General features: G+C 48.5%; 5 protein-coding genes across 7 annotated transcripts; 2 read left to right on the top strand and 3 right to left on the bottom strand.

Moving 5' to 3' along the window:
- Positions 1-22415: 22415 nt before the first annotated feature.
- On the bottom strand, positions 22416-29080 carry e2f3 (E2F transcription factor 3). The gene is made up of 8 exons (XM_084697114.1): positions 28559-29080; positions 27248-27353; positions 26768-26987; positions 26514-26671; positions 25782-25897; positions 25528-25687; positions 25281-25357; positions 22416-23110 (listed from the first exon to the last, which is right to left on the bottom strand). The coding sequence occupies exons 1-8, from the start codon at positions 28814-28816 to the stop codon at positions 22931-22933; spliced, it is 1275 nt and encodes a 424-aa protein (XP_084553240.1). The 5' UTR covers positions 28817-29080; the 3' UTR covers positions 22416-22930.
- A 375-nt stretch (positions 29081-29455) lies between these two features.
- On the bottom strand, positions 29456-32978 carry srfbp1 (serum response factor binding protein 1). Its single transcript, XM_084697118.1, has 4 exons — positions 32877-32978; positions 32010-32258; positions 31409-31873; positions 29456-31270 (listed from the first exon to the last, which is right to left on the bottom strand). Exons 2-4 carry the CDS (start codon positions 32256-32258, stop codon positions 30248-30250), a joined length of 1737 nt encoding a protein of 578 aa, XP_084553244.1. The 5' UTR covers positions 32877-32978; the 3' UTR covers positions 29456-30247.
- A 59-nt stretch (positions 32979-33037) lies between these two features.
- Positions 33038-41389, top strand: maco1a (macoilin 1a). Its single transcript, XM_084697113.1, has 11 exons — positions 33038-33252; positions 34026-34167; positions 34378-34504; positions 34648-34771; positions 35230-35408; positions 35996-36542; positions 37136-37294; positions 37498-37680; positions 38302-38422; positions 38708-38882; positions 39078-41389. The coding sequence occupies exons 1-11, from the start codon at positions 33173-33175 to the stop codon at positions 39278-39280; spliced, it is 2040 nt and encodes a 679-aa protein (XP_084553239.1). The 5' UTR covers positions 33038-33172; the 3' UTR covers positions 39281-41389.
- A 698-nt stretch (positions 41390-42087) lies between these two features.
- Positions 42088-52693, top strand: ldlrap1a (low density lipoprotein receptor adaptor protein 1a). Of its 3 annotated transcripts, none has more exons than XM_084697115.1 (9): positions 42088-42326; positions 47037-47179; positions 47307-47419; positions 47599-47713; positions 48051-48123; positions 48236-48310; positions 48440-48660; positions 51236-51270; positions 51868-52693. In XM_084697115.1, exons 1-9 carry the CDS (start codon positions 42242-42244, stop codon positions 51995-51997), a joined length of 990 nt encoding a protein of 329 aa, XP_084553241.1. In that variant the 5' UTR covers positions 42088-42241; the 3' UTR covers positions 51998-52693. The 3 variants fall into 3 exon arrangements, with proteins under 3 accessions (XP_084553241.1, XP_084553243.1, XP_084553242.1); XM_084697117.1 differs by lacking the exon at positions 42088-42326 and adding an exon at positions 42639-42725; XM_084697116.1 differs by lacking the exon at positions 42088-42326 and adding an exon at positions 42667-42778.
- Positions 52694-56883: 4190 nt separating this feature from the next.
- fndc5b (fibronectin type III domain containing 5b) lies at positions 56884-62513 on the bottom strand. Its single transcript, XM_084695608.1, has 5 exons — positions 62155-62513; positions 59296-59411; positions 58970-59168; positions 57868-57951; positions 56884-57188 (listed from the first exon to the last, which is right to left on the bottom strand). Exons 1-5 carry the CDS (start codon positions 62225-62227, stop codon positions 57049-57051), a joined length of 612 nt encoding a protein of 203 aa, XP_084551734.1. The 5' UTR covers positions 62228-62513; the 3' UTR covers positions 56884-57048.
- Between the last annotated feature and the right edge of the window lie 7689 nt (positions 62514-70202).

The raw sequence follows: 70202 nt of genomic DNA, 5'->3' as shown, positions 1-70202 counted from the left end.
ATGGCAATGTGTTGGTTTGGGGAAATTCTGATTATTGATTAAAATAATAAGATATTTGGATGCTCATATTATTTGCATGGCTAGCTTATTGTTATGAGAGGAGATGTGATTATAATAATCATATCCACATATCTGGGGGCAGAACATGTGTGTGTGGTGTGCGTGTGGTGTGTGTGTACATGCATCATGTTCAGCTGATTTCTGATTGGCTCACACAGATCCAACCCCTGGACTCATTTCGACATTGTTACCAAGGTGACAGCTTCTGTCCTCTCAATCAACAAACACAGATAAGTAAAGCTGATCACACACTCACACCCATACACACACTTAACCACATACACACACACTGGAAACTAAAATAAGGTATGATAAGGCACATATGTAAATCTTAGTTTTTCTTAACAGTCTAAACACAAAACCATATTGTTGTCAAGATGACAACCTAACCCTGGAGGGGGGAGGGTTGTGGCCTGGTTCGGTTAGGGTTAGAGGGTTAGGGTTAGAGGGTTAGGGTTAGAGGGTTAGGGTTAGAGGGTTAGGGTTAGAGGGTTAGAGGGTTAGAGGGTTGGAGGGTTGGAGGGTTTGAGGGTTAGGGTTAGAGGGTTAGGGTAGAAGGTTAGAGGGTTAGGGGGTTAGGGTTAGAGGGTTGGAGGGTTGGAGGGTTTGAGGGTTAGGGTTAGAGGGTTAGGGTTAGAGGGTTAGGGTTAGAGGGTTAGGGTTAGAGGGTTAGGGTTAGAGGGTTTGAGGGTTGGAGGGTTTGAGGGTTAGGGTTAGAGGGTTAGGGTAGAGGGTTAGGGTTAGAGGGTTAGGGTTAGGGTTAGAGGAAAAAGGGGAGAGCCAGGAGACAAGAAGGGTGAGCACAGGAGAATAGAGACCCTCTGTCTCCATCTCTCTCTCTCTCTCTCTCTCTCTCTCTCTCTCTCTCTCTCTCTCTCTCTCTCTCTCTCTCACAAACACAAAGTCTGGCTTACCTTTTCTTTCCATGTCCATCATCTCTTCGTCACAGCACTCTCCCTCTGTGTGGTGACACACCACACACACACAAATCAATACAACACCAAACAATGGCTTGCAGGCCTGGAATGCTGTCTGGAAAGGTCACTGGTATACATTATGTATGATCTGCTGATGCTGGGGCAGCACACTAATGGAGATGGAGTATCTACCAGTGTTCATCTTAAACATACACACACAAACACAAACACGCACTAAAGTATATTTTACATACAAACACACAGTCACAGGAGAGAACAGGTTTGTAACAGGAGAGAACAAGTTTGTAACAGGTTTGTGGTTATTTTGGGAGGTTATTATCGAACAGCTGAATAGCTGAAGGCTCTGCCGTTTGACTTGCTAACGACATTTCCCATTCAACCAATCAAGGCCCAGCCTGTGGGAGAGTCGACCTATGGCAACAGCCTATGGTGGCAACACCATCAGCGGTTGCCGTAGACGACTGGCGTGTGGGTGAACGGAAAAAATAAAGAAGCACAATTACCTCAGCAGCCGGCAAACAGATGTTCTAATTGCCTGAACGTGTTGGAGACAGGAGAGGAGGAGGAGGAGGAGGAGGAGAAGAGGAGAAGGAGGAGAGGAGAGGAGGAGAGTAGGAGGAGGAGGAGGAGGAGAAGAGGAGAAGGAGGAGGAGGAGGAGGAGAGGAGGAGGAGGAGAGGAGGAGAGGAGGAGCAGACTACTCCAGCCTCGTTCAGCTGCAGGAGGAGAGCCTCTGACCTTCATGTTCAGGACAGGAACTGACACAAGCACATCTGCTGCCAGGAGAGGAACTTTGTCTAACTGGCAGATTGAAAAGGTCGGACCTGCCAATCTCTGTCTGTCACACACACACCTACACACACACCATTCACACACACCATGCACGCACACACTCTGAACTGCAGCCAAAAACCTTGGAGCCTGCAGTTTTCAGAGGCTATTTTCCCCCTCTCTCTCTCTCTCTCTCTCTCTCTCTCTCTCTCTCTCTCTCTGTCTCTCTCTCTCTCTCTCTCTCTCTGTCTCTCTGTGTCTCTCTTTGTCTCTCTCTCTTTCTCTCTACACCCACAGACAGGGTTATCAGCATGGAAAGTTGTTTTGGTTTGTTTATGGATTGTGATTGGCCAGAGTGTTGCTAGCCAAAAAATCATCCTCTCTAGTAACAGCTCTCCCTCCTCTGGAGGGATCTGGCTGCTGATTGGATGATTAGACGCCTGGCAGTGGCTTTACCTTTCTGCTCCATTCACACTGACAGTGTGCTGACACACACACACACAGTAGAGTATGTGTTGTGATGGGCACCAGCTGATGGATTGGGTTCAGAGTTGCTGTCTCCTCTCTTCACCTGTGTCAGTCAAGTAAACAGTGTTTAGAAGGGAGAACCCTCTCTGGGTGTGAGTAGAAGACTGTGTGTGCCTAAGGGAGAGAGGGAGGGATGGAGGGAGGGAGGAGAGAGGGAGGATAGAGGGAGGGAGGAGAGAGGGAGGATAGAGGGAGGGAGGAGAGAGGGAGGAGGGAGGGAGGAAAGAGGGAGGATGGAGGGAGGGATGGAGGGAGGAGCGAGGGAGGGAGGAGAGAGAGAGGGAGGAGGGAGGGAGGAGAGAGGGAGGAGAGAGGGAGGAAGGAGGTATGGAGGGAGGAGAGAGGGAGGAGGGAGGGGGAGATTGAGAGAGGAGGGAGAGGGAATGCATTGTAACATTGAAAGCCAGAAATGTTTGTTTGCCCCAAGCAGACAGACAGTCATGTTGGAATACTATGGTGTTCCATCCAGATACATACCTGGTGTAGACATGACTCTCAGATGTCTTCACAACAACATCCCACCCATGACTTATATTGGTGAGATTTAATGTGATTTCAATCATTTAAATATTGATCCAATAAATATATTCAATTCAACCAATGAATATATTTTATAATATTTTGTGGCCTTCAGTCTGAATACAACCCCTATTCCTCTAGACTTTTTTTTTTTACCACGAACACACATTGTCCGGGTTTCCCAGATTTGTTAAGAAGCTCTTAACGCTAAGAGCTTCTTAAGAGCATTCTAAGAACGCTGTAGAACGCTCTTAGAACGCTCCTAAGAAGCGCTTAGCATTAAAAGCTTCTTAACGAATCTGGGAAACCCAGCCATTATCTGTGTCCTTCTAGATCAGAAGATGTTTTAAATAGCCATGGGATGGATTAATAAACTGGGTAATCATTTATGTTCTGCTTTATTAATCTGCTGTCTGCCCCTGCTATCAGGACAGTTATTAATGTTGGCAGTCGGAATGAGACAGAGAACTAGGAAACCGAGTTAGAGGAAGGAGAGGGGGATTGTGTTTGTCTCAGAGAGAGAGAGAGAGAGAGGGTGGGAGTGAGAGAAAGAGAGACAGAGAGAGGGGGTGAAAGAGAAAGAGGGAGAGAGAGCGAACGAGAGATGGAGTGAGAGAGATGGGGAGAGAGAGAGAGACAGAGAGAGAGAGAGAGAGAGAGAGAGAGAGAGAGAGAGAGAGGGGGGAAGAGAGAGAGATGGGAACTCATCTATTGTTGGTGTCTTGTGAAAATGTCCTCTTTTTCTACCTGTCAGTCTGTTATTATCACCCTGGTCATGCCTTGCCGTAAACAAGGTAAACATCTAAGCCACATATATACTCTTTGATGTGTTTGTGTGTCTTTGTGAATATTGTGCTAGCATTTTTAACTGTCTTTTCCACCTGGGAACAGTCTCATGCATACTGCTGTGTTTCTGCATTAGAAGGTACATCCTTCTGAAACCAAGCAATGTTTTCACACTTGGCTTGCCACGAAGATGGTCAGGGCATCTTCAAACAGACTAAGTACGCATGCGCTAATGTCTGTGGCAAAGGAATACCCACTGTCACGAATACGCACTGTTTGTATGGCTCATTGAAAACCGTCATTCAGTTACACATGGTTGCCCTGGCTGTCCAATAGGGAATCCAGACCATAAGAGGACTTTGGAGGTAGAGTGTGTTTGTGTCTCCTGGGGAGGCAAACTGTCAGACCCTCGCCAGTTCTCCACTGGTGTCCCACAGAGCTCCGTCCTTGGACCCCTCCTCTTCTCTTTGTACACCACCTCACTTGGACCAATCATCACCTCCCATGGCTTCTCCTACCACTGCTACGCTGATGACACACAGCTGTACCTGTCGTTCCCCCGACTGATCCGGGGATCTCAGCTAGGATCGAGGCCTGCCTCACAGACATCTCCGCCTGGATGACCAAGCACCACCTCCAGCTGAACCTCGCCAAAACAGAACTTCTCCCAGCTAAACCCTCCATCTCCCACAATCTCTCAATCCCCCTGGGATCTGAGACGGTGACTCCTTCATCCTCTGCCAGGAACCTTGGGGTTACCATGGATGATGAGCTCTCCCTCACAGCCCACATTGCTGCAGTCTCCGGGTTGTGTAGATTCTCCCTCTACAACATCCGGAAGATCAGGAGATACCTGTCTGAGCACTCCACCCAGTTGCTAATCCAAGCACTTGTCCTCTCCAAGTTGGACTACTGCAACTCGCTGCTCTCCCAGCATGCGCAACCCGCCCTCTTCAGAGGATTCAGAACGCAGCGGCCCGTCTAGTCTACAATCTACCCAGACGCTCCCATGTTACCCCGCTCCTCATCTCCCTCCACTGGCTACCCATCAACGCCCGTATCAGATTCAAAACCCTGGTACTGACCTTCCGAGCAGTGAACGGGACTGCACCTGACTGCATCAAGTCTCTCCTGCAGCCTTACACACCCACCCGCCACCTACAGTCTTCTTCAGACAACCGCCTGGTGGTCCCACCGCTCAAGACTGCCCGATCTCAACACAAGCTCTTCTCCTGTCTGGCCCCCCAGTGGTGGAATCAACTCCCTACCTCCATCAGAGACACTGACTGTCTCTCCACCTTCAAGAGAAGGCTCAAGACGCACTTGTTCCGGGAGTACATTGGTAGGAATGGTTTGCTTTACCCGATGTTAGTTTCCTCAAGGATCACAATGACTCTTGCTTAGAGACTTGTTGCTCTTGTGGTTAGTGGTAACTGGTTTAAAAATTATATTTTGTACTCGCTGTGACATATTGTTTTTATTGTTGTTTTTCTACAGGTACACTTGCACTTATAGAAGTTCATGTTGTTTAATTGTAACCTGTTTAACTACATGCTCTTATGGTTCTTCCCTTTGGCACTTATTTTGGTTGTTCACAATATGTGCTTCATGTTTTGGCTACTCGCAATGTTTTGGGGCTACCTTGTTGTTATTAGCAGTGACCTATGCACTTTGTAAAGCTCTCTCTTGGAAGTTGCTTTGGATAAAGCGTCTGCTAAATGAATAAATGTAAATGTGTTGTGCATGTCCATCTAGGTAGGAGGGAGAAGCTCAGAGACATCGATGGAAAAGCACAATGGGCCTCATTTACCAATATCTTACATTTACATTTATGCATTCAGCAGACGCTTTTATCCAAAGCGACTTACAAGAGAGAGCTTTACAAAAGGGTTAAAAAGTGGTTAACACAAAGTCACCAGTAATAAAAAATAAAAACAGCTATATGGCGATGTCATCAAACAAGACATTCTTTTGTCGTTGGCCAAGGAATGTTTCCCTTGTCATGTTTTGCATTTACATTTATTCATTTAGCAGACGCTTTTATCCAAAGCGACTTCCAAAAGAGAGCTTTACAAAAGAGCATAGGTCACTGATCATAACAACGAGGTGGTCCCAAACACTGCAAGCAGCCAAAACATGAAGCATACATTGTGAAAAACTAAACAAGTGCCAAAGGGAAGACCCATAAGAGCATGCAGTTATACAAATTACAAATTAAAACAACATGAACCCCAAAAAGTGCAAGACTGTACCTGTAGAAGAACAATCATCAATAAAATATTTCACGCGAGTACAAGTCTTCCTAAGTTATTTCTTAAATGTGTTCTTAAGAAAGAGAAATCTCATTTCCTAAGAGAAATCTACGTGTGATTCATGAAGTGTTCTTAAACAGCAGAATTGTTCGCAGGTGTGTTCTTAGAATCCCAATATTTCGAGAGTTGAAAGCTTGCGCTCCTATTCACCATAGGTAAATTCCCCGTTAATTCCCATAAAAGGGCATGAGATGGCAGGGCCGTGTGCACACTCAGAGAAATGTGAGATGAGTGGTGGTCTGTCTCATTCACTATGGAAACGGTTTGTGGCACCTTGAAGTCTCACATTTGTTTCTGGCAGGAGGCTGTCTCCATGGTAACAGAGAATTTTGCTTTTCTAGTAATAAAAAGTTAGGGATGTCCTTGGAGGGAGAGAGGGATGGAGGGAGAGAGGGACAGAGAGGGGGACCAGGAGAGAAGGGGGGAGACAGGGAGAGGGAGGGAGAGGGTGAGGGAGAGAGAGACTGAGAGAGGAATGGAGGTATTTAAATCCTCATGATAAACACTGAGAGGTTGATAAACATTGACCATCCAGACGTGTGGGCAGGAAGGTGGATATCTGCACATACGGCTCGCTAATCAGAAAGTTAGGTTAAATCATCATCACACAGACAGAAAACTGCAGCCATGTTACAGGAAAAAGGAAGTGTCTTCTCCCAGGGCTACACTGTTTTTGTGATTACAGAGCAGGTAGTCTCTTGTGTGTGTGTGTGCTGTTTTCACAGCCTGTATTGTACTTCTATAATGGAGATGTAAGGTTGACCAAACAGACAGCTCTTTTTTCTTTCTTTCATTATTTCTTTGTACCTTTTATCTCCAGATCTGTTAGGAAACGGAGGTGACTGTACAGGAAAAACATATTTCTCTCTCTCTCTCTCCCTCCTACCCTAACCCTCTACAACAACTCTCCTGATTTCCCTCAAAACTATCTTCCTGGAGAAAAACTACTATTTAGATATATCCCTCCTCCTCCACCCCTCTCTCTCTCTCCCTCTATCTCTCTCTCCTCCCTCCCTGTCCCTTCTCCTCTCTCCTCCCTCTGCCTCTCTCTACCTCTATCTCTCTCTCCTCCCTCCCTCTCCTCCTCTCTCCCCCTCCCTCCCTCCCTCCCACCCTCCCTCCCACCCTCCCTCCCACCCTCCCTCCCACCCTCCCTCCCTCCCACCCTCCCTCCCTCCCTCCCTCCCTCCCTCCCTCCCTCCCTCCCTCCCTCCCTCCCTCCCTCCCTCCCTCCCTCCCTCCCTCCCTCCCTCCCTCCCTCCCTCCCGTCTCTGCCTCTCTCTCTCTCTTCCCTCCCACTCCCTCTCTGTGTAATACTCAAACAGGCACTCAGATTGAGGTCTAGTACCATTGGGACAGAGCGCTCTGCAAGATGCCCTCCATGATTGCCTGATGATCCTGAGACCAGCCAAGCTTACCTGACCATGGGTCATAAACACACTGAACACCAACCAATGGCATCTCTTTGTTTGTCTGGGAGGGGGATGTGAGGACCAATTATCAAATAAATTACCTGGATGGGTCATCACACACTCACTCCCTCACTCTTACCTTGTTTCACCCAGTCTGCCCTGGTTACCTAACTCCAATCCAGCTGTTGTTGTTAAGGCCACTGCCAACTCTCTGTCATTCCAGGAAGAAGGGGAAGAGGAGAGGGGGAGGAGGGAAGGGGAGGAGAGGGGGGGGGAGAGGGGGAGGAGGAGAGGAAAGGAGAGGGGGAGAGGAGGACAGGGGGAGGAGTAGAGGGGAGGAGAGGGGAGGGGGAGGAGAGGAAATGAGAGGGGGGAGGAGGACAGGGGGAGGAGTAGAGGGGAGGAGAGGGGAGGGGGAGGAGAGGGGGAAAAGGAGAGGAAAGGACAGGGGGAGAGGAAATGAGAGGGGGAGGAGGGGGAGGTGGAAGGGAGGTGGAGGAGGGGGAGAAGGAGAGGAAAGGAGAGGGGGAGGAGGGGGAGGTGGAAGGGAGGTGGAGGAGGGGGAGAAGGAGAGGAAAGGAGAGGGGGAGGAGTGGAGGGAAGAAAGAGAGAAGTTCAATGTAAAGTAACAAGGGAGGGAGATTTAAAGATAAAGAGAGAGCGAGAGAGAGACAGAGAGAGAGACAGACAGAGAGACAGATGGAGAGACAGAGAGAGAGACAGAGAGAGTAAGCGTGTCGGAGAGAGAGGGCACATACACGAACACAGACAGCAGTATTTCATAAATTGAGAAACATAACAATACACAGACAGAGAGATGGAAAGAGAGACAGGAAGAGAGAGAGAAAGATAGAGAGTACTCAGAGGGCTCCAGACTACTAGTTTACTTCCTGAGGTAAGATGTTCTGTAAGGTTAGTCAAGGACAGCAGTGAGGACAGTGTTGCTGTTGGCAGCAGAGTTCTATGTGAGCTGTACATGCAGACAGAGAGATAAGAGTGCTGGGTTAGACTGGCCTGGTTCTCTCAGTGCTGGGTTAGACTGGCCTGGCTCTCTCAGTGCTGGGTTAGACTGGCCTGGTTCTCTCAGTGCTGAGTTAGACTGGCCTGGTTCTCTCAGTGCTGGGTTAGACTGGCCTGGCTCTCTCAGTGCTGGGTTAGACTGGCCTGGCTCTCTCAGTGTCTACCAGCCTGTCTAACACTAAGCTTTCCTCAGGGAAGGAACACCAGTCTCCAATGCAACTGGTTTCCATGACAACGGTCGAGCCCATCACCCTCCCTAAATCTCAACCTCTAACTAACCCTCCCACTCCAGCTCCCCTTTCCCCATTTACATCCCCCTAAGTCCCTCCATCCCTCTTCCCACCTATCTTTCCCCCCTCTCTCTCCTTCCCCCTCTCTCTCTCCTTCCCCCCTCTCTCTCTCCTTCCCTCTCTCTCTCTCCATCCCCCTCTCTCCACCCCCCTCTCTCTCTCCATCCCCCTCTCTCCACCCCCCTCTCTCCTTCCCCCCTCTCTCTCTCCTTCCCTCTCTCTCTCTCGTTCCACCTCTCTCTTTCCATCCACCTTCTCTCTCTCCATCCCCCTCTCTCTCTCCTTCCCCGCTTTCTCCATCCCCCTCTCTCTCTCCATCCCCTCTCTCTCTCTTTCCACCTCTCTCTCTCCTTCCCTCCTCTCTCTCTCCATCCCCCCTCTCTCTCTCCATCCCCCCTCTCTCTCCATCCCCCCTCTCTCCATCTCTCCTCTCTCTCTCCATCCCCCCCTCTCTCTCCATCCCCCCTCTCTCTCCACCCCCCCTCTCTCTCCATCCCCTCTCTCTCTCCATCCCTCCTCTCTCTCTCCATCCCCCCTCTCTCTCTCCATCCCCCCTCTCTCTCCATCCCCCCCTCTCTCCTTCCACCTCTCTCTTTCCATCCCCTCTCTCTCTCTCCTTCTCCCCTCTCTTTCTCCATCCCCCCTCTCTCTCCATCCACCCCCTCTCTCTCCTTCCACCTCTCTCTCTCCATCCCCCCTCTCTCTCTCCTTCTCCCCTCTCTCTCTCCTTCTCCCCTCTCTCTCTCCTTCTCCCCTCTCTCTCTCCATCCCCCCTCTCTCTCTCCATCCCCCCTCTCTCTCCATCCCTCCTCTCTCTCTCCACCCCCTCTCTCTCCATCCCTCCTCTCTCTCTCCATCCCCCCTCTCTCTCTCCTTCTCCCCTCTCTCTCTCCATCCCTCCTCTCTCTCTCCATCCCCCCTCTCTCTCTCCTTCCCCCCTCTCTCTCTCCTTCTCCCCTCTCTCTCTCCTTCCCTCTCTCTCTCATTCTCCCCTCTCTCTCTCCATTTATCTATGGGTAGTACATCTTCCCCAGGCTTCATGATCTTGCGCTCCATGCTCTCACCCACAACGCTAACATGACTTATGGATCTCATTCACACTGTGTTGGCAGGACCCGCCCTGCTCTGCTTCTGATAGGCTGTAACGTTAGTAATAGCAGCGTTCCTCTCACATGATTGGTAGGGGAAATCAATTGACTCGAAAATATTAAACCGCATGCAAGTTCCCCTCATGGCTACACGCCAGACATCCAGGACAGTGCTGGAATACTGTAAGCCCTGATGACCTGGTCCAGAGCAGGTTCTGTCCCAGTATAAGCCCTGATGACCTGGTCCAGAGCAGGTTCTGTCCCAGTATAAGCCCTGATGACCTGGTCCAGAGCAGGTTCTGTCCCAGTATAAGCCCTGATGACCTGGTCCAGAGCAGGTTCTGTCCCAGTATAAGCCCTGATGACCTGGTCCAGAGCAGGTTCTGTCCCAGTATAAGCCCTGATGACCTGGTCCAGAGCAGGTTCTGTCCCAGTATAAGCCCTGATGACCTGGTCCAGAGCAGGTTCTGTCCCAGTATAAGCCCTGATGACCTGGTCCAGAGCAGGTTCTGTCCCAGTATAAGCCCTGATGACCTGGTCCAGAGCAGGTTCTGTCCCAGTATAAGCCCTGATGACCTGGTCCAGAGCAGGTTCTGTCCCAGTATAAGCCCTGATGACCTGGTTCAGAGCAGGTTCTGTCCCAGTATAAGCCCTGATGACCTGGTCCAGAGCAGGTTCTGTCCCAGTATAAGCCCTGATGACCTGGTTCAGAGCAGGTTCTGTCCCAGTATAAGCCCTGATGACCTGGTCCAGAGCAGGTTCTGTCCCAGTATAAGCCCTGATGACCTGGTTCAGAGCAGGTTCTGTCCCAGTATAAGCCCTGATGACCTGGTCCAGAGCAGGTTCTGTCCCAGTATAAGTCCTGATGACCTGGTTCAGAGCAGGTTCTGTCCCAGTATAAGCCCTGATGACCTGGTCCAGAGCAGGTTCTGTCCCAGTATAAGCCCTGATGACCTGGTTCAGAGCAGGTTCTGTCCCAGTATAAGCCCTGATGACCTGGTCCAGAGCAGGTTCTGTCCCAGTATAAGCCCTGATGACCTGGTTCAGAGCAGGTTCTGTCCCAGTATAAGCCCTGATGACCTGGTCCAGAGCAGGTTCTGTCCCAGTATAAGCCCTGATGACCTGGTTCAGAGCAGGTTCTGTCCCAGTATAAGCCCTGATGACCTGGTCCAGAGCAGGTTCTGTACCAGTATAAGCCCTGATGACCTGGTCCAGAGCAGGTTCAGTAAGCCCTGTATACCGTTATTGTTGTCATGGCGAGCAACAAAACTCTAAACAGATGTTTCCCAGGGCCAGCAGGCTTGTTTTACACCTGTTCCTTTAAGGTGTCTTTTCTCAGTCTTCCTCCTAAAGAGAAGGGGACAGAAGCCAGACAAACAATCATCCAAACAGTAACTGTTTCCAAGAGACACAGATTCAGCATTCAGGAGTCATCCATAGATGAGGGAGTCATAGATAGATGAGGGAGTCATCCATAGATGAATTATAGATAGATGAGGTAGTCATCCATGATGAGGGAGTCATAGATAGATGAGGGAGTCATATTCAGAAGAGTCATATTCAGGGTCTCTTAGAAAGGGAAATCAGATGCTTCTGATCTGCAGTGATGAATGAACAGCCCCAGGGGTGTGTGTGTGTGTTTGCAGTTCAGGTGGCCTAAGGTAGCAGACAGTCTGTTGCTATGCGGTTGTATCATCCCCAAGATTATTTTTAATCTGCTCTGTCCATGTTGATGCAACATTGATGTTTACGTCATTTCAGTCTGAACTGAACAGGATCACTGTTGTTTCTCTGCTTATGCAGTGAAGATCTTTATACAGGAAGGTCCGTAAACAGATCTTGATCATGCACACACATGTTCTCTGTCATTTCTCACATTTACACTCCTACACACTGTCTCTCTTTCACTCTCTCTCTCACACACACACACTCTCTGTCTCTCTTTCGCTCTCTCTCACACAACACACACATTCTCTCTGTCTCTATCTCCCTCTCTCACACACAGGAAACAGCTGGGGCAGGGGAGGAGATGGAAGGGAGGAGGAGGAGAGAGGGGGAGAAGGAGAGAAGAAGAGGAGAGAGGAGGGCAGGTCAGAGAGATATCAGGGCAGTAGGAGGACTAACACTGTAAGGCCTTGTTGTAAATCACCCAAAATTCAGCTGGACAGAGCAGATTTAAGGAACTCTCTTCACCCGACATCAAAGCCCAGCGTCAACTAGCCTTCATTCCTGGGTTCCTCTGGGGCGAGGCGGGCAGGGTCACCTGGGGGAGAGAGAGACATGGATAGAGAGAGATGAAGAGAGAGAAGAGACATGGATAGAGAGAGATGAAGAGAGAGGAGAAGAGAGATAGAGCTTTGGCAACATTGTTCAGCGTGAAGATTCCTGCCAATAAAGCATTTTGAATTGAATTGATAGAGGAGAAGAAACATAGATAGAAAGAGATTGGAGAAGAGAGAGATAGATAGAGATGGAGAGAGGAGAAGAGACAGACATGGATAGGGAGAGAAGAAGAGAGAGAGATGGAGAGAAAGAAGAGATGGATAGAGAAGAGAGAGAGATAGAGATGGAGGGAGCGAAGGAGGGAGGGAGGTTAAAGAAAGCATCTGTGTGTCGTCTCCACTTGTGTTCATCTGGTTCTAATTCCTAGTGACCTGCCTTGTTAAGGTGGAGAACAGATGTGTCTGGAGCTGCATTGATTGGATGAAGTCTCCTGGCTGACCACACCATCCCTGGCTGTCTACTTCACTCTCCTCTGCTTGCTTTGTTAGACACCCTCCTTCTCTCTCACACACTTCTATCCGCAGGAAAAGAGAGAAAAAGAGAGAGTGGGAGGGAGAGAAACTCCTTTCTAACCCTAATCAAAACATCCTTCCTTCAGTCCCTCGCTCTCTCTCTTCTCTCATTAAAGGCATCCACCTATTTCAGCCAAATGTATCTGGTGGTATTACCCTTCCTTGATTGTGTGTGACAGACAAAACACACAAATTGCACACACATACACTCTTTCTGTTCTTGTCCTTGTGTCGAATGCCAAGGTGTGTGTGTGTGTGTGTTGTGTCCTTAAGGTATTGTGCAGATGCAACTGGCAGTAAAACCTTCTCTAGAGACCTTGCCCATGCAGTACACCCATACAAACACACAGCCATACACACACACACACAGATGGTACAAAAGAGAAATATAAATTCATTTCATCCACTTCCTGTCTCCCAGGTGTGTTGATCTCCCTCTAAGAGGAAGCCTGGGCTCTGGCAGTGTGACCACAGTTTAAGTGTACATGTTGTGTGGTGTGTGTGTATATGGTATGTTTGTGTGTGCGTGTGTGGATGTGTTGAGATTAGGGCTGGGCGGATATATTGAATATTAGCGATAATATCGCAATAATTTTTACGATGATGTAAAATGTGAAAATAGTTTTTTTTTGCTGGTCCTTGTGTTGCTTGTGTTTTAAGATCCCTGTCTGGATCCTCTGTGTTCATACACACTTACACACATACACACACAGACATGTTGTACTTTGTAACAATAGCTGTTCTGTCTAAATAGTTTTTTTCGTTTTTTAAAGGAGGCAAAAGAAAATCTTTTTTTGTATTATATAAATGAAAATGCAAACATATCGAGATAAATATTGAATATTGTAAAAATGTAAACAATATCGATATATCTATGTTTTTTATATATCGCCCAGCCCTAGTTGAGATTCATCTCTGTTCAGTGCCTGGGGCATCTGGGCAGTGCTAGCAGCAGATTGATCCAGACTGACTGGCTGGGTGACTCTGATCTGGGGGAGTCCTAGCACAGGGCCTTGCCTGGCAGGAGAGAGAGGGGTGGAGATAAAAAGATGGAGGGAGAGAGGATAGAGAACGGGCGGAGAAAGGAGAGGCAGAAAGGAGAGGAGCTTCTCCTAAGGAAATGGGTCAGAGACAGAATTAGATTCCTCTCCTACCGTGAGAAGACTTAGTGCTCCTGGATATAGAATCAAATCAATGCTCTTATGTCCTGTATGCATCACACACACAGACACACACAGAGAGAGAGAGAGAGAGAGAGAGAGAGAGAGATAAACGAAAAAGAGAGATATAAAAGAGAAAGAGAGATATAAAAGAGAAAGAGAGAGAGCAAGCAGAAGTTGCTGGGAAGGCATCCTCCCTGACTTGAGGGTCTGTGTTTGAGGACTGCAGTGATATCCAATTATCAACACAATAGCAGTGTCAGGCTTTAGGGTGAGGACACACACACACACACTTGACATTACACTTACTGGCACTCTACATGTTTAACTGTGAAGACACAATAACCCAAAACTGCCCAACTCTGTAGTTCTGTAGTTCATCTGTTAAACAGTGAACATTCATGTTGATCCTAACATTGAAGCTTGAAGGTGTGTTATATCAACACTGGACAGACCCTGCTCTGGACCAGGGCACATCTGCCCCTGAAGCTGATCCCAGGACAAAAACACTGTAGAACACACATGCAAGCACCCACACACACACACTGTGACCCCCACCTCCCCATACCACACACACATATATTATTATACATCCCCAGACACCAACACTGGCTGTAGACCTGGATTAAATACCAGACAGGTGGAGACTGTTGGGGAATACTATGTTTGAATATGAGATATTATGAATTCTGTGTGTAATATGAGATACAGTATGTTTGAGAGGTACAAGGTATGACCGAGAGGAAAGCTACACCTGACATATTAATCATAAACACACAAGTCCTCTACGAGTCTACTGACTCATATTAATATCAAACAATGTTTCTGTGTGTTTCATAGATAACTAACAAGCAGCTGGCTGAGCTGGCTGGTCAAAACAGACCACACACAGGCACACAAAATTGTCATACACACACATGCTCACACACCCAACACCCCAACCACACACACACACACACACACACACACATTCAGTCAGTCAGTCAGTCAGTCAGTCAGAGAGGGGCATAGGATGAAACAGCGCCTTTCATTATAATCCAAGCTGGTCATCACATTATGCTTGATGAAATATCTTGTTTTTCTATAGATTGCTGTGACAGATGGCTGTATCCCAATCTCCCGGAGGTTATCCTGAATCAACAGCACCTACACAACACATCACACACAGAACAGTACACATATTCGTCCCAAACAAGCTTTCCATTAAATGCAAATGTTTGCATGCGACAAGTCATGGACACAGGAGGATTTTGCAGGGAGACAAAGATTTTCAGTAATCAGGGAATGAGACATGGAAAGAGTCGTCCCGTCCGTCCCCCCCCCCCCCCCCCCCCCCCTCCCCCCCCCCCCTGTGTCATGGACACAGGAGGATTTTGCAGGGAGACAAAGATTTTCAGTAATCAGGGAATGAGACATGGAAAGAGTCGTCCCGTCCGTCCCCCCCCCCCCCCCCCCCCCCCGCCATTCTGTCTACTATCCCTAAAGAGCTGGTATAACTGTATCATCTAAAAAATGCACTCTCCAAAAAAAGAGACTGTGATGATGAGACTGTAATGCTGAAAAATAAAGTATTTTATTATGATAAACCTCACCTGAAGCCCTGATGCTGTTTCCTCAGCCTGCTCTACATCTGGAGTGTTTTCATGCTGTCTTTCCTGGATACAAAATGGTTCATTCATTTTGTAGCCTATCCTCTGGCTAGCAAGTTTAACCTACCATATTGTATACAGTGTTATTTGGACATGAATAATCAAATAATGATTCCTTATATTTGAATAACTAACAGTGTTAACTTTTTCACACTCATTCAATTGTTTTTTCCAGCACCTGTCTAGCAATGCAGTGACAGTCCATCAAATGTGAATTTGTCCTAGGCTAGACTCCTAACGTTGGTTGTAAGATTAGCGACAGAAGCTAGGTTTACCTGTAACAATATCCTGGGTAACATAATATCACCAGTTAATACTTTTTCCACAGTAGAATCTGCATTTAAAAGCCTGGTCACTACCACTCCTAGTGCGGCTAGTTATTTAGCCTGACTTACACTGCTTTTTGAAAAGGCTTCGTATGTCCCCTTTCTTCTTCTTGGGTGGAAGCATATCTGCTCTACAAAGCACAAAAAGGGGCAAACATGTACATGCTGAAGGGCAAAGGGAATATTAAAATGTGTTACTCTGGCCTTTTATGTATGTATTGTCGGCAGACAACCCTGGTAAGTTAGCTGTACGTTGTCGCCGACACACCCGCTAGCTTGCCTGCGACTGCCAGTGCAAGCAAGCAAAGTGGCATGTGCTTCTTCCTGTGCGTGTCGCGTGTTAGATAACCCTCTCCCTTCGGGTTTTCAACCCAAATTATGGCGTCTCTTGTACTGTCGCGTCCTGGCCGTCGGAATCGATCCAAATAGCAGCACAATTCGCTAAAATATTGGTGGGGACAATTTTGTCATTTTCAAATGTTGGTGGGGACAAGTACCTAGCGTCCCTACCTAAATCTACGCCCATGGTTGGGGCTGTGATGACTGTAGGCTGTAGCACTTTATCACAACTGTCTTTTGTATGTGTGTGTGGGGGAGGGGGGGGAGATTACTGGAATACCAGGATTAGATTTCCTGGCCAGGTTAAACTGTTTACCATCACATAAATATGGTTTAAGAATCTCAGATGAGTAGATGTAAAAATGAATTAATCCAGCTATATGATTTGGATATGATTTAGTGTGTATTAGCGGGTGTGTTTCTGTGTATGATTATGTACAGTGTTTGTGTTAGGGTGGGGCAGATGCTGTTGTTTTACAATGTATTCATCCGTGTCACTGAGTTTGTGTGAGTCTTCACACCCCTCTCTCAACTTCTACACATAAATGAACACACACACACACACACACATGTATAAATACACACACGGGCCAAAATAGACTCAACAGTGGCCCTGAACTCTCAAACGCGATAAACCACAGATGAGAGAGGAGAGGAGGGTAGAAGATTAAACTAATAAATGCTGCCGCTTAGCCAGGCTGGCCACATGAACACACACTAGAAAAACAGGCTGAGGTAATCAGTACGTGTGTTTGTGTGTCAGACTGACAAAGAGAGAGGCAGTGCAGCACCAAAGCTGCCCTCTCCATCTGCCCCTGGCTACATAAACATAGTGTTCCTCTGGAGGATACTTCTCACACACATACAATCTCCCCCTTACTGGGTCTCTCCATAGGGTGGTTTTTATCCAGCATCCTCTGGGATTATATAGTTCCATCTCTCACTCATTTGTTTTGCTTTCAGTGTGCTGTACACCAACAGGCTGGTAGAGAGGACTGGGGAGAGGAGGGGATCAGAGGACAGGGCGGAAGGGAGGAGCGAGAGGAAGGGGAGGGAGGAGAGAAGGAGGAAGAAGAGAGAGGAAGGGGAGGGAGGGAGGAGAGAGAGGGGAGGGGTGGAGAGGGAGGAGAGAGAGAGAGGGAGGGGTTGAGAGGGTCTTAGGGAGGAGAGGGAGGGAGGCAAGGGAGGAAGGACTGGGGAGGAGAGGGAGAGGTCTGGTAAAGCAGTTCCAGTTTACAACATTGCATCCTGATATAAAGAGAGTGTAGAGGTTGTCATGTTGACATCATATTACTGTCAGTGTCAGGGAAGGAAACAAGTATGACATGCCATCATCATCATCATCATCTCCAGAGCACCCGCAGGCTTCCACCTTGTGGTGTCCTAGCTTGGTGTTTAGTGTGTGTTTATTAAACATGAGCAGGTTAACCTGCTTTCGTGATCTCTATGAACCTGTTCTGAATACATCTCCAGCACAGCTGTTCATACAGCCTGCCATCAGCTCTTGGGCTGGAAATATGGAGGACAGGAAAGAGGGAGGACAGGAGAGAGGGAGGTGTGTATGTGTGTTGTCTAATATCATTCCAGAAATGTCAGAGATATCTTCCATATTTCTTATCAAATCAGTTATTTCTGTCTCTGTACTGAGAAACAGACTAATTCTAAGAAGCAAGCCAGTTCCCACGCACACACACACACACACGCACAGACACACACACACGCACAGACACACACACACACACACACACACACTCAGACACACACACACAGTCTTTCATAGCAGTACTGTCTGACGTCATTAGTATTCTTAACACAGCACTGTGAGTCAGTGTGTCTCCATCTCTCAGTTCAATATAGTTATACAGACATTCCAATATCTCCTTCATTGACTGTGTCTCTCCAACACAGAGACATAGAGGGTAGCGAGGGTTAGTGAAGGGTTAGGGTTAGTGAAGGGTTAGGGTTATTGAAGGTTAGGGTTGGTGAAGGGTTAGGGTTAGTGAAGGGTTAGGGTTGGTGAAGGGTTAGGGTTAGTGAAGGGTTAGGGTTAGTGAAGGGTTAGGGTTATTGAAGGGTTAGGGTTAGTGAAGGGTTAGGGTTAGTGAAGGTTAGGGTTGGTGAAGGGTTAGTGAGGGCTAGGGTTAGGGTTGGTGAAGGGTTAGGGTTAGTGAAGGTTAGGGTTGGTGAAGGCTTAGGGTTGGTGAAGGGTTAGGGTTTGGGTTAGTGAAGGGTTAGTGAAAGGTTAGGGTTGGTGAAGGGTTAGGGTTAGTGAAGGGTTAGGGGAATGTTCATTGCACTTTAACACACACACACACACTCACTAATGTCATAATCCCCTGGGCCGGTACCTGGCTCTGAGTGAGAGAAAATCTTACCAGCTCACTGACCCTGAACACCTGAAGCCAACAGCCAAGAACCTCTCTCACACTCCACTCACTAACACACATCACTCACTAACACACATCACTCACTAACACACATCACTCACTAACACACATCACTCACTAACACACACCACCTCACACACCACTCACTAACACACACCACCTCACACACCACCCACATCCTTGAAAAGACTCAAACTGACATGTATTTGCCAGACCTCTGGGGAGGAAACAAGTTCCTGTTTACATAAAAGCAGAGCAAACTCATCCACCTCTCTCCCTGTTCCTATATCCCCTTCATTCCCCCCTCCCTCTTCTCTCCTTCGGTGTGTGTGTGTGTAGGGGAATTCAGAGTGTCTGTGTTGCTAGTCAGAGTTAACCTTGTAAAGCTCTGGGCCTTATTATCCTGCTATGACTCACCGAGAGAGAGAGAGAGAGAGAGAGAGAGAGAGAGAGAGAGAGAGAGAGAGAGAGAGAGAGAGAGAGAGAGGGGGGAGGGGGAGGGAGAGAGAGGGAGGGGGTGGGGAAAGGAGAGAAGGAGGGAGGGAGAGGAGAAGTAGAGAGCATGAGAGCGTGCAAGAGCGGGAGAACCGAAGAGAGAGAGGGAGGGAGGGAGAGAGAGCAAGAGTGAGAGAGCGAGAGAGAGAGGTGAGGTGAACTCAGTTTACAAGAACCCAACCACCAGGGCATCAGTATATGACTGCAAACACATAGCAGGACACATTAGTGCCCCAGCTACACACCCTGGTTACCATGACAGCACACACACTGCAGACCCTGGTTACCATGACAGCACACACACTGCAGACCTGCCTGTGATCAGACAGGGTTGTGACAGGCTGGACCTAACCCTAACCAAGTTGGATAAGCGAGGCTGACAACTGTAAACGAACACGGAGGGCTGTCACTGCGTTCAGGCCCCCCCAGCCTCCCCGGGCCTCCTCCAGCCTCCCCTGGTCTCCCCCAGCCTCCTCCAGCCTCCCCCAGCCTCCCCGGGTCTCCCCCAGCCTCTCCTGGCCTCCCCCAGCCTCCTCCAGCCTCCCCCAGCCTCTCCTGGCCTCCCCCAGCTTCTGTTGAAACTGTAAGTCCAGACCCACTTCAGCTATGTTGTGTAATATTTCCCTCTTAACACACAAACACTGGTGACATTCACGCCTGGGAGAACAGGAGGCACACACCCAGGCGTGAACAACAGAGACGAGGGATCCCACTGTGCCCCTGTCATCACACACCACACCAGGAACACTACACAACTTATATAAGATACAACAGACAGACAGACAGACAGACAGAGACAGACAGAGAGAGAGAGAGAGAGAGAGAGAGAGAGAGAGAGACAGAGACTCATATTTTTTCATTTGTAGCTTGGAATTTTTGCATACTGTTTGTTTGTGATGTATAACTTAAGTTTGATTAATTATGTTTGATGATATGTTTATAAATACATATGTTGTACTTTCACTGTGGACCGCTTTGGCAACATTGTTTAACCTGAACATTCATGCCACTAAAGCATATTGAATTGAGAGACAGAAGGAGAGACACACAGAGAGTGAGAGAGAGAGAGAGAGAGGGGGCATCAGGGGGATAAGAGAGAGAGAGAGAGAAAGAGAGAGAGAGAAAGACAGAGAAGACAGAGAGAGAGAGAGAGAGAGAGAGAGAGAGAGAGAGAGAGAGAGAGAGAAAGACAGAGAAGACAGAGAGAGAGAGAGTGAGAGAGAGAGAGAGAGAGAGAGAGAGAGAGAGAAAGACAGAGAAGACAGAGAGAGAGAGAGTGAGAGAGAGAGAGAAAGACAAAGACAGAGAGAGAGAGTGAGAGAGAGAGAGAGAGAGAGAGAGAGAGAGAGAGAGAGAGAAAGACAGAGAGAGAGAGAGTGAGAGAGAGTGAGAGAGTGAGAGAGAGAGACTAGGAGGGGGGGGGATCAGGGGGATCAGAGAGAGACAGTCAGTGAGTCAGTGAACATCAGCAAGGATTCCTTCCCCCTCCTCCTGATCTCCCCCATGGCTAACACAACCAGGGGCACGGTATAGGGGAGAAAGGTTAGCTTGATTAATTACGTTTGATGATGTTTGCTTATGTTGTACCTTCACTGTGGACTGCTTTGGGAACATTGTTTAACCTGAACATTCATGCCAATAAACACATGCCAGTTAGCCTGGGCTAACACAACACATGCCAGTTAGCCTGGGCTAACACAACACATGCCAGTTAGCCTGGACTAACACAACACATGCCAGTTAGCCTGGGCTAACACAACACATGCCAGTTAGCCTGGGCTAACACAACACATGCCAGTTAGCCTGGGCTAACACAACACATGCCAGTTAGCCTGGGCTAACACAACACATGTAGACAGCCTGGGCTAACACAACACATGCCAGTTAGCCTGGGCTAACACAACACATGCCGGTTAGCCTGGGCTAACACAACACCAGGGGTGCACGGCCCCCTGAGGCTCTGTGGTCTCCGGCAGGGATAACCCAGGGATAGGCTCTCTGCAGACATGCAGCATCAGATACAAACACATGTAGACACTTCTAACAGCTATGTTAACCTGTTCACCCTGTCATGTGTCACATATTGTAGCAACAACAGTTTTAATAGACAGGGAATGTATCAGGGAGAGGGACAGATGGAATCACTTCACTAATGCTGATCAAAAGCTCTAATGTAAAGATTGTAGCCTGTACTGATGGTGAGTGTGAGAAGTGAAGCTGTCTCTCTGGTCCTCTATATACACCTGTCTACCAGATCACCTGTCTACCAGAGATCACCAGTTGTGTGAAGTTTGGGACTGTGGTTGTTCCATGGTTACGCCTGGTTTGCCTGTAAACTGTTGGAATGGCATAATTTGTACAAGAGGCTATTCTGAAATTAAGCACGATTGATGTATTGATCAATTGATTTGTCAATATCACCCCCACCCCAACCACACACTCAAAACAAACAAGCTACCGCAACACTGATTTAATATCCGTTTAATTCATGCCAAAGCATTTTGTCCAGCAGGAACTCAGGTGTGCGTGTGTCCAGCAGGAAAGATGAAGAAAATGACTAATAACAGCCCATCAGCTGCCCAGTGACACCTGATGACCTGCATTCAACAGGAAGTGGGGAACGGGGTTAATCACAGCTGAAAACCCATGAGGACAATGCCATCTATGGCCAGGAGAGAGTACTGCACTCTGTTGATGTGGATGACATCATCATGTTAACCCTTGTGCTGCCTTCGGGTCACATGACCAAAAGGTTCATAGCGAACCATCGTTGTGTTTACCCAATTTTACCCAATACAAAGGCAAATAAAAATAATTTTCTTTTAACCTTTGCAATGTGGGGGGTCTGAGACAGCCCAACAGTTAAAAGAAAATGCTTCACTTTGTTTTTGTATGCGGTAAAATTGTCGCAAACGAAGGTGGGTCACAATGACTGATGGGTCAGAATGCCTCGAGGAGAACACAAGGGTTAAGTATGTCATTTCTCACCTGCAGACAAGCGCAGACTGGAGACCTCATGCGGGACAGTGTTCCTCTCCAGCACAGAGCAGCTAGACAGCCTGGCTGCAGGGGAACCATAGGGGGTCAACAGCACCATGCAGTCTGAACCATGCATTCATGATCACTGGAATGACCTGCATCTCTTAGCTATCTGGCTAGGTTGTCAATGAAATATGACATCATTCAGTTGAGGCTAGGAAGCAGACCACCAACAGCCCTCATCTCTCCAGTGTCAGGCCTGTTGATAGGCTGAGCTGTGACACCCCCTGCTGGTCAGTATTATACAGCCAGCGATGTTGCAGCTCTGGATCTGTGGAGATGAAGACCACAGGACTCACTCGTCTTCCTCAATCAGCTGGTGAACCACACCCTGAGGAAGTCCTCCCCCACCTCCTAATCTTGCCCTCACCTCCACCCCCCAAGCACTTATCCCCGAACCTCGTTGACCCCTGACCTGGAGTCCTGTGTGACCCTCGACTCTACAGACACCAGCTGTCACACTGCTAGCAGAGAGGGGAGACCCCATTAGAAGAAAACAACATTCTGAAAATACAACGCTGGATAACTTTATTTACCACACACACACACACCCACACACAAATTTGTACGCATTTTAACTCAGGGTTAAACAGACCCCATCCTCTGAGCTGGCTCCACACCAGGAAGCTGCACTCAGCTGACAGCCTCAGAGAAATGGACACAACTCCACTTGTTAGCATTCCAGAAATGCTCAATGAAAATGGGCTGATATTTAATGCAAAATAATCTGTAAAACAATGTGGTTCCGAGACAGCTGTCTGCTTACGAGAGGACCTCTATCCGTACGAACCGATCTGGAACACATTACAACCGTGTGTTGTTGCAGCCAGTTTCCTGCTGACTTGGTGCCCGTCCATAACCTCAAGGCTCTGCAGTGTGAATGTGATATCAAAAAGAACACGTGCTCTTCAAGTCATCCGTAATGATGACAACCAGAACACAGCCTAGCAGTGAGCAGGGCCGCTGCACAGCTGCAGAAAAACAAGACTCAAGTTATTGACAATATTACACTATTCTTTATGACTGAAAAACATTAACATTGGTCATTGTGGCCGCTTGTGGACAGAGTGCAGCCACTTGTGGACAGAGTGCAGCCACTTGTGGACAGAGTGCAGCCTGGGGGAGGAGCTTGCTTGCCGGCAGGAAGCTGTCACAGGTGGGTGACACGGTACTTCCTGGATCATCATTTCCATTTACCTTCAGGACACATCAAGGCATCACATCAAGCCAACACAGTAACAGGCTGTAAACCAAACAGAGCCCCTATGTAGTCCAGGAACCATAGGTGTAAAAAACTAAATTAATCCTACATTTGATAAGACTGTAACTGAGATTGAAGCCTTGCGACTTCTCAATGGTGTTGACGTAATCTTCCATGTTCACGTGTTATAACACTTCGGACAGCAAAGCTAAACAAAGTTCTGAGATGTAACAAGCCGTGCGTGTTGAGGAAAACCTCAGACTGCAATATCCAGACTGCTGCAGCCCCAGACTGAACCTTGATGCACAAGAGGGAAATTAAGGATTCAAGTAAACAAACCATCCAATTGTCAGGTAAAGTCTGGTAAAAATTAAAAGGGAGGACGGTTCAAATCAAAACAAAGGAACTTCTCTTTATAACATGCACTTCTATTATTCAACATGTCATTTCAAGTCAAATCTACCAGGGCCCTGAGAACAGCAGAACCTCACACTAGTTCAAACATCACTACCAGCTCACTAAATGAATCATTGGATAGGGTACACTCCTTATCAGCGTTGTGTGTGGTGCGGATAGTGTGTGGCGCGGAGTGTGTGTGCACGCGTGTGTGGTGTATGTGATATGTAGAAAGGAGGCACCATTGCTTGTCCCTGGGTATTGAAGCAGACTATGGATGGCAGTAACACACAACGCAGGTCGTGGCAACGGTCTGCTTGTGGCAGCGGGCTGCTTGTGGCAGCGGGCTGCTTGTGGCAGCGGGCTGCTTGTGGCAGCGGGCTGCTTGTGGCAGCGGGCTGCTTGTGGCAGCGGGCTGCTTGTGGCAGCGGGCTGCTTGTGGCAGCGTGCTGCTTGTGGCAGCGGGCTGCTTGTGGCAGCGGGCTGCTTGTGGCAGCGGGCTGCTTGTGGCAGCGGGCTGCTTGTGGCAGCGGGCTGCTTGTGGCAGCGGGCTGCTTGTGGCAGCGGGCTGCTTGTGGCAGCGGGCTGCTTGTGGCAGCGGGCTGCTTGTGGCAGCGGGCTGCTTGTGGCAGCGGGCTGCTTGTGGCAGCGGGCTGCTTGTGGCAACGGGCTGCTTGTGGCAACGGGCTGCTTGTGGCAACGGGCTGCTTGTGGCAACGGGCTGCTTGTGGCAACGGGCTGCTTGTGGCAACGGGCTGCTTGTGGCAACGGGCTGCTTGTGGCAACGGGCTGCTTGTGGTAACAGGCTGCGGTCTCTACCAAGCAGGGAGAACAGGCCCTTGCATAAGCTCCTGCAGCTCTCCTGCCCAGACACTGCACAGTCCTGGGCCACCCTAGGACAAGCCCAGGACAGGCCCAGGACTGAACCACAACTCTGAAAGCACAGCAGAGCCTGGTTGACCCTGCCTGCCCTGGGGGGAGGGGCAGTCACACAGACGGCTGTTCTCTCACAAGACCAAATTCCAGTGGTTTCCTCCAGGAAGGGGGGAGGGGATTCCTCCAGGAAGGGCGGGGGGTGGTTTCCTCCAGGAAGGGCGGGGGGTGGTTTCCTCCAGGAAGGGCGGGGGGTGGTTTCCTCCAGGAAGGGCGGGGGGTGGTTTCCTCCAGGAAGGGCGGGGGGTGGTTTCCTCCAGGAAGGGCGGGGGGTGGTTTCCTCCAGGAAGAGGGGGGGGGGGTGGTTTCCTCCAGGAAGGGCGGGGGGTGGTTTCCTCCAGGAAGGGCGGGGGGTGGTTTCCTCCAGGAAGAGGGGGGGGGGGGTGGTTTCCTCCAGGAAGGGCGGGGGGGGGGGGTGGTTTCCTCCAGGAAGAGGGGGGGGGGGGGTGGTTTCATCCAGGAAGGGGGGGGGGTGGTTTCCTCCAGGAAGGGGGTGTGGTTTCCTCCAGGAAGAGGGTGTGGTTTCCTACAGGAAAAGGGTGTGGTTGCCTCCAGGAAAAGGTGACCCAACACAGAAAATGTACCCCAATGTGAGGCAGAGTCTGATTAGTAACGCCTCCAACATGTCAGCTCCTGTGACGCAAGGCAGGGTGGAGCTCAGAGCAGGGCATCCAGAGGCAGCAGGGGCAGGGGGAAGGGGGAGAACAAGTCGCTCACACCCTCATCCTCCCCCAGGCTCAGCAGGTAGTCTCCCCCATCCAGAGAGAGGGCCGGCGGGGGAGACAGGGCCACAAAGGGGTCCTCAAGACGGGGGAGGAGGGAGGGGACAGAGCTCACCGTCACCGCTGGGCATTCTGGGAGTCTGGAGAGGGGGTTGGAGAAACCATTACTACAGCTGCTGGGCTGGCCAGCTCCTAAAAGAACCAGAGAGAGAGGGAGAGGAGGGAGGTGGAAAGTGAGAAAGAGAGGAGGTGCAGACCAATCAGTGGGTGAAAAATCTGGACCACCCAGTGACTAACATACACAGCAGGCTAGCGTTAGCAGTGAAGGACATCTGGAGCAAGAACACCCCACAAGAAGTTACCTTGGGACACCTTGAGGAAGGAGCAGGAGAGTCCATTGACAGGAGAGCAGGAGCTCCTTGAGAAGGCAGCTTCCGTTGTGGGTATGGAGGGGGCGTGGTCATCTGAACACAGAAACACCTCTATAGGCCCCTGAGTACTGCTGAGGTGAACTTGGAGGCTCTGTGCATGAGACAAATAGAATTGCTTAAGGGGTGTGTGTGTATGAGGGTGTGTGTATGAGGGTGTGTGTATGAGGGTGTGTATGTACGGTCACCTCCTCTGGATGGGGCACCTCCAGCCTGGTATCTGCTGGGGCCTTGATGACGATCACAGTCTGCTCCTTCAGACTGGGGATCCTCCTCACATCCTCGTACGTCAAGTAGGCCAGCGTGGAGCAGGGTCAAGGACCATCACCTCCATCACCTCCATCACCTCCAACACCTCCAACACCTCCAACACCTCCAACACCTCCAACACCTCCAACACCTCCAACACCTCCAACACCTCCAACACCTCCAACACCTCCAACACCTCCAACACCTCCAACACCTCCAACACCTCCAACACCTCCAACACCTCCAACACACACACACACACACACACACACACACACACACACACACACACCTCCAACACCTCCAACACCTCCAACACCTCCAACACACACACACACACACCAACACCTCCAACACCTCCAACACCTCCAACACACACACACACACACACAACTCCATCACCTCCACACACACACACACACACACACACACCTCCAACACCTCCAACACACACACACACACACACACACACACCTCCATCACCTCCAACACACACACACACACACCTCCAACACCTCCAACACACACACACACACACCTCCAACACCTCCAACACACACACACACACACACACCTCCAACACACACCTCCAACACACACACACACACACCTCCACACACACCCCACAAGCCCTCAGTAGCTGTAGCAGGGTTTACGTGGGGAAGGATATGACTTGTTGAGCCGGTCCTCAGTCATCAGGGAGACGCTGCACGTGGCCGTGTGGATGAGCTCATCCAGCCTTCTCTCCTCCACGCTCAGCTCCTGCAGCTCCCTGTCCAGGGCGTGGCTGCTCCTCACCACCACGCCCTCCTCACTCAGGCTGCAGCCCCTGCACACACACACACACACACACACACAGATGAGCACAAGCACACCCTTTATGCTGCTTGTCTAGTGAGCCGGTCTGACTGTTGGTCACACCTACATCCACTGGATGTTGTTCTTGGACTTCTTCTTGATGAGGTGGACGCCCTCCAGGACGTTGGTGATGTCATACAGCCTTCTCTTCTGCACCTGCAGGGCCTGTGAGGCCTGGTTCAGGTCCACCACGCCATCCTGCGAGCGCGCCAGCAGCTGCACAAACTTCTGTGTGAGCAGGCCCAGGGACGTGTCGTAGCGCGTCTTCTCGGGGGGGGACTTGGGAGCTGGGGGGGGATTAACTCTGTCACAACCCCATGTACTGATGTATTAGGGCTGGTATTAGCGTACATGTTATGGGAAGGCTCTGCATTAATGAGAATTTAAATTTTTAAGTAAAAGGGCTCATGGAAAGCAGTTAAATGTGGTCAGTGACTAGTTTAGGAGGGTTCATTTGCTGAGACTGGCCCTAGCTAATGTAAATCTGAATTCACCATAAGATAAGGCTTCATGTCTGAGGCAGTGTCTCTGGGGGACCCAGTCTTACTTTTGGGACCCCGTACAGGGGGGGGGTTCCTCCTGCCCCGGCCTGCCCGGACGCTGTCCTCCATGGGCGGCCTCGCTCCCTCCTCCAGTTGCAGCCTGCGCTTTGCCTGGGGACACACCACGATTTTACACACAGAGAGAGAGAGAGGGGGGCGACATGCAGGCCACTGTGGGGGACTCTAGCCCTCATGGTACACGCTCTACCCACAGACTTCCTTAGGACAAATGTACATCACATTGGGGATCAGAGACAGCAGCCTGGAGCTCATGCAAACTGAATGCAGCCCCTTCAGAGCACACCCAACCCCCTCTTCACGCAGCTAGCTGGCTCAGCGGCTACCTAGCTGGAAAAATCTGTAACAGTTTACCAAACCTGTGTTAATTCCCATGGTGGTTTGATTACAGTTGACTGTTGGTACAGATAATATGACATCACGCTGTACTGTACGTGTACAATCACCCTCAACCCCCCTCGTGTTTTCTCATCGAGCTGCTGAGTCTCGCTAACGTTAGCCGGGATTAGCATGCTGCAACTGGGGGGATGGAAACAGAGTGAGTCTCCAGTGCGCGTCTCCAGTGCGCTTTGGTGGGAGCTGAACCCCATCCCCCTACAGAGGTAGTTAAGGCCTAGTTTCTCTTCAGATAGCTAGGTTATTATTTTTTTTTAATTATAAATCATGTATAAAAACGATGTATTTACGGTGTCGTTGCTCATATGTACATTTATAATCAACAGGATTTTCTTGAACGCTCGAACACCATGTCGAAATAAATTACGAGAATCGAAACTTTACAAAGTTTTTGGGGTGGCGAAACGGGTGGTTTTCCAGTCCGATTAGCTTCCTACACCAGCAGCATGGTACAGCTGGCCTTCCAATAACTAGCTTGTATATTCTCTCGCTACCTAGAAACACAGGGCTAACTAGCAAGCTATCCAAATACCTGGATCACACGTTAGGCAATTACTAGCAAGAAGGCTAGCTAGCGAGAAGGGACAAGTTGCCATGCAAGCTATAACGTAAAGTTGCCTTAAGTGCATTAACTGTGCAACAATCGATGTGGCTTTTCAAGTTATTCGACTACACAGGCAGCAAATTCATAGTAGCTTCATAGAGCCGGATATTCACAAGGCAGAGGCAGTCTCGAGCCTCTAGTGCGAGGGGGAGATTAGCTAGCAAGGATAGGAAACTGCTTCACTGTTTGAAGCTAGCCAGATGGACAAGCACCTCTTGTTCAACACAAATTCAATATTAGAAACATATTTCACATTCGTAGAAAGTTAGAAAAGTTCAACAAGAGACAGTACGATTACCGGTGGCCGTCCGAGCGTGACGTTCTGTCCTGTCCCGTTTGGTGATGATGGATTGGGAGTTGCGTACAGCAGACTCCCGGTCGGGCCGGGGAGACCAACATTAGTGGTCTGATTTACGCAGGACGGAGGTGTTATTATCTGTATGTATGTAGCAGTAGGATAGCGATCTGATATTAAAACCGTGTTTTTGTCGATAGAGGAGCCCCCGACCCCTGAAATAAGGACTCTCTCTGGGATCGAGGCTACCCCCTTTCTCATTTTAAGGCTCGAATGCCTTTTTGTCCCTCTGTAACTTGGGCGCTTATTTCCACAAAATCAGCGATGATTCAACAAAAAATAATCGAAGTAACTGTTATACCACTGTCTTACATGACCAATCCATAGTAAATATTAAATGAAAACTCCCTAGAACTAGCAGATGCAACGGATTTAATCCGGTCGCGCGTTCGTCTCCAGCGGATAAAAAATGGTTCCAGGAAGCTGACAATGAATGAGGGGATACAGTTTTCGCGCAAAGGGCCCTGCCGCGAAACTCGGATTTCCCGGGGAATTTTCAAACAATATTTACATATTCTACACGATTGGTCAGCGCTCCAGCAACATGAAGTCTGTGCGTGATGACGTAGGCACAATCGGCCAATTAGACGAAGACGCCGACCTAAAGAGCAAGCATGATTCTCTTGTTTGAGGTCATTATGAGCAGAACATTAGCATTGTTGAATGAAATAATTGTTTTGACTAATTTATCTAGACCAATGCTAGGTTGGCTAACTAACCTATTTGATAATTTACACCAACTTGAAGACAACGTATTTCATACGCAAGATGAAGCTAATAAAATCATTTATCAAAATATGGTGATAGCTCAGTATGGCTGTTTCTAATAACACTGGTGGATTGAAAAGGTAAAATATTTTATGAACTGTTTATTTCACAACAATCGATCATATTCCAGTCTGATCCGTTTGGTGAGTTCACCCAGAGGAATTATTTTAGAAAATCCAAATGTATAACGTTTTTTTTTTACTGTTGCTTGCTTTTCTACAGGTACACTTGCACTTAAAGCGATTCATGTTGTTTAATTGTAACTTACTTAACTACATGCTCTTATGGTTCTTCCCTTTGGCACTTATTTTTGGTTGTTCACAATATGTGCTTCATGTTTTGGCTACCCACAATGCTTTGGGGCTACTTTGTTGTTATTATCAGTGACCTATGCACTTTGTAAAGCTCTCTCTTGGAAGACGCTTTGGATAAAAGCGTCTGCTAAATGAATAAATGTAAATAACGTTTTATTTGGTTAAATCTTACTTCTTATAGTTCATAAGCAATACTGTGGAAATTGTGTTTCCCTAGTTACGATAAACAGAACTAAATCTATGAAACTCAACATTAGAAGCTTTAAATAATTGTTCCCATGGTACTCAACCACAAATTATTAACAATGTCTCTATAAATGGTAAACATGATCATGTATTCAGATGTACAAACACAGAACAAGTTTCTGCTTAATGTAATAATGTTAAGCTCAGATCTTTCAAAATAATAACACAGAGGGCAACAGTACAAGCAGCGCAAGCGAGAACTCAGACGAGCCTCGTCGAACACAAGGAGCTGAGGGCACGAGTCTAAACAGAAACTTGATGCTCCGCACGGTCACCTGGCTCCAGGGCTGATGAGAACAGAGCTTCAGTCGTCAAATGTGATTTTCTTCCCCTGGAAGACCTGGATCTGGCTGCCCTGCAACTTCCTCTTCCTGCTTGCCTCCCATGACGGATGCAGTGCCTGCTCAGGTGCATGATGGGAAGAACCCCTGCCACCCTGTTGCCTAGAGCCAGCTCCTCGCCCCCGGCCCCTCCCCCTCCCGACTGAGCTGCTGTTGTGTGACTGGTGACCTGTGTCTCCGTTGTTACGGCTGAACCTGGGGAGGGCGGGCGTCCTCTCTGCTCCTCTACCCTGCTTCTGAAACCTGGAGGCTCCTCTTTCCTGGGTTTGATTCTGAAAGCCTCCTCCTCTGCCCCTTCCTCGACTCCCTCCCCTCCCCCCTGATTCTCCCCGCCCTCCCCCAGGTTGGTTCTGCCCTCCCCTTCTGGACCCATAGGACAGGGAGGAACAGAAGACTGACTTCATCTTGGTGGCTCTGGAGTTCAGCCTGGATTCAAGTTCGTCAAGCTCTGCCTGGTTGTGGTCTGAGCTGTGAGGAGGGCAGGTGGAGTCTGTTCCTGGCTCCGTCTTGCTCCCCCTAGCTCCCCAGGGGGCAGAGCTGCTCCTCTTCTTCTTGAACTTCTGGACCTTTCCTAGGAAGAAGTCGTCGTCTTCACTTTCCTCTGACTGGGAGGACTGCTTACGGAAACGCTCCTCTGTGCTGTCGTCAAAGTACTCTTTCTCTTCCTCACCAGCAGACAACTCCAAGTCACTCTCCTCTTGGTTCCTGCTGTCCTCCTCCTCCTCCCCTGTGTTCTGAGCCTCTGTCTCGGTCCTGTCTGGTTTAAGCCTGGGTCCCTTCTGTGAGCCGGTTGTCTCTTTGACCTTGTTTTGTTGTGGGAGACTATGTGTGTCTGTGTTCTGCACTCTCATGAGCTTGCAAGCCATAGTCTCTAACACCTTGACCTGAGTGCCAGTTTTAGCGGGGCTTGTCTTCTCTGCTGTTTCAGCAGCTTCTTCTCCAGCTGAATTCTCACTCTCTTTAACTCCATCTTCTCCAGCTGCATTCTTACTCTTTTTAACTCCATCTTCTCCAGCTGCATTCTCACTCTCTTTAACTCCATCTTCTCCAGCTGCATGCTTCCCCTCCACCACTTCCTCCTCCTCCTCCTCTTCTAACTCCACCATCTCCTTCTCCTCCTCCACCACCTCCTTCTCCTCCTCTACCTCCACCACCTCCTTCTCCTCCTCTACCTCCACCACCTCCTCTACTTCCACCACCTTCTCATCCTCCTCTACCTCCAACAGCTTCTCATCCTCCATCTCCTCCTTATTCTCCTTGCAATCTACCTGCTCCATGTCATGTTTCTCCTCCTCCTCCTCCTGTACCAACACCTCCTGGTTCTCCATGCCTTTTTGTTTTTCTGCATCACCGTCCTTCGACTGGCTTGTTGACATGTCAGGCTGCTTTTCTTTCCTCCCTGTCTGCTTTCCTGCTGCCTTCACCCTCTCCTCTTTGAAGGCCTTAACAGCAGCTTTGATGGCGTCTATCTTCTTGCTGAACTGCGGGTGAGAAGCGATGCGTGCTGTGGCTCGCTCACACAGTGTGGACGTGGGGTTTTTGCAAACTTTTTCAAAACTCAGGTTCTTCTGTAGGGCAGCTTTGGTGACCTGGTAAACACAAAACATCATCATCAACCAAGAGCCACGCAGGGTCACCAACAGCTACAGCTGATCATACTCATGCAGTGTGTAGTTATCCAACAAACCCTCTCTGACTGTGTCTACAGTAAGAAGCAGCATTCACCTGGTCTGGTTTGAGGTCTTTCATCTGGTGGATTTCTTCCAGCAGCCTTTCGACTCTTCTTCTGTTCCTCTCCAGGTCCTCCACGGTTCCCTTCTTCTTCTTCAAGGCTGTAATCTGCCGGGTCATCTTCCTGATGACAAGAGCCCTCAGCCTCTTCACCTCTTTCCTCATCCTCACCACCTCATTGTTCAGGTTCAGAACACCTGGCAACTTCCTGTTTTCTTTAGCTTGTTCTTTGGAGGATGACATCTGTTGATTAATAAGACAAAAAGTAGGACTCACGGGGGGAAATCTGTGTTTCAGCAGCAGAGACTAATAGGTATTAGGTATCACTAACATGTCATACAATAATGAAGTAAAATCCAATTCTCAAATACACATATTTTACAAACAACATGAATATAAAAGCATATGATCATAGTTGTTAATAAAGTTATTTGTTCATTTTGTTTGAGTGGGTCAATTAATGTAGGCCTACTCTAAAAACACCATAGGACACAGGAAGCACCAATTCGGTAGTTATATATCATTTCAAGAATTCCTATAACTGCTACATAGCATACCCATGTACATTTAATAAGCTGTGCTTTATATTTCATCACCATCAATTTAGGACACATGTTCGCTGCACGTTCTTAACGGTCGAAAGCGTTGAATTGTTTTGGTAGATCGCTAAGAAACTAGAAATACATCATGTGTGAAGTTTTTAGCTATAACAAACGTGGCTAAACAAGCATGGGACTAAGTTGTAGTAAGATTAAAGTTCATTATTCCGTATATAAAATGCCAGAGGTGACAGTATTATAGACACACTACAATGTATACACGAATGTACTTAGCTAGCTATATAAACTTCGCAGAACGTACCTTTCAATTTCTAGTCATAAGACAAAAAAAGAATCTGGTAAATTTCTTGTCGACTACTAGACAGCCATTTTTCCAGCGTTGTAAACGTCAGTATGACGTCATGGCGTTATTGGCGATTTTCAGCGTATTATGAAAGGGGAGGGGCCTTCCTCAGTGTTTTTATTTATTTCTTTGTTTCATGTGCAAAAATCAACAACAATGGTGGCTATCTGAAGACATGTACATATCTGGTCAATCGTATGAGACTGTCTCAATATTTACCGGGCTGATAATAAGACTGAATCAAGAGGTGGAGAATGAAGCGGCGCAATGCGGACTGCAGCAAACTCCGACGGCCGTTAAAACGGAACCGAATCAGCGAGGGTATATATAGCAGGTACGGATAAACGGAGCTACGAGAACGTAGTTGTCGTGCAACAATGGCGCCTCTCTGTATTCGAATTTTCTTTTAGCGTCTGACAGATAATGCAACCTTGTTGCTACCCAGCTGCAAGCTAGCAAGCTCGGTACCTGTCTATTTCTGTCAGTGTGGTCGTGTCGGTGTTGAGTTTCCACACGAGGCCTCTCTTCACAGCTGACATCTCGACAGATTTGTGCACAAAATGTTCACAGCTTTGGCATTTAGGCAAAACATGCAAATTGAAACAGTCCGGTCAACTGTAAACAGCCAGTGTATCATACAATTCCGATGTGGTGAAATGCTTTTTGTGTACATTTTCATTTTTCCTCTACGAAAGCCGAAGAAGGATGCTTGTAATGTTGATGTCGTGAAAAGCCATCCGGCTTACTTTGAATTTGGTGCTCATTTTGTAACTCAACTTGGCTCGTGAAGGGGGAAAGCCACAAGGGTCAAGTCAAGACCCGTCTGAATTCGGCAAAAACTCTTATGTTTTAACTGACCTGTCATTATTGAAGCCGTCAGTGCTACTGGACAAGTGAGCGAGAATAATTTCTACCAAACCAATGAACAAAGCTCATCTTCTGTCATCCATACATAGCTGGTCGGAGTGGAGGTCAAACTAACACTTTCCGGATCAGAGATGTCTCATCTGTAAACACAGCTGTTGTGCAAACATGTTTTTATCTTAATCCCTCACATCTAAAGTCCAGATATATTTGTTCTGTCCCCCTCCCTCTCTCCTTCCCCAGCACGTTTCTGTACCTGAAGTTCTTGGTGGTGTGGGTGTTGGTGCTGCTGGCAGACTTTGTTCTGGAGTTCAGGTTTGAGTATCTGTGGCCATTTTGGCTCTTCATCCGCAGTGTCTACGACTCCTTCAGATACCAGGGGCTGGTATGTGTGTGTGTGTGTGTGTGTTGTGTTTATGGTTCCCTCAAACCTTTGGTTGGGTGTCCATTGACTCTCAGAGCGTCAGTAAAACTTCTCTCTAGAGTACACAACACCTGGTAGAGTTATGAGATCAAGTTGTATATTATATATCTTTCCCTCTCTCTCTCTGTCTCTCTCTCCCCTCCCCTCCTACCCTTTCTCTCCCTCCTCCAGGCATTCTCAGTTTTCTTTGTGTGTGTGGCGTTCACGTCAGACATCATCTGCTTGCTCTTCATCCCCGTCCAATGGCTGTTCTTCGCTGCCAGTACCTACGTGTGGGTGCAGTATGTCTGGCACACCGGTAAGTCAAGATGGCCGATATTCGACATTGAACGGTTTATAATTATTATCCATTCAACAGACGTTTTTCTCCAGAGTGATGTGTCAGTAGTGCATGTAGGTAGTGCAGCAGGTGTGTGACCTGTGCCCCCCTGGTGTCTGCAGAGAGAGGGGTGTGCCTCCCTACTGTGTCTCTGTGGATACTGTTCGTCTACATCGAAGCAGCCATCCGCTTCAAAGACTTGAAGAACTTCCACGTGGACCTGTGTCGACCCTTTGCTGCCCACTGGTAAACCAGCACGTCGCTCAGGGCAGGAGACACTCACATGTAGAGCATGTACATCTGATTAACAATTGAGCAATAAAACCTCTGAAAACAATATATGATATACAATATAGCCTGTATTTGCAAATTAACTAACAAACAACAAGAAATGTACCTTATGCAATACCTTATGAAAGTAGGTACACTATAAACGAACACACGCAATGATGAATCGCATATTGCTCAAGCTACCAACAGGAGAAAATGGAAAAGAAAATGTTCTCACAGTGCAATGGTTGTTCATAGAAAGATCATGAACCATAATGTCCCTTTTTGGAATGAAAACAGAGACACTTGGTGTAGCTGAGCCTTTACGCTTACAAAACCAAGACATTTTAAATCACCGTTGAATGTAAAATTGGTTTATCGCTGCATCCCTAGTCATCAAGATCTTTGTAGTAACCCCCCCCCCCCCCCATCAGTATTGGCTACCCGGTGGTGACCCTTGGCTTCGGGTTCAAGAGCTACGTCAGTTACAAGATGCGTCTGCGGAAGCAGAGGGAGGTGCAGAAGGAGAACGAGTTCTACATGCAGCTACTGCAGCAGGCCCTGCCCCCAGAGCAACACATGCTGCAGAGACAGGAGAGGGAGGCGGAGGAAGGTGAGACACACATCTAACCTGTCTCTCTCACACACCTGACTAACCTCGACTAACCTGTGTCTCACACCTGACTAAACTCATCTAATCCTCTCTCTCTTTCTCTCTGTCTCTTTTTCTCTCTCACACCTGACCAACCTCATCTAACCTGTCACTCTCTCACTTGACATATAACTGCTCTCACACACTCTCTCTCTCTCTCTCTCTCTCTCTCTCTCTCTCTCTCTGTCTCTCTGTCTCTCTGTCTCTCTCTCTCTCTCTCTGTCTCTGTCTCTCTCTCTGTCTCTCTCTCTCTCTCATCATGACCACTAATTAATACTCTCACAGACCATGCACACATTCAAACACACTCACAACAAGACAAGTGCGAGATCAATCTAAAGAGAATGTCTAAACTCCAACAACAAACCAAGCAGCATTTGCTGATCTCTCCTGTCCCTTCTTCCTGTCTCTGCTCTTCCAGCCTGTCTCTCTCTCTCTGTCTGTCTCTCTTCCTGTCTGTCTGTCTCTCTCTCTCTCACCTGACTAACCTGTCTCTCTCCCACTTCCTCACCTGATGTCTAACCTGTCCTCCACTTCCTGTTTCCCAGCTGCCCTAGCGAGAGGCGTGTCTGAGGTCGACCCGCCCCAGGTCTCCCAGAATGGAGCCCCGCCCACCAGGAAGAGCGTGTGTGTTGCATTACCGGAGCAGGAGGTGGGAGGAAAGGAGCGAGACAAGAAACAGCAGCTCACAGGAGTCAACAACAACAGCATCCTTCCCCCCGCAGAGGCCAGACTGTCAGAGGCAGAGTACATGGAGAGTAGCGGGGGGGGCAGGAGGCTGAACAACGACCTATCAGGAGAGCACACACTCTCCGAATCCATGCCCCCGAGAGAGGAGGGGGGAGGGGCTAAGAACTACAAAAACGCCAGCGGAGGGGGTGTGGCCAACTCATCCCCGCATAACCACAGCTCCACCAATGGGAGCGTGCCGTCGGCCAGTAGGAATGAGAAGAAGCAAAAGTGTTCTGGGAGGGGCGGAGCTCAGAAGGACCCTGTGGGCGGAGCCACAAAGGACCCTGTGGGCGGAGCCCAGAAGGACCCTGTGGAGAACTGCATCCCCAACAACCAGCTGGCCAAGCCCGAGGCTCTAACACGGTAGGACAGCCAGCCAACCCACATCATTGGTGATAGGAAAGGTGGTGGTTGCATTTGCTAGTCAGAGGTCCTGAGTTCAAACCTCAAAGATTGGGAGGAAGTTACTCTGACTACACCTGTTACACATTCACACACACACATACCAGTCCTCCAGGTAGACCCAGGGGGTCAACACTGTAGCAGTCATAGCTGTGTCAGGTCAGGAGGATGGCAGCTACAGGATATCCGAGAGGGGATGAGGACAGGATGCAGTACCTCTATGAGGGGATGAGGACAGGATGCAGTACCTCTATGAGGGGATGAGGACAGGATGCAGTACCTCTATGAGGGGATGAGGACAGGATGCAGTACCTCTATGAGGGGATGAGGACAGGATGCAGTACCTCTATGAGGGGATGAGGACAGGATGCAGTACCTCTATGAGGGGATGAGGACAGGATGCAGTACCTCTATGAGGGGATGAGGACAGGATGCAGTACCTCTATGAGGGGATGAGGACAGGATGCAGTACCTCTATGAGGGGATGAGGACAGGATGCAGTACCTCTATGAGGGGATGAGGACAGGATGCAGTACCTCTATCTCTCCCCCCAGGCTGGAGCAGGATGTGAGGCGTCTGAAGGCGGAGCTGCAGGCCAGCAGGCAGAATGAAGCAGACCTGAGAGGCCAACTGACATCCTTCACCCTGCAGGACCGAGGTCTGCGGTGTGAACTCAGCCAGCTCAGACAGGACAACGAGCTGTTGCAGAGCAAGTGAGGACACACACTCTCTCACTCGCTCTCGCACACACACTCACAGACTCACACCCTCAGTCTTCTAAACCTACTCATTCCACACACCTGCATCCTTCAGACCCCTGTTGTAGATCAGTCCCACCTAGCGCCACCAGTGGAATGAGCATGTGTGTATCTCTAACTGTGTGTGTGTGTGTGTGTGTGTGTGTGTGCGTGTGCAGGCTGCACAGTGCGGTCCAGGCCAGGCAGAAGGACAGGCAGAGTGTGTCCCAGCTGGAGAAGAGGCTGAAGGGAGAGCAGGAGGCCCGCTGCCTGGCCGACAGACAGCTGGCTGACGACAGGAAGAGGAAGAAGCTGGAGGAGGCCTCTGCTGCAAGGGCTGTGGCCCTGGCTGCTGCCAGCAGGTACACACACGCCATACACACACACACACACCATACACACACCACACACACACACACACACACACCATACACACACACACACCACACACACACACACACACACACACACACACACCATACACACGCACACACCATACACACACACACACACCATACACACACCAAAGACCAGGTACACAAAGGCCTGATTCAGGCTATTAAATGACTATATATCTATATCTATATATATATATATATATATATATATATATATATATATATATATATATATATATATATATATATATATTTCTGTCCATTCCGCTCTCCCTTCCCAGGGGTGAGTGTACTGACTCTCCCTTCCCAGGGGTGAGTGTACTGACTCTCCCTTCCCAGGGGTGAGTGTACTGACTCTCCCTTCCCAGGGGCGAGTGTACTGACTCTCCCTCCCAGGGGCGAGTGTACTGACTCTCCCTCCCAGGGGTGAGTGTACTGACTCTCCCCTCCCAGGGGTGAGTGTACTGACTCTCTCTCCCCCTCCCAGGGGTGAGTGTACTGACTCTCTCTCCCCTCCCAGGGGTGAGTGTACTGACTCTCTCTCCCCTCCCAGGGGTGAGTGTACTGACTCTTTCTCCCTCCCAGGGGTGAGTGTACTGACTCTCTGAGAGGTCGCATCAGAGAGCTGGAGAACGAGTGGAAGAAGCTCTCCATGGACATGAAGCTGAAGGAGGAGCTGATCAGGGATCTGGAGGGGAAAGTCCAGGTGAGCATAATCATCCATCCGTCCTCCATCCATCCCTACATCCTTCCATCCATCCATCCCTTCATCCGTCCTTTATCCATCCATCCACTCATTGTAGGCCTGGTTGTCTGTCCCTGAAAGTCCCCTAATGCCCTTGAACAGCTATTCCCCTCTCCTTATCTCCTCCTTCCTCTCCTTATCTGCTCCTCCCTCTCCTTATCTGCTCCTTCTCCCTCTCCTTGTCTCCTCCATCTCCCTCTCCTCCTCCTCCTCATCCTACCTCTCCTCCTCTCCTCCATGGTCTAGGAGCTGCGTAAGTACAAGGAGAATGAGAAGGACACGGAGGTGCTGATGTCTGCGCTGTCGGCCATGCAGGAGAAGACTCAGCACCTGGAGAACAGCCTGAGCGCTGAGACCAGGATCAAACTGGACCTGTTCTCTGCCCTGGGGGACGCCAGGAGACAGCTGGAGATCGCTCAAGGTCTGGAGAGACGCCCTCTATACTCCCTCCTTCCTTCAGTCATCCTCAGTGGAGCCATTCTAAGCATCAAAGTTGCACTTAAAATCGTCAGAGTCCTCCTTCCTGTTAGAATATCTCTCACTATCTGAAGGCACCAAGTGAGGTCTTTCAGTCCATACTGTCACCTAACCTTAACTCTCTTTCCTCCCCCACCAGGCCAGACCCACCAGAGGGAGCAGGAGATAGTGGACCTGAAGCAGAAGATAGCAGAGGTCTTGGCTGTGATGCCCAGCCTCACCTACTCAGGCGACAGCAGCAGTCTGAACTCCGTGGGTCCTCACTACTCCTCCAAGTTCATGGACAACAGCCCCTCCTCTCTGGACCCCAATGCTTCTGTCTACCAGCCCCTGAAGAAGTGACACACACACACACCTTTTAGTTTTTTAGCTAGGTTTTGGTTGTGCTTTGTTGGAGCGTGGACACCCCTCTCTCCCTGGCAGTCTAGCACACACACACCTACCCACTCTCTCTCTCTCTTACACACACACCTATCCTCTCTCTCTCTCTCTCTCTCTCTCTCTCTCTCTCTCTCTCTCTCACACACACACACCTGCCCACTCTCTCTCACACACACACACCATACAGAAGTCTTTTGGATCCATTTTGACTGGGTTTTCTCTCTGGTGTTCTGAGTTTTGATTGGGCCGTTAGACGTTTGAGGTCATAAAAAGAAGCAAGCAGGAAGAAGGTAAGTTGTCTCCAGGTGATAACCTGATGCTCTCAGCTGTTCGTCTGCCCTTCCCTGAGATCAACCTGATGCTCTCAGCTGTTCGTCTGCCCTTCCCTGAGATCAACCTGATGCTCTCAGCTGTTCGTCTGCCCTTCCCTGAGATCAACCTGATGCTCTCAGCTGTTCGTCTGCCCTTCCCTGAGATCAACCTGATGCTCTCAGCTGTTCGTCTGCCCTTCCCTGAGATCAACACTCTTTTCTACGTTGATCTGAATCAGGCCTCCGTGTTTCTCCTGGAGCTTCTGGGCCGGTGGGACAGGCGCAGCTGGGATGTGAAGCCCTGTGTTAAATGAATGTTCAAGTACTTCTTTTCATGTTTTGATATCACCGTTTCTTACATTTGTGATTGTTTGCTTTGTAAAGAACATATTTCAGTTGTGACGATGGCATTGTACATTTCTCTGAAACGATGTAATGGTCAGTTGGACAGGTAGCTTGTCTCTGGGCTTCTGAACATGGAAGCTGTTTATCTCTTCTCAATGCTGGAATAACGGACATCAGATCCTCCAAGACTGTCACCTGTTTCTCCACAGCCCCTTAGATCCTGCAAAGGCAGATAGTGTCAGACTCCCACCACAGCACCTGCCTACTGAAGGAAGCTGCTCCTGATCTCTGCAAACGGAGCTAACCTTCTCCTTTCTGGAACAAATTAGAATGAGTTAAGGCCATGAACACTGGATTTCTTGATGTCTAGGTAACTCTGGTTTAACCTCCTGTCAGTTCCACTGTGCCTTGAATATCCTTTTGAAGACGTAGGAACAGTTGACCTTCCAGCAACACAGGCTTCCCTCAGTCCTGTACAGGCAGGTGTGGTACTAGGCTGGAGGGGGAGCATTCTCCATCTCTCTCTCTCCATCTCTGTCTCTCCATCTCTCTCCGTCTGACTCTCTCCCTCTTTCTCCATCGCTATCTCTCCTCTCTGAATCTCCATCTCTCTCCCTCTGACTATCTCTCCTTCTCTCTGTCTCTCCATCTCTCTTTCTGTTTCCATCTCTCTCTGCCTGAGGCAGCTGTCCCATGCTGGTGTCTAATAGGTACAATGCAACATTAGTGGTGGGGGTGTATTTCCTGTATGAGCAAACAAGGCATGCCAAACCACCACACTCAGTACGCTAGGTCTGGTATGCCCTGGAGTTTAGCTGTTTACAATAATGTATATGAACTTCTGCTGGGAATGTTTTCATTTGTTTTTAAGTGCCGAGTGTTGGTGTTTGGTGTGATCCTCATCCACACAAACAGCTTTTTCAGATGTTAGTTAGTGGAAGTTGGGCATGTTATTGTTATGTGTTTTTGCCCTCCTGTTCCAAGGGAATCATGGAAAGCACTTAGCGCTCTGACAGGTGTTTATCGCGCATCTTATTTATTCGTAACAAGTTTTTTTTTTCTTTCTCTCCCGCCAGTGGCACTTCTTGATATAGTTGCATTATGTTTAGTTGTTCTCTTGATCTTGTTTAAACAGGGATGTTAAGTGTTATTTTGGGAAGTTCCCTGACCTCTTTGACCATGTTGTGCTCTCATGTTGCCTAGAAAAGTATTTAAGTGGATCGCAAAGGCATTGTGATTTTGTTCCGAATTTCTTATAAGTCTCGTGGAAGGTGGAATGGCAGAGGGAGAAAGTTCTCGGTTTATCTTTCAATTGTTCTACCATGTTGTTTATTTTTCCGAGTGAGTTCTCTCACTGTGGTTATCACCTGGATTAAAGGCTTGCAGGTGACGGTGTTGGCGGTTTCGAAAACAAGTGTCGTGATGTCGTTCTCTTTATTCATCACATTCGTTTCCAAATTGAGTATTTACAATTATTGCGTAATTTAAAAAACAATTAAAATGTAGTAATATTGAGGATTCAGCGACTAATCCAATGGCCACTAGATGGCATTAACAAGCCGGAGAATCATCATTGACTTTAAAACGGAACATTTATTGAAATAATTGATATAGGATTTATTGTTGAAAGTTGATTTAACTATCTGTGAACATCCAACTAAGGTGAAGTTGTTCCTGAATTCCCATCTCGTTATTCACATTGCCGGTGCTATTGTCTCATCATCGTCCGACTGGAAGAATCAACGCCAAGTATTTTCACGGTTTCAAATTAAAAGTTCTAGCCTACTGAACCATTAAAATATGTACTTATACCGTACCTGCATTGTTATTGCATGTCATTTACACCAGGTTTACTGTCAGAAATAGAAGTCATCGTGAATTCAAATGTCATCTTTAAGGCCCCCCTCTCTTTTTTCAGAAAGATGTCAAATGGATTGTCGCTGGGGTTCAAAGGTCATCACTAAATCTATATTAGCCCTCAAAGGAAAATGCTTTTAAAAAGCTAGCAAAAATATATACATTGTCATCATTAACATAGGCTACTAAAATGTATTCCGTGCCCTTCTTTCATAAAAACTTAATTTTTAAGGGTTCGGATCGCTAGGTGCACAGATTTACGTTTGTCCGTTCGCTTTGATGGACAGAAAGCCACGCCCACTGTGGTCCAAATTGAAGTCCAGAGCCAGCTGCGGTCAAACTCAGAGACAACACCACCGGGAGCAGCGGTCTGGAAACGTACTCACCAACTTCAGACAAACTTTACACGATGGATACCCTGAAGTCAGCTGGGAGAGCCATTATCCGAAGTCCAAGTATCGCAAAACAGTCGTGGAATGCCAGCAGACATAAAAGTAAAAGTTTTTACGTTTTCTTTGCAAATTCATGAAACCTACAAGTATCCTACCAACCACAACGAGGTCAAACCTTGCTGTTCACTTCCACCACAGTTGTCATGAATTGTAATTCAAAATATCCAAAGTATGATACACATTATGATACTTTTATACTGTACCATTTTGACAAAAAAGTATAGTCATGAAACGGTGACGCGGTGACCTTATACCACTAGCCTACTTAACGGTATGAACGGTGTTTCATTTTCAGCAATGGCAGTAACTTTCGTCACTAAACTCTGAAGTTTGTTGTCATAGTGACCAAGTCTATGACAGACAGATAGGCCTTCCATTTCCCCTCAACATTTGTCCAGTAGTTGGGTCCTCAAGTCTTTTGACCAGGTCAAACCTGCGCAGGTATTGGATATTTCGTGGCTAAACCCCCAACAACTAACTGCATAATATCAACGGTATTTTCCTCATTCGACAAACGGCCAGTTAATTGCCTTAAAAGAACACAGTAGCTGTTTTGTGTGACTGTGTGCCTACTTTCCAGTATTGGGTATAGAGAGGTCACTTGGCCACAGCAGTGAGCTAAATCTAACTTGATCCTGGCTATGGGTCCTGCTACCCCACTACTTATCTCTATAACCATGACAACAGTCCAGGAATGTTGCAGGTCAGTGGGCCAGTCATCCATCTCAGCCTGGTTGTGTTCAGGTTCAGACAGCTGGATGGAAGTGAAGTTGATGTCAGAGAGCATTAGGCACATCTTAGTGAGTTAGAATGTGTCACTGACGAGGCATAGGTTGTCACTCTCATGAGACAAACTTGGGGCAGGTAGGGCATCGCCTTACAGGTCTTAGGTTCGATTCTCTCATGGGTCCTGTCCTCAGGACAGACAGAGGTGAGACCATGGTGTGTTTGTGTGTTCCCTCCCTCCATGAGTGTGCGCGTGTTCACAGTGTGTGTGAGCTGCAAAAAGATTGTTCTTCTTCTAGAATATGGACACACAGGTCGAAGAACGCAAGCAGGTAGTCTGGAGTCTAGAGGTGTGTGTGTGTGTGTGTGTGTGTGTGTGTGTGTGTGTGTGTGTGTGTGTGTGTGTGTGTGTGTGTGTGTGTGTGTGTGTGTGTGTGTGTGTGTGTGTGTGTGTGTGTGTGTGTGTGTGTGTGTGTGTGTGTGTGTGGTGGTCAACAGCACAGTGTGGCCTCTATTTCCTGGTCTGTAATCCAGGCTGTGGAAGTGCTTAGTCTCCAGGTCCATGCCTTCTCTTTCACCCACATCAGGACAGCCCTAGCAGACCTCCTCTCCTGTCTCACCACCTCTCCTGTCTCACCTCCCGTCTCTCCCTCTCCTGTCTCACCACCTCTCCTGTCTCACCACCTCTTCTGTCTCACCTCCTGTCTCACCACCTCTCCTGTCTCACCTCCTGTCTCACCACCTCTCCTGTCTTACTTCCTGTCTCACCTCCTGTCTCACCACCTCTCCTGTCTCACCACCTCTCCTGTCTCACCACCTCTCCTGTCTCACCTCCTGTCTCACCACCTCTCCTGTCTTACCTCCTGTCTCACCTCCTGTCTCACCACCTCTCCTGTCTTACCTCCTGTCTCACCTCCTGTCTCACCACCTCCTGTCTCACCACCTCTCCTGTCTCACCACCTCTCCTGTCTCACCTCCTCTCCTGTCTCACCACCTCTCCTGTCTTACCTCCTGTCTCACCTCCTGTCTCACCCTCTCCTGTCTCACCACCTCTCCTGTCTCACCCTCTCCTGTCTCACCTCCTGACGCGACCATGCCCACTGCAGTTGTGTAGCATGAGTGTCTGAGCTCTGGTCATGTGAAGGAGCTGGTGTCAGTGGGCTTTTATGGCTCTTTATTGTCTTGTAATGTGTAGCTAGAAGCCTTCTATCTATCTCTCTATCTATCCATCTTGTGCTCTCTCACACACATACCTACACACCCAATATTAGTGCACTATGCTAGAATTTAACAACCTCAGAGAATCTATCTTCTCTCTCACTCTCTATCCCAGGGGTGTCAAACTCTGGCCCGCAGGCCAAATCTGCTCTATCCCATCAGCTGTGGATAAAGGTGAAGAACTGAGAAGAGAGAGGCAGAGAGAGAGAGAGGCTTAGAGAGAGAGAGAGGCAGAGAGAGAGAGAGAGGCAGAGAGAGAGAGAGAGGCTTAGAGAGAGAGAGGCTTAGAGAGAGAGAGGCAGAGAGAGAGAGAGGCAGAGAGAGAGAGAGAGAGAGGCAGAGAGAGAGCCAGATAGGGAGAGGCAGAGAGAGAGAGAGGCAGAGAGAGAGAGAGGCAGAGAGAGAGAGAGGCAGAGAGAGAGAGAGAGAGAGGCAGAGGCAAAGAGAGAGAAGCAAAGAGAGAGAGGCATAGAGAGAGAGGCAGAGAGAGAGAGAGGCAGAGGCAGAGAGAGAGCTAGATAGGGAGAGGCAGAGAGAGAGAGAGGCAGAGAGAGAGAGGCAGAGAGAGAGAGAGAGAGGCAGAGAGAGAGAGGCAGAGGCAGAGAGAGAGAAGCAAAGAGAGAGAGGCATAGAGAGAGAGGCATAGAGAGAGAGGCATAGAGAGAGAGGCAGAGAGAGAGAGAGGCAGAGAGAGAGGCAGAGAGAGAGACTACAGTGATGGAGGCTGACAGTGGGTGGAGCAGGGAGAGACCGAGCAGGAGGAAACATTAGGATTGGGAAATCTTAGCAAAATATTATTGTTTATTTAGTCTTGTTGTCGTAGTGGGAGGGTTAGGGGACAAGCAGCATGTTATTGCAGATATATTTGTGTGAATCCAGAATCCTGAAACAAACTCTGATCGGTTTAGGTCTGTAGGGCGGTGTGTGTTTTCTGGATCTCCTAAGCCCCGATGACTGTAAAGACTGACTCATCCAGACCCATCACAGCAGGGGATCCCAGACTGGTTCCTGACTCCATGTGAGTCTGGGGGCCGGGCTCTGGGGGCCGGGCTCTGGTGGAGGGCTCTGGAGGAGGGCTCTGGTGAAGGGCTCTGGAAGAGGGCTCTGGTGGAGGGCTCTGGTGGAGGGCTCTGGAAGAGGGCTCTGGTGGAGGGCTCTGGTGGAGGGCTCTGGAGGAGGGCTCTGGTGGAGGGCTCTGGTGGAGGGCTCTGGAGGAGGGCTCTGGGGGCCGGGCTCTGGGGGCCGGGCTCTGGTGGAGGGCTCTGGTGGAGGGCTCTGGAGGAGGGCTCTGGTGGAGGGCTCTGGTGGAGGGCTCTGGAGGAGGGCTCTGGTGGAGGGCTCTGGTGGAGGGCTCTGGAGGAGGGCTCTGGTGGAGGGCTCTGGTGGAGGGCTCTGGTGGAGGGCTCTGGAGGAGGGCTCTGGTGGAGGGCTCTGGTGGAGGGCTCTGGAGGAGGGCTCTGGTGGAGGGCTCTGGAGGAGGGCTCTGGTGGAGGGCTCTGGTGGAGGGCTCTAGGGGCCGGGCTCTGGAGGAGGGCTCTGGTGGAGGGCTCTGGTGGAGGGCTCTGGGGGCCGGAACAATAGAACTCCCGAAGGTCTGGTGAACATTTGCTTGATTCTTTGTTTGCCGGACAAACTGGTGGTTTCCACTGTGATGTAGCTGCGTTCTGTGTGTGTGAAGGGGCCGGTCTGGACGTGAGCGGGGTGTGTGATGTCGAGGTTGTTGGGGGGGGGTTTCAGAAGTTTCTAGAAGTGTTTCCCACACAGGTGTGATGGTCGCTCACCCTCGCCGACCTAATGGATGAGATCATGGAATAGGCCTGGAGACAAGACCTAGTGGAGACAAGACCTAGTGGAGACAAGACCTAGTGGAGACAATATCTCTGTTGTTCCGCATGTGGCTGGTTACTCACATGTTGTGGCTGGTTCCTCATGTCTTGCAGATGATGTTTGAACTCAAGGCCCTGCTGATAATATCAGGGTCATTGGCTGTCAGGCTGGGCTTGGGGCGCAACTGTGTATGTGTGTGTGTGCCAGCCTTGAAGGGTTAAAAGGTCAACTAAGTAATGTTCTGAAGCTTCTTATCTGTGTGATCCCTCCTCTTTGGTCCCAGAGGAAGTAAAATATTGACTCCCTCAGGTTTCTGTCCCAAATCTGTGGGTGCCCACAGAGTTCAGCTGAATGTTCTCACCCTGACTGTGTTTACCTTCTACCTTGTTATTAGCTACTGAGACCTTTCCCCCAGATTTCTTTGACGTATGTGCTTGAGTGAACATTTCAGACAGTTCTGCACCAATGGTCCGATATCTTCCATGTAGCACAGACAAAAGCAGCCCAGAGCCTGTCTCTCTTCCCCAGAGCCTGTCTCTCTTCCCCAGAGCTTGTCTCTCTTCCCCAGAGCCTGTCTCTCCTCCCCAGAGCCTGTCTCTCTTCCCCAGAGCTTGTCTCTCTTCCCCAGAGCCTGTCTCTCCTCCCCAGAGCCTGTATCTCTTCCCCAGAGCCTGTCTCTCTTCCCCAGAGCCTGTCTCTCTTCCCCAGAGCCTGTCTCTCTTCCCCAGAGCCTGTCTCTCTTCCACAGAGCCTGTCTCTCCTCCCCAGAGCCTGTCTCTCTTCCCCAGAGCCTGTCTCTCTTCCCCAGAGCCTGTCTCTCTTCCCCAGAGCCTGTATCTCTTCACCAGAGCCTGTCTCTCTTCACCAGAGCCTGTCTCTCTTCCCCAGAGCCTGTCTCTCTTCCCCAGAACCTGTCTCTCTTCCACAGAGCCTGTCTCCCCCAGAGCAGAGCTGTGATTCTGGTCTGTGTCTCTTCCCCAGAGCTGCCAGAGAACTGGACCGACACCCGGGAGACTGTTGTCGATGGGATGACCTTTAACCTCCGACACCTGGGCATGACTCTGGTGGACCAGCCCAAGGGGGAGGAGCTGTCGGCGGCAGCGGTCAAGAGGATTGTTGCCATGGTGAGACGCTCCATCGCACAGGAAGTGATGTCGTCGTGGCAAGCTGTCAAATTCACCTTGTGATGTCATCAATTATTGGGTCCCCTCATCCCTGCTGTTGTTAGAGTGACGGTGTTTGTGCCCCCAGGTGAAGGCCAGTGGGAAGAAGCCTCCCAAAGTGTCTCTGAAGGTGTCTCCCCAGGGCATCGTCCTGCGCGACTGCCTGAGCAACCAGCTCCTGGAGAACGTCTCCATATACAGGTAGGAGAGACAGTGAGAAAGTGAGAGAGAGAGAGACAGGGAGAGAGAGAGACAGGGAGAGAGAGAGACAGGGAGAGAGAGAGACAGGGAGAGAGAGAGACAGGGAGAGAGAGACAGGGAGAGAGAGAGAGTTCCCTCCAACCTTCAACCCCTCTCCGTGTTGCCCTCTGACCTCCTAGGATATCCTACTGTACGGCAGACAAGCTGCATGACAAAGTGTTTGCCTACATTACCCAGAACACCCTCAATGGAACCCTGGAGTGTCACGCCTACCTCTGCTCCAAGAGGAAAGTGGTGAGTTTAGACCTCCCTCCCTCTTTCCTGTCTCCACCCTCCCTCCCTCACCGGCGGGGAGAAGGAGAGAGGACATGGAATCACTGTTGACCGTTCAACACATCTTCTCACTGACTCTGGTTCCTACACCCGGGCAGATAGATAATGATTCAGCGGGTTCCTACACCCGGGGAGATAGATAATGATTCAGCTACAGTCTAGCAGGTTGACAAGGCCACAGAGAGCAAAACATCTATGATTTGAATGTTGTTTGCATGCTTTAACGTTTAATACCCTCTCCCTTTGTCTCTCTCTTTCTCCCTCTCTCTGTCACACTCTCTTCCTCCGTTCTCCAAAGGCTCAGGCTGTGACCCTAACAGTAGCCCAGGCCTTCAAAGTGGCATTTGAGTTCTGGCAAGTTGCCAAAGATGGTAGGGCCATGACTTGCGGACACACACACACCCTCCACCTTCCTACACACACACACCCTCCACACACAGACACAGAGCCTGTGTGTGACCTGTGAGTGTGTCCTCTCTGTAGAGAAGGAGAAGAGGGTCAAGTCTGGCTCTGCAGGGGAGGAATCCATCTCTTCCCAGAGATCCAACAGTCTCACAGGTACACACACACATACTCGCATAATATATACACACACACACACACACACACACACAACAGTCTGGCTAGTCTCACAGGTGCTGGGAACACACACCTTTAACAGATGCTTGACAATGACTAACTCCACAGATGTTGCCACGGGCAACCTGTTGGACTTTGATGATAATGCCATGGTATTGGAAACCAACAACATCGAGGAGGGTTCTCTGGACCACAGCCCCCCTGAGAACATCAACAACATCGAGGAGGGTTCTCTGGACCACAGCCCCCCTGAGAACATCAACAACATCGAGGAGGGTTCTCTGGACCACAGCCCCCCTGAGAACATCAACAACAACAACACTGTCTGGGTGAGACCCACAGGACACACACTCCTATACATACACAGTACACTCACACACATACTACAGTACATACACACACTCCTATACATACACAGTACACTCACACACATACTACAGTACATACACACACTCCTATACATACACAGTACACTCACACACATACTACAGTACATACACACACTCCTATACATACACAGTACACTCACACACATACTACAGTACATACACACACTCCTATACATACACAGTACACTCACACACATACTACAGTACATACACACACTCCTATACATACACAGTACACTCACACACATACTACAGTACATACACACACTCCTATACATACACAGTACACTCACACACATACTACAGTACATACACACACTCCTATACATACACAGTACACTCACACACATACTACAGTACATACACACACTCCTATACATACACAGTACACTCACACACATACTACAGTACATACACACACTCCTATACATACACAGTACACTCACACACATACTACAGTACATACACACACTCCTATACATACACAGTACACTCACACACATACTACAGTACATACACACACTCCTATACATACACAGTACACTCACACACATACTACAGTACATACACACACTCCTATACATACACAGTACACTCACACACATACTACAGTACATACACACACTCCTATACATACACAGTACACTCACACACATACTACAGTACATACACACACTCCTATACATACACAGTACACTCACACACATACTACAGTACATACACACACTCCTATACATACACAGTACACTCACACACATACTACAGTACATACACACACTCCTATACATACACAGTACACTCACACACATACTACAGTACATACACACACTCCTATACATACACAGTACACTCACACACATACTACAGTACATACACACACTCCTATACATACACAGTACACTCACACACATACTACAGTACATACACACTCTCCTATACATACACAGTACACTCACACACATACTACAGTACATACACACACTCCTATACATACACAGTACACTCACACACATACTACAGTACATACACACACTCCTATACATACACAGTACACTCACACACATACTACAGTACATACACACACTCCTATACATACACAGTACACTCACACACATACTACAGTACATACACACACTCCTATACATACACAGTACACTCACACACATACTACAGTACATACACACACTCCTATACATACACAGTACACTCACACACATACTACAGTACATACACACACTCCTATACATACACAGTACACTCACACACATACTACAGTACATACACACACTCCTATACATACACAGTACACTCACACACATACTACAGTACATACACACACTCCTATACATACACAGTACACTCACACACATACTACAGTACATACACACACTCCTATACATACACAGTACACTCACACACATACTACAGTACATACACACACTCCTATACATACACAGTACACTCACACACATACTACAGTACATACACACACTCCTATACATACACAGTACACTCACACACATACTACAGTACATACACACACTCCTATACATACACAGTACACTCACACACATACTACAGTACATACACACACTCCTATACATACACAGTACACTCACACACATACTACAGTACATACACACACTCCTATACATACACAGTACACTCACACACATACTACAGTACATACACACACTCCTATACATACACAGTACACTCACACACATACTACAGTACATACACACACTCCTATACATACACAGTACACTCACACACATACTACAGTACATACACACACTCCTATACATACACAGTACACTCACACACATACTACAGTACATACACACACTCCTATACATACACAGTACACTCACACACATACTACAGTACATACACACACGTACATACACAGTACACTCACACACATACTACAGTACATACACACACTCCTATACATACACAGTACACTCACACACATACTACAGTACATACACACACTCCTATACATACACAGTACACTCACACACATACTACAGTACATACACACACTCCTATACATACACAGTACACTCACACACATACTACAGTACATACACACACTCCTATACATACACAGTACACTCACACACATACTACAGTACATACACACACTCCTATACATACACAGTACACTCACACACATACTACAGTACATACACACACGTACATACACAGTACACTCACACACATACTACAGTACATACACACACTCCTATACATACACAGTACACTCACACACATACTACAGTACATACACACACTCCTATACATACACAGTACACTCACACACATACTACAGTACATACACACACTCCTATACATACACAGTACACTCACACACATACTACAGTACATACACACACGTACATACACAGTACACTCACACACATACTACAGTACATACACACACGTACATACACAGCTACAGTACATATGCACACTGTTCGCATGAACACATTTTGTACTTTTTTTTCAGGAAATGGAAGATGGTTTGGATGAAGCCTTCTCCAGGTGAGAAGCCTGTCAGCCAGGCTGGTTTCTCGCTCTCAGATCACACACATGATTTACCCGATCAGGCGTCGCTCAAGTCCTTCCTGCTTCCTGATTGATCAGCTCCACTTATAGATCAGCTCCACCTATAGATATGTTCAAACTTCAGAAATATGCTCTAAAAGTGAGAAGAGAGATTTCCAAAAGGAGAAGCTCACCTCCCCCTACTCAGCAAAACCAACGAGGGAGGGAGGGAGCAGGAAAGCAATGAAAGGGAATGTGGAAGAGGAGAGAGAGAGAGGTTTTAGCATGTGACCTTAATCCTGCTACTGTGTTATCTCCAGCTGTACTTTGGATAGCTACGGGCCTCCTCAAGGCAACCGTGAGTGGCTTCATCCATGGCCCTGCCCTCTGACCATAACCCACCTAGAAAGAAACACTGTGCTACTGACCATGTAGGACCAGATCAGAACTAACTGTCCCAGCCGTAACATAAGCTAATCATATCGGCATTTGTTCTAATAACTCTGTTTTCATTACATCAATCAAACTGGGCTGTAATTCTTAAAACTCATTTGTAACTTAACTTTCTTCTCCTGCCCACCCCCCCCACCCCAGACTGGCAGTGTCGCGTACTAACCCCCAGGTCCTGGACATTGGGGTGACCCCCCAGGACTGGCTGACTGAACCTGACTGGGACAGCGCAGGCGGCAACAGCTCCAACAGGGACGACAGCTATGTCTCCTGAGGACCGCAACACCGGAGAGGGGGAAGGAGAGAGCATGAGACAGACAGAGAGAGAGAGAGGTTACAAGAATTCCTTGTTCCGATAGTAGCTGCTAGGCTGAGAGCTCATCCTCTCCCCAGCTCCAAACAGATTCCCCCACCGACGCCAGGGCGCCCGTCTAACCCCTGTTCGGACCATCATACACCTCTACCCTGCTGGCTCTTGAACACAGACCATGTACAACCTGCTTCATGTTAGTCAGCCTCTATTACATTTTTATTGTTGACTTTATTTTTTGTAATTCTGTTGGTACAGAAGCCATAATCAGTGTTATTTAGTTTTATGTATGTGCCCAGTATAATGTATAGTTAGTTTTATGGACTGGAACCATGACATGACTGAATCATGCTGGACCTAAAGTCTTTCTCCTGTGTCGGGAGCAAACATCTCCACATGCCTTCATGAACTCAGACAGCCAGCTGTAGTTGTCTGATCTGTGACCTCTAGCGTGGTCAGGACTGAAACCAGCTCATGGAAGAGATCCTTGTTTCAGGCCAGGATCTTCTCTGTCGACTAGATGTTTGGGGGCAGGTGCAGCTCCTCCAGTCTGGTGTGTTCTACATGTTCAGAGGCTTCTCTCCTGACCACACATCTTGCCTGCCATTCAACACTGTGTACCAGATAAACCCATTCAAATAAAGTTACATATAAGAGAAATGCTATAGACTTGTGTGTTTTGCTTTAACCCTTGTGCTGCCTTCATGTCACATGACCCAAAGGTTCATAACGAACCATCGTTGTGTTTACCCAATTTTACCCAATACAAAAGCAAATAAAAATCAGTTTCTTTTAACCTTCGCAATGTGGGGGGTCTGAGACAGCCCAACGGTTAAAAGAAAATGCTTCACTTTGTTTTTGTACGCGGTAAAGTTGTTGCAAACGACGGTGGGTCACAGTGACTGATGGGTCACAGTGACTGATGGGTCACAGTGATTGATGGGTCACAGTGACTGATGGGTCACAGTGACTGATGGGTCACAGTGACTGATGGGTCACAGTGACTGATGGGTCACAGTGACTGATGGGTCACAGTGATTGATGGGTCACAGTGATTGATGGGTCACAGTGACTGATGGGTCACAGTGACTGATGGGTCACAGTGACTGATGGGTCACAGTGACTGATGGGTCACAGTGACTGATGGGTCACAGTGACTGATGGGTCACAGTGACTGATGGGTCACAGTGACTGATGGGTCACAGTGACTGATGGGTCACAGTGATTGATGGGTCACAGTGACTGATGGGTCACAGTGATTGATGGGTCACAGTGATTGATGGGTCACAGTGACTGATGGGTCACAGTGACTGATGGGTCACAGTGACTGATGGGTCACAGTGACTAATGGGTCACAGTGACTGATGGGTCACAGTGACTGATGGGTCACAGTGACTGATGGGTCACAGTGACTGATGGGTCACAGTGACTGATGGGTCACAGTGACTGATGGGTCACAGTGACTGATGGGTCACAGTGACTGATGGGTCACAGTGACTGATGGGTCACAGTGACTGATGGGTCACAGTGACTGATGGGTCACAGTGACTGATGGGTCACAGTGACTGATGGGTCACAGTGACTGATGGGTCACAGTGACTGATGGGTCACAGTGACTGATGGGTCACAGTGACTGATGGGTCACAGTGACTGATGGGTCAGATTGACCCGAGGAGAACACAAGACAGTGTATAAATGTCCCGTTCTACCAGCAGCAGGTGGCAGCACTGCGCTATCTGCCTGTGGTCCTGGAGACAAACATCAGCAGACCAGACAGACCCTGGAGGAAGGCTAACTGCCCCTGGACACCTACACTGTGAAGGAGACAAGTTTTATAACCAGTAAAATATATATATTTAAGTTAATTGCCAGATCAAATCCAGGAGACAGTTTTTGAATTCCAGGATTATATCCTATTGAGGGAGGATGAAGGAAAGTGTGGACGCGGCCACAGTAAAGTGTTACTGAAATGTAGTTGTAGTATAGTTGTAGTAACTATGCTAACCCTAGCCAGGGGCCTCTCTACTCACTTTGTGTGAATAGGACTCTAGAGAGCTCAGATTCATCCACACACTTGCACACAGACCGACAGAATACCGTATGCATTCCTCACACAATCCCTAGAACAGACACTCACTTATAGTTACACAAACTGAAAAAATACACACAGCTTTAAATATATTTCTTAAGTTTTTTCAATTTGTCCCAACAAGCTAACTTTACCATCTGCATTATTGAGATCTCCCTCTCTGTCTCTCTCACTCTCTCTGTCTGTGTCTCTCCCCCTCCCTCTGTCTCTCACCCTGTCTGTCTCCATACTTCTTAAAGCTGAAGGGCATTCACACACATGCAGGATGCCACACACACACACACCTGGAACACACACACCTTCATTTCTGGAACACACCACACACACACACACACTGTGCATCAGATCAAGACGTTGTGATGTGTTGTTGACCTTTCAGCAGCAGTGCCTCCTGGGAAGATAGTGGGAGGACCTCGGTCGAACAGCTCACAGTTCACAGACCTCTCTGAACAACTGTGCTGTCGTGCAGAGATGGAGGATGGGGGTGGAGCAACTTCCATCCTTCAGCCTGACAACCCTGAGCCTGGTGGAGAGAGAGAGGATGGGGAGAGAGAGGAGGGGGAGAGAGAGGAGGGGGAGAGAGAGTGGAGGGGGAGAGAGAGGATGGGGAGAGAGAGGAGGAGAGAGAGTGGAGGGGGAGAGAGAGGTGGAGGGGGAGAGAGAGGTGGAGGGGGAGAGAGAGGAGGAGAGAGAGTGGAGGGGGAGAGAGAGGAGGAGAGAGAGTGGAGGGGGAGAGAGAGTGGAGGGGGAGAGAGAGGAGGGGGAGAGAGAGGAGGGGGAGAGAGAGGAGGAGAGAGAGTGGAGGGGGAGAGAGAGGTGGAGAGAGAGTGGAGGGGGAGAGAGAGGAGGAGAGAGAGTGGAGGGGGAGAGAGAGGTGGAGAGAGAGTGGAGGGGGAGAGAGAGGTGGAGAGAGAGTGGAGGGGGAGAGAGAGGTGGAGAGAGAGTGGAGGGGGAGAGAGAGGTGTAGAGAGAGTGGAGGGGGAGAGAGAGGAGGAGAGAGAGTGGAGGGGGAGAGAGAGGATGGGGAGAGAGAGGATGGGGAGAGAGAGGATGGGGAGAGAGTGGAGGGGGAGAGAGAGGATGGGGAGAGAGAGGTGGAGAGAGAGTGGAGGGGGAGAGAGAGGATGGGGAGAGAGAGAATGGGGAGAGAGAGGAGGGGGAGAGAGAGGAGAGGGAATTGAATGAAGGGAGAGCACATAAGCTTTGGACACTAGCAGTCTTCCACATCTGAATCTGGGCATGGATGTGTGTGTGGGGGTTATGTGTGTGTGTATGTTGATGTGTGCGTGCATGCTTGGATGTATTGTAATTCAAGTTTTTGGTTCCAGATTGTGCCCCGGGGGTGTTTGACTGTTGCACAGTTTGAAATCCTGCCTCATTCTGCAGCCTTGAAACTGCTGAGTTGCATCCACCTCAACTTCCTGTCTGTCCACCTCAACTTCCTGTCTGTCCACCTCAACTTCCTGTCTGTCCACCTCATCTTCCTGTGTCACAGTCTGTTCTTTTTACACCCACACACACAAACGTCCATACACACACGCACACCCCCTGTGTTGCTGCTACCAGTTCATGGCTTCATCCTTCACCATGTCCACACCCACAAAATCACTGCACACTGCAAGGAAAATATCACACACTTTATTAGATTCATTTTTTTCTCTGATTATGTTATGAATACATAATAAACTTTTGTATTTATTTTCATAGAAATAGTACAATTTAGATGTGAACAATAGCAGAATCATGCTAGCCCTCATGAAAGGTTGTTTTATGTACATCAAATGATTCACCACAGACTTGTTGGTTGGACATAAAACATCAACTGTGTATGTTGCTGTAAATCCATGCGTCTTGGTTATTGGTTTCACTAAAGTACAAATATAGAAGTCGATTCTAAGGATTAGGGTTATTCACTCATCTTGAATCTTAAATGTAGTTTGTGGGGTTGTGGGTTAGGGTTAGTTTGTGGGGTTGTGGCGACCTGGAGTAGAGTAGAGGGAGGGAATATGCTTTAGAAATGCTACTAAGGTTCAGTATATTTAGGGTTGATAATATTGTTACCTATAAACTGTGAGGCTGATTGGCACTACCGTTTTTTCTTTCCCTCTGTCTTTTCTTACAAACATGGATCATCTCTATCTCCTACCAAACTGCAAGTTTACCAGTTCTCCTCCTCCCTCCTACTCCCCACCTATCATTCTCTTTTTATAACCCTCTGCCAACATCTTCCATTCCTCACCCAGCTTGCTTGCTCCATTCTAGTCAGCCTCTCTCTGCCTCTCTCCTCAGAGACAGTATCACATCCACCCATCCTTCCTCTCTTTGCCTCCCCCCTCAGAGACAGTATCACATCCATCCACCCATCCTTCCTCTCTTTGCCTCCCCCCTCAGAGACAGTATCACATCCATCCACCCATCCTTCCTCTCTTTGCCTCCCCCCTCAGAGACAGTATCACATCCATCCTTTCTCTCTTTCCTGGACAACTGCCTCTCCCAGCCAACCTCTAATTAGACGTCATCAACCGGAAAAATACTGCTCCTGCCAACCAGGAGATGGAGGGAGAGAGAGGAAGGGTGATAAACAGAAAGAGAGATGGATGGAGGGGTCAGGGTATAGAGGGTAGATAGACAAGAGGCCATAAAGAGGAGAGAGAGACAGAAGTAGAGAGAGAGAGAGAGAGAGAGAGAGAGAGAGAGGGGGAGAGAGAGAGAGGTAAGGTGAGCGAGAAGGAGAGAGAAGGAGAGATTTCTTGTTGTCGGTGTGGGCTGTTGTGGTGTTTGTTCTCTGGTGGTAAGAGAAGGACTGAGAGGCAAGCTGAGGGCTGAACACTACTTCCCCCCAAGTGCACCCTGGGATATCCATTACCAACAGGGAGGGTCTTGGGGTGGGGCCTGGGGCGGGGCTTGAGGGCGGGGCTTGTGAAGGCTAGACATTGCTGCGCAGCAGCCCCCCCTGTGGGTGCTCTGGAGTACTGCACTCAGATGAGGTCTTGGCCTTGTCCTTGTTGTTGTTGGGCTCGTTATCTTTGATGATGTCATACTGGCGACAGAACAGCACGATCACCCCTGAGCAGGAGAGAGAGAGAGAGAGAGAGAGAGAGAGAGAGAGAGAGAGAGAGAGAGAGAGAGAGAGAGAGAGAGAGAGAGAGAGCACGATCACCCCTGAGCAGGAGAGAGAGACAACTGTGTGCCGAGTGCCATGAGCCGCATGCTGTACAGATATTGGCCGGGCTTCTTATGAACGTTCTAAGAGCGCTCTAGAACGCTTTTAGAATGCTCCTAAGAAGCGCTTAGCGTTAAGACCTTCTTAACAAATCTGGGAAACCCGGCCATTTACATTCCAACAGCATCATGAAGAAAACAGGACCCTGTAAGACATTATATTAGTAGCACTGCAGAGGTCTCATTACAGTAAGAAAGAGATAAATATACCCTAATCTCCCTCCCTCCCTCCAGAGAGATAGTCTCCCTGGTAATTGGTGAGGTAGAGAAGTAGGTCTCTAGCCTGTGTGACTCAAGCTGCATAGCTGTGTGTGTCTCTGGTTACGGAGGCTAAGTGGGTTAGGAACCATTTCATAACTGTTCCTGTTAGTCTCAGCTCTGCTGAAAATGCTGAAGAAACATTTCTGTTCAACACACATGCAAGCAGTAGATAGAAAACCATTCTGATGAAGTAGCAAACTGCATATTCTGTTGGTGCTCCACACCTTCCCTTTTCAGTGTGGTTGTGTGTGGTGGTGGTTACCTGCCCACATGATCAGCACTACCAAGATGATGAGGAGCTCTCCAGCTCTGAGTGCCTGGTCCACCTCCTCCAAGGTGACCTCATCTACACACACACACACAGCAGACACACACACATACACACACACACACAGCAGACAGTTATTCATTTAGCAGACGCTCTTATCCAGAGCGACTTACATTAAGTACAGGGACATTCCCCCGAGGCAAGTAGGGTGAAGTGTCTTGCCCAAAGACACAACATCATTTAGCACGGCCGGGAGTCAAACCGATTCCCGACTCCCTAACCGCTCAGCCATCTGACCTCAGACATACACACACACCAGACACAAACACACATGGTTAGTATAGAAACCCCAAGCAAGACACTATGAGAAACAATGGGGGATGTGGGAGAGGGAGGTGGAAGAGAGAGAATAGGAGAGAGAGAGATGGGAGAGAGGGTGGAAGAGAGAGAATAAGAGAGAGAGGTGGAAGAGAGAGAATAAGACAGAGAGGTTGGAGAGAGAGAATGGGAGAATAGGATAGAGAGAGAGTTAGGGGAGAGAGAGAGGGGGAGAGAGAGTGCTGCAGGGCTTGAGATTTAAGTTGTGCTAGTGGTTGAGAGATGCAAGTTGTACTCCTGGTTGAGAGGAACAGATGGCAATATCTCTCCTGTCCCTTCTTCCTGTCTCTGCTCTTCCAGCCTGTCTCTCTCTCTCTGTCTGTCTCTCTTCCTGTCTGTCTGTCTGTCTGTCTCTCTCTCTCTCTCTCTCTCTCTCTCTCTCTCTCTCGCGCTCTCTCTCTGCCTGTCTCTCCCTCTCTCTGCCTGTCTGTCTCTCTCTGCCTGTCTGTCTCTCTCTGCCTGTCTCTCTCTTTCTCTCTCTAGCTCTCTCTCTCTCTGCCTGTCTCTCTCTGCTCGGGCTGCTGTTGTGAACGTAGGGTGCTGAGGACATTAGGGAACAGTTACAGTTGCTCTTAATAAAAGCTTCAGTGGGGATTGCATTGCTTGGTGGTACACAAAGAAAGCAATTATGTTTTTTTGTTGAATCACAAAACAGCCATCCCATTCGGACACAAAAAATTTACCGCTTTTTATGTGTGTGTGTGTGTGTGCTCCTCACCTGGGCTCTTAGAGGCCAGCTTCTCTGCCTCCCGAGGCGTCCTGAAGAGGAGGGGCTGGCTCGGGGGGCTGCTCCCCTGCAGACTGATGCTCCTCACCTGGACAATGTACTCTGTGTCCTCCTGCAGGTCCCACAGAGCGCAGGCCCGCGTGGACGTGTTCACCTCCTGGATGAAGCGCAGCATACGCACATCCTTCTTCTGGGAGCAGAGGAGGGGTGAGAGCAGCGTGGAGGGTACGCCCTGACACACACACTCATACACGTACACTCCTCAAACACACGCTATGCTACACACTGATACATACTCACACACCTCGTACCCTCACCTGCTGTGTGATGGCGAATCCAATGACAGGGTCTCCTTCCAGGGTCTCCCAGGTGACCACGGCTGAGTTGACCTCCAGCTCTCTGATTGTCACATTGAGAGGAGCTGACAGGAAGTCTGACACACACACACACACACACTGTCAACAAACACACTGTCAACACATTACGGCTCATTAGTTAGACAGCGAATAATGAGCTTGCCCTTTCCCCTCTTTAAAACCAGTCCAGAGGGCTTGGTGTGAGGCTGTCCTCACAGGAGAGGGACAGAGGGCTGGTGTGAGGCTGTCCTGTCATCACAGGAGAGGGACAGAGGGCTGGTGTGAGGCTGTCCTCACAGGAGAGGGCCAGAGGGCTGGTGGACTCCAAGTCTCCTTGCTTTGCAGCGCACACAAGCAGGAGCTCAGACTGGTGTGAGGAGAAGACTAGTCTAGGCTAGTCTCTCTGCTCCACACCACAAACACACTCTCTCATGGAGTGTTTGGTCAATCTTGTTTGGGGAATTAATTATAGAGAAAAAACTTCCCATCAAATTCCCTAACGTGCTGTGTGTGCATGTGTGTATGTGTACACCACTGTAAAATGAAGCATAGCGCAAGTTCAGTCAGGCAAGACCGATCCCTGCACTCGGGCATACTCGATAATGTCCACTTCACTCCTCCTGCTAAGAGCGCTCTACTTCCTCTGTTCCTGTGTCAGGCTTTCATTCGGGTTCATTTCGAGTTGCCTCCTGTCTATCAATGAACACTGTCACATGATCCCGTGCCTTTTAAATACAAGTCTCTCCCTGTGTAGTTTGTCCATTCTATCATGCGCGAGACCCTCCACCCCGTCGCCACCCGGTTCCTCGTCTGCTCTTCGACTCGTTGGTCGTCGGCTGCCGCCACCGCCACCAGTGTCTGGACTCCATGGGGGATTCTTCTTCGGATGTTGGGCAGGCGCCCGTTGATCTATAATCCCCCGGGGTCTAAGCGCCAAACACTGTAGTACATTTATCATTCTGTAATAAACATCTTTCACTCATCCCAGGTCTCATCCCTGATTGAAATGCACACGTTTGCTGCCCTAGCAGTATTTGTGTTTTTGCTTGTGTGTGTACGAGTTTCCTGTCCCTCCTAACAGCAGGGCCAGGCGATGAGCTTGCCCAGGGCACACCTCATTAGGTAAGATGAACACATCTAGAAGCTTCCTGGTGTAGAACAAGCTGCTGGGACTCCCCAGATCCTCATAGTGTGTCCTCAGACAGATGACAGGGTAAAGATACCACACACATACACACACATACACACCACACACATACACAACCAGTATTGGGGTTAACGCGTTACAAAGTAAGGCGTTACAAAGTAAGGCGTTACAAAGTAAGGCGTTACAAAGTAAGGCGTTACAAAGTAAGGCGTTACAGTAGTCAGACTACTTTTGTTACGTAAAAAGTAACTTAACGTGTTACTTATTTAATTGAATGAATCCCTTTACTAGTTCGTTGTTCCAAAAAGTAACACGTTACTCAAGTTAGTCTTTTGGTCGCGAGCCCTCAGCATGTAGCTAAAAGTCTACGAAAGTTGAGGCTACTTTTCGCTAGGTACCTACGAAAACATCTTAATCTGTTAGACAAGTGGGTTCCCCTTCGTTCTTTTGGTGAGTAGTCTCACGAGCCCAACTTACCCGGCGTCATGGAGCCGACCAGCTAAATAGTTATTTTAGACTTGCATGTAGTAGGCTTCCATAATGTCACATTAAATAATATAATACACACCACACACTTACACTCCACACACATACCACACACACACACACACACACACACAGAGATCTGGTGGTATCCAGTTCTGATGGATCACCTTCTAGGTCTGTTTAGTAATAACATACTGGAGGCCTCCATGTCTGAAGACCCTCTGCTCCAGAAGGTCACCAGCACTCACACAGACACATACAAACACACAGAACGCACACACCCCAGCACACACACACACAGAACACACACACCCAGCACTCACACACACAGAACACACACACCCCAGCACACGCACACCCCAGCACACACACACCCCAGCACACGCACACCCCAGCACACACACAGAACGCACACACCCCAGCACACACACACACAGAACACGCACACCCCAGCACACACACACCCCAGCACACGCACACCCAGAACACACACACCCCAGCACACACACACACACACACACACACAGAACACACACACCCCAGCACACACACACACACACACACACAGAACACACACACCCCAGCACACACACACCCAGCACACACACACACACACCCCAGCACACACACACAGCACACACACACATGGATCCATCCATGCTAATTAACACCTGTCACACATAGATTCACATTGATTTAACATCTTTATCAGATACATAAGTAGTTCTACTGTGTGGTCCTGGGTTCTATAAGAACCAGTAGTGCTACTGGTGTACAGAACCCCTCATCAGATGCTAGAGCCTTCTACAGCATCAGTTCTATTCCTGAAGGTTCCCTGTGAGCCCTGACTGAGGCTACAGTTAGCCATATCCACCACATCTGATCCGTCCATACCAGACAGCTGTGTCAGACCACGGGATGTTTCCTGTTGGTTAGAATGACGCTTTCACCCTGGACCCTGTAGACTGACGGTGAACACACACGACTCTCTCGCAACCTCGTTCATTACATAAGGCGCTATCTGGACCCTCTGTTATCCTGTCAACGCACAGAGCCTTAAACACGACTCGGTGTTTTTAGCGTGTGACTTGTAGGTTCACACATGGCGCTAAAGGGGAGATTTAACTGGATCATTCAGTGACAGTGCATCTTATTGATCTCGATTGGCATCACTACATTAAACTCACCGGCGTAAACGGATGAGACCGTGAGATAGCCCAGCACCAGAAATGCCGCCGCAGAAAACCCTTTTTTTCCCATCCTCCAAACGATAGTTTACATCCTGCACAGGGAACCGAATATCCCATTTACTTGCGTTAACGGGAGGAACACCTCGTTCGGCGGCAGAGTTGTTAGCATTCACGGCGCTGAGACCCGTTCCTCCCCCGCTCGTCGTGTGTCCGTCTCATTAGAAATCGCTGCTGGAGCTAAAGTTGGTCGTTGCCGCAGAAACGCCAGAGCTTTCTGGAGGAGCAGACACCGCACCGCCGCTTCAGCAGGAGGGACAATGCGACAGTCTGCTTGTTGCTTCTAACATGTTAGATTCTCCAACTACAGAAAAGCCTCCGTGAACGAACACTGATGCGCTCGATCCGGCTCCGCGCGCTCAATAAAACATTTGAAAAGAGGAACGCGCGCGCGCACGAGGGCTTCAGATAGTACTGCAGGATGAAACGTTCGTCTCTCTCTCTCTCTCTCTCTCTCTCTCTCTCTCTCTCTCTCTCTCTCTCTCTCTCTCTCTCTCTCTCTCTCTCTCTCTCTCTCTCGCTCTCTCTGCGGTCGCAATGTTAGTAAATGAGGCCCCTCTGTGTCTCTCTACCTCTCTACCTTTCAGAGGGAAGTCGTAAAAAGTGTCCTCCCTGGTGCACGCGCGGCAGTGCCAGCCTGTCAGGTTGCGCGTCATCTGATGTTAAGGAGCATGATGTCACCAGATGTCGCTGAATGTAACAGCAACTTAAACGAGTTAAAGATTGAACTCAGAGATAATGTTGATCATAGAAGTGATGTAAATTACAGTGTGTGTACAGTAGCCTGTGTTGTGTTGGGAGGAAGGAGGAGGAGGAGATTGAAGGAGGAGAGGAGAGAAGGAGATTAAAGGAGAGGAGGGAGGGAGAGACCAGAGTGCCAAAGTGACCACACTTTGCTAGTTGCCAAACTCAATGTAGGACCTCGTCCTCTCCACTGCAATGTCACACACACACACACACACACACACAAAGCAATGCCGCTCTAGAAACAGCTTCCCCAAAGTAGCTGACATCATCACATCTTCTCTCATTCATGAACTTCCTCAGTTCGTCTCTCTACCAACCCTGTGACCTTGGAACCGTAAGAGCGGACCTATCTCAATCCTGCACAGAGGCAGCCTTCCCAAAGGAGAAGATTTAATGGAGAAGAGGGGACAGGAAAGGAGAGGAGGGGAGGAGGAGAGAGGAGGAGAGGAGGGGCCCTCGGATCAAAGCCCCCCTTCCTCCCCTCCTGCCGATGCCCACCTGTGAACTCCTGGGGGAGGGAGGAGGGGCCCTGCAGGTGGAATGAAGGCATTTTCGAAAGTGGTCGAACTGCAGCATTGGCATCATCTGAGAGGTTGTCCTCCAGAGACAAGCGGAGGTAGAGCACAGGAACTGCTTCTGACGTCAGGTCCTTTATTTAGTCTCTCTCTCTCTCTCTCTCTCTCTCTTCTCTCTCTCTCTCCCTCTCTCTTTCTCCCTCCCTATCCAGGATGTTTCCAGGTGCCCAGTGCTGAAGGTGCAGATCCCTCCCAGCAAACCCTAACCCAGTAAAGGAGAGGAGAGAAGCAGGTTCAGTAGATGAGGGAGACCCACACACTCATACACACACACAAACATATACTCATACACACATAAACTCACACACTCCACACGCACACTCACACACCAAAACACACACTCATACACACTCACACTCATCCACAAAACAACATAGGGTCAGACTGGGCACTGAAATTCTTAGGTCAAGACAACACAAAGCAACCTGGCATAACAGAATATAGATTACATCTATAACAAGCTAAAATATAGCAAACCTCCTAATATACAAATAATATACAATATTCAATACAGTACACTAAACCTCTAATACACATAATAACATACTAACCCTATAAACATATACTAACCTAAGACAAGTGAAGTAGAATAATGCAATATTGCTGATAGTGCAACCAGTAGCTGAAAGTGGCAGTGTTTAAAGTGACTAGTGAGAAGTGTATCAGTGTCCATATCAATGTCCATTCAGAAGCCTGATGGCCCTTGGAATGAAACTGTTGTCCAGTCTGTGTGTGTGCAACCGGATGCTGCGGTAAAGTCTGCCAGAAGGCAACGGGGTAAAGAGACTGAATGATGGGTGGTAACAGTCTCTTAGGATCCTGCCGGCTTTCCTGAGGCATCGTGTGTGGTAGGTGTCCTGTAGGGCTGGGAGCTTCCTGCCGATGATGAACTCAGCAGAATGGACCACACCACGTTCGGCCTTGCGGTCCCTGTCTGTGCAGCTCCCCTACCACACTGTGATGCAACCAGTCAGTAGGTTATTTGCGAGCAGAAAGGGGAACCTTACCCAGTGAACACTAAGCTTTACTGTCATCCTTATAGCATGCCATAAACATGCTGACTCTGGTAAGCCTGGCAGGGCCAGACTTTGTAAGACTCAGACACGCACTCACACACACATGCGTGCGAGAGTTATGCAAGGTAGCCAATGAAAGAAGAGATATGTGACCTGTGGATGGACCAATGACTGTGGAGAACTGTGTTGTTTACAGTAAATGGTCTTGCAAGGAGACTAGTCGACAGAAAACCTTTTCACGGCAATCCTACTTGTCTCCGTGCGAGCATGCCACAAGTAATACATTTCATAAGTTAATAGACTCTGAGAGGAGGAGAAGAGAAGAGGAGAGGAGAGGAGGAAACAAGGGAAGGACGCAAGAGAAGGATGCAAGGGTTTGATGAATAACTGCGGTATTGATACTGACAGTACACTTCAGCACCCGGCTGTGCTCTCTCTTTCTGTGTGTGTGTGTGAGAGCGTGTGTGTGTGAGTGTGTGTGAGAGTGTGTGTGAGAGTGTGTGAGAGTGTGTGGAAGAGAGAGTTGTTACAGTGTTTCCACTCTCTAATGTTTTGACTGTATGTATTCAGGGCTCTCAAGTCTCACGCATTTCAACCATTTCTCATGCAACACCTTGTATTTCTTACACTGAGAAGTAAAGGATAACTTCTATGATGATATAGCTATATACAAGTAAAGGATAACTTCTATGATGATATAGCTATATACAAGTAAAGGATAACTTATATGATGATATAGCAATATACAAGTAAAGGATAACTTCTATGATGATATAGCAATATACAATTAATGGACAAGATGCAGGCATACGGAGGGAGGTTTTCGGCTGAGTTGAGAGCTGTCTTGTTTTATACACACACACCCACACACGTACCCCCCCCCCCCCCCACACACACACACACACACACACATACACACACACACGTACCCCCCCACACACACACACATACACACACCCTGTTGGCTGCAGGCTGTTACATTATTGTGTTGTCATTAGTGAGAAAGGGAACACATGTACCATCTTGACTGGAGCGAGAGAAGAGTCATGTTTCCCCTCCCTTCTATTCTCTTCCCCACCCAGATGTCTCCAAGGATGATTCTCAGCTCCAGCAGAGTCATCACTAAATAACCTGCATCCCATTGTGGATTGGTCAAAACAGGAAACTTTTTTTCAAACTTTTAAAAATATTAGATTTTCTTAACACCTTTCCAAAAAAATAATAATTGGGGAGAATATTTTTGGAAATCATATTTTCAAGCTTTCAAAACGTTATTTTTGTACCTTTCCCCAAAATGTATTCTTTCAACTTTTCGAAACTTTTTTTCATTCTCTACATCACTCTCTACATCACCCTCTACATCACCCTCTACATCATGCTCTACATCACCCTCTACATCACGCTCTACATCACCCTCTACATCATGCTCTACATCACCCTCTACATCACCCTCTACATCACCCTCTACATCACCCTCTACATCACCCTCTACATCACTCTCTACATCACCCTCTACATCACCCTCTACATCACCCTCTACATCACGCTATACATCACCCTCTACATCACGCTCTACATCACCCTCTACATCACGCTCTACATCACCCTCTACATCATGCTCTACATCACCCTCTACATCCCCCTCTACATCACCCTCTACATCACCCTCTACATCACTCTCTACATCACCCTCTACATCACTCTCTACATCACCCTCTACATCATGCTCTACATCACGTACACACAACTTTCCACCAAAGTTCAACTCCTTAATGACCTGAATCCAGTAATGACTGTGTGTGCGTACCCAACACAGGCTGGGATCAGACACTCTAGTAGCATCAACTGTAATGGTTTTAAATGACTACATCCAAGGTGGATAACCATTAAGCACCATCATTAAACAGACATTATAGATCGCAGACTACATGTAGAGAGCGTTAGAAACGGCTAATGGTGATGGAGCGAACATCAGCCAACATTCATTAGCTCCTCCATTAAAACGTTTCAGAATAAACTGCTATTGGAGGGAAAAGAAGATGGTCCTTGTGTTGATTTAAACACGTTAGAACTTCTCAAGGGAGAAGTGGATCAAAATTAGGCCCACAACTTGGTTTAAACCCATTTAGTTTTTCTTCAGTTTTCAAACTGGAGAAGGATAGGCAGAATGTAGAACAGGTTTGTACACCATTAAGATGTGTTCAACTCATTTAACAGAAGCATCTCTCAGTGAGTAGTGTATTCAAGGCTGAGAAAGACTTACCATGTTTATCAGGCATTTCATCAACAAAAACACACAAAGATATAAATATGTATGCATATATATGTTTATTTAATGTTATATGACTGTGTTAGTCTCATGTCTGTATATTTCTTAGTCTCATGTCTGTATATTTATTTATTTCATTTTTCATTGTCATTTTATTCCTTTAAGTAAAACTACTGAAGTACTGGTGTGCTCTTTGAACTCATCGACATGAAGCCAAATGTTCAAATGTAGATTTTGCTTCTGTCACTCAGACTACACGTGTCCGAAACAGGAAGTGATTGGGAATACGTTCACAGCTGGGCCATCTGTTGCCATGGATCCCAGCTCAGGGCTGAAGGACTGAGGGCTCTCTGGCGGTCATGGTAACGTACTGCGCTTAGCAACAACTGGGGTCCAACACACACACACACCACACAACTGAAACAGACACTTGCAGGCAGTAGTTGAAGTACATTTGTCACAGCCATCATGCTGGTGTGGATGAATAATCTTCTCTTCATGACAAGCTGTGTGTGTGTGTGTGTGCGGGCTTGCAAGCTGTTTGTCTGTTTTAACATAACTGTGAAATAGCTGAAGTGAGACAGATATCTTTCAGATTAATTTGCCCTCTTGTTGGCCTAGAAACTTGCCAAACAACAAAATGGACAATGTTGATTGGACTGTCTCCATGGGGGTGTTCCAGAAAGCAGGTTATGTAACATAACCGGGTAAGTTAACCCACCAGCTGATTCACAATGTTGCAGCAACCTACTGGTGAGTGTTGCTGGGTGTCAGCTGGGGAGTTAACTTAACAGGGTATGTCACATGACCTGCTTTCGGGAATACCCCCTTGGAGACAGCCCCCTTGTGTTTGTGGTGTGTAAGAGTATTTACAGTTACGAGTGCAGCATCCACCCTGAACAGCAAGTGGCGATGTTGCACTATAGAAAACACCTTCAATCCTCACAGACTCCAGCAAAACAGAGGAAATCCTCTCTCCATGCTGCTCACACCCCACTTCAGATGGTACTCTCACACACCCTCACACACAGAGACACACAGAGGAGCAGAGTCAGGCTCACACACACAAGCGTACCCAGTTTTCCAGATGAGTGGGAGACCATTACCATGGAAACACATGTCATACAGCCCAGTCTTCTGTACCATATATAACGTTTCTCTTTCTTTCTACCTCTCTCTCTCTACCTCTCTCTCTCTACCTCTCTCTCTCTACCTCTCTCTCTCTCTGGGTGTGGTGGTGGGGGGTGGGGCTAGAGAGTCAGACTGTGTGAATAGGTGCGTTCGACATGGACTGCGGCTGCATGAAACGACCGGCGAGGGTAGCCGCTTGCAGTCGGTGAGGAGTTGAAAACGGTGAAGTCAGACATTCCAGCTTCTTGTGGTTTTCTGTGTTGACGTCAGTCATGGCCGATCAAGCGCTGTTTGCTTACTTTACTCTATTTATAATTAAACGTAGTCTTTCCATTAGTGAAGAGGCGGACTAAAACCCTTTCTTAAACTAATTTGTAATAAAATTAAACTGTTTGGTCTGGATTTGAGCATTGGCGAAACTGAAGGTGTCAGAATAATTACAAACCACGTCAAAGTTGTCGTGTGTGAGTCTGGCCAATCATTAAATAGCTGTATCGTCATTAGAACCCGTGCAGTTACTCTTGAGAAAATGCGCTCGGCTACGACAGTTCTGGAATCGATCTCAGGTCGAACAAAGATTCTAACCAGAATTCACTGTTTCAAGTCAGCCGCCTGCAGCGCTGCATGAAGTCAGTCCATGTCAAACGCACCTATTGTAATGCCAGTCTGGATCTGAACCATGCTCCTCCCATATATCAGGCTGAGCCGAAGCCAAGCTCCCCCTCTTCCTCCGCTACAGGGTTAGGGTTCACTCTACAGGTCACAGGGTTAGGGTTCACTCTACAGGTCACAGGGTTAGGGTTCACTCTACAGGTCACAGGGTTAGGGTTAACCCTACAGGTCACAGGGTTAGGGTTCACTCTACAGGTCACAGGGTTAGGGTTAACCCTACAGGTCACAGGGTTAGGGTTCACCCTACAGGTCACAGGGTTAGGGTTAACCCTACAGGTCACAGGGTTAGGGTTCACTCTACAGGTCACAGGGTTAGGGTTAACCCTACAGGTCACAGGGTTAGGGTTCACTCTACAGGTCACAGGGTTAGGGTTAACCCTACAGGTCACAGGGTTAGGGTTCACCCTACAGGTCACAGGGTTAGGGTTAACCCTACAGGTCACAGGGTTAGGGTTCACCCTACAGGTCACAGGGTTAGGGTTCACCCTACAGGTCACAGGGTTAGGGTTCACCCTACAGGTCACAGTAAAGCTCAGCACAACCCTCTGGCACCTCTCTTTTATCTACGTTTTCACCCACCCCCTTCCCCCAGTGCCTCCAGCAGCGAGCATGTCACACTCACTCCCTCTCTCCTTCATTCCCTCACTCCTTCTCTCAGTCTCAGACTATTTTGTCGGACCCCTTGAGAGCCTGACAGGTAAAAGCAGGCCATGGTGAAAGGTGAGAGAGATAAAGATTGTAGACGGAGTGAAAGATGGATAGATAACATTTTTTACGGAAGAGTTTGGAATCTGTTTCACAAAGTAGCATCATCATCAAACATCATGACCATATCTGTGATCCATGCTGTGCTGGCTAATCAGTGAAGTCTGATGGAATGGATTAGCTTGTCAGGAATGCATGGCTAAGACCCTGGACGGTTGAGACCTGATTGGAAGATCGATTAGTTGTGTCTGTGAGGAGTTGCAGCAAGGCTGATAACCCTGTCATCAGTTATCTTGGAGCTAAACTCTGTGGGCCACATTTGCACACGTAGCGCTATTAGCGCTGTTAGCGCCATGGCCAACACACAGAAAGCGCACGCTGTGAAACATCAGTCAAAGAACTGATATTGACAAGAAGTGAAAGCCAATAGAACGCTCCATTGCAACACCAGTGCCCAGTAGCAGCGCTACGTTTCTGACAGTTTGGGGTGAAAGCGACTCGGCAGTCCACTAGCTTGCTGTCGCTTTTGGAAATATCAGCTGCTCTGATGACTACACAGAATAACATCATCACTAGACTTCCACTTTTTTCACAAAAAAAGTCTGGTTTGAAATTCTTTAAAGGGGTGATTGACAGTTTTTTGGGGGGTATTTCACACTGTTTCTTAAAGTGTCCTAATAGGGGATGGAACATTGGTTGGGCTAAAAATGGTCTGGGTGCTGTTCTATGCCCTCTGGTAATTCCTCTGAAATTTCCCCGGGAAAAAACGCTAGGTTTTCTCCTTTTATGGTATGCTCATTAATATTTAGATGAGCTGCGCACTGATCGGTTGGTTGGTTTTCAATGTGTGAAGCTGCGAAGCAGGAACGCAAC

This window comes from Hypomesus nipponensis, chromosome 4 (assembly GCF_054491055.1).
Source record: "Hypomesus nipponensis isolate SF chromosome 4, ASM5449105v1, whole genome shotgun sequence".
Classification (NCBI taxonomy): Eukaryota; Metazoa; Chordata; class Actinopteri; order Osmeriformes; family Osmeridae; genus Hypomesus; species Hypomesus nipponensis.
The sequence above is the reverse complement of the archived record's forward strand: the minus strand, read 5'-3'. Positions and strand labels throughout refer to the sequence as shown.

Bases quoted from the DNA above. Each gene is read 5' to 3' on its own strand.
- e2f3 (XM_084697114.1), bottom strand. From the start codon at position 28,816: ATGAGAAAGGGGGTAGCCTCGATCCCAGAGAGAGTCCTTATTTCAGGG. The intron at 27,354-28,558 runs GTAATCGTACTG...GTGTGTCCCCAG, and splicing joins TCACGCTCGGACGGCCACCG to GCAAAGCGCAGGCTGCAACT. The intron at 23,111-25,280 runs GTGAGCTCTGTC...TGTGTCCTGAAG, and splicing joins CAGAATGCCCAGCGGTGACG to GTAAATGGAAATGATGATCC.
- srfbp1 (XM_084697118.1), bottom strand. From the start codon at position 32,258: ATGTCATCCTCCAAAGAACAAGCTAAAGAAAACAGGAAGTTGCCAGGT. The intron at 31,874-32,009 runs GTGAATGCTGCT...TGTGTTTACCAG, and splicing joins AAGACCTCAAACCAGACCAG to GTCACCAAAGCTGCCCTACA. The intron at 31,271-31,408 runs GTGGAGGAGGAG...AAAAAGAGTAAG, and splicing joins TAGAGGAGGAGAAGGAGGTG to AATGCAGCTGGAGAAGATGG.
- maco1a (XM_084697113.1), top strand. From the start codon at position 33,173: ATGAAGCGGCGCAATGCGGACTGCAGCAAACTCCGACGGCCGTTAAAA. The intron at 34,505-34,647 runs GTAAGTCAAGAT...TGGTGTCTGCAG, and splicing joins GCAGTATGTCTGGCACACCG to AGAGAGGGGTGTGCCTCCCT. The intron at 36,543-37,135 runs GTAGGACAGCCA...CTCTCCCCCCAG, and splicing joins AAGCCCGAGGCTCTAACACG to GCTGGAGCAGGATGTGAGGC.
- ldlrap1a (XM_084697115.1), top strand. From the start codon at position 42,242: ATGGATACCCTGAAGTCAGCTGGGAGAGCCATTATCCGAAGTCCAAGT. The intron at 47,714-48,050 runs GTGAGTTTAGAC...CGTTCTCCAAAG, and splicing joins TCTGCTCCAAGAGGAAAGTG to GCTCAGGCTGTGACCCTAAC. The intron at 51,271-51,867 runs GTGAGAAGCCTG...CCCCCACCCCAG, and splicing joins TTGGATGAAGCCTTCTCCAG to ACTGGCAGTGTCGCGTACTA.
- fndc5b (XM_084695608.1), bottom strand. From the start codon at position 62,227: ATGGGAAAAAAAGGGTTTTCTGCGGCGGCATTTCTGGTGCTGGGCTAT. The intron at 59,412-62,154 runs GTGAGTTTAATG...TGTGTGTGTCAG, and splicing joins GGTCTCATCCGTTTACGCCG to ACTTCCTGTCAGCTCCTCTC. The intron at 59,169-59,295 runs GTGAGGGTACGA...CTCTGCTCCCAG, and splicing joins GATTCGCCATCACACAGCAG to AAGAAGGATGTGCGTATGCT.